This window comes from Dipodomys spectabilis, unplaced genomic scaffold (genome assembly GCF_019054845.1).
Source record: "Dipodomys spectabilis isolate Male_0828 unplaced genomic scaffold, ASM1905484v1 ptg000608l, whole genome shotgun sequence".
In the NCBI taxonomy this organism is placed as follows: Eukaryota; Metazoa; Chordata; class Mammalia; order Rodentia; family Heteromyidae; genus Dipodomys; species Dipodomys spectabilis.
Genome location: NW_024871285.1, coordinates 25,151 through 97,239, shown reverse-complemented (window position 1 = coordinate 97,239; position 72,089 = coordinate 25,151). Strand labels below are relative to the sequence as shown.

The window sequence follows — 72,089 nt, the reverse complement described above, 5'->3', positions numbered from 1 at the left end:
GATTATCTACATCTCACCCTCTGGAGAGCTGGGATTACAGTGAGAAGCCACTGGCACCTTCTTTCTTTTCTTCTTCATTTTTAATCTGGACAATCTGACTTCTTAGCAGGGTCATTGAAATGTTTTGAATTTATAAATTAACTACCCAATGTTCTTTAGAACTGCTTTACCTGAGAAGGATTTTCTCTCCTCATCTTCTCCTCTGGGTCACATGTTTGAAGCCAAAAGTGAGAAATGAGTGTCACAGGATTTGGGAGCAAATGTCCACAGGCCATGACAATTCTGTCACTTAGCATTGAGCTGCAGTGAATTTGCTGTCTCAAGATGATAAGACCAAAAGCCAGAGCGATCCTCATACTGTCTGCATTACTCCTTTTGTCTATAAAATGATCTAGTAATTATGAGTGTTATGTGTCTACAACCTTAAGTATCTAGAACCCACTAGAAGCATCTTCATATATCTCTTTTTCTCTAATGCCTCTCAAGATTTAGACTAAGGGTTTGTGTGGAGGGACTCCTTGGTGTATCCCTGAAGAAAGCCGCCTAAATCCTGTTTGGGAGACAGCCGTTCAAATTCAGCCTGAGCAAGAATTCTGTGAAACTCTTATCTCCAATAAACCACCAGAACACCACAAGTGGAACAGTGGTCCAGAGGGCAGAGTTCCAGCTTTGAGAGAGAAAGTCGAGAAGGAGACACAGGCCAGACCAGGCAGGAAAGCCTGGGAGGTGCTTATGTCGAATTAATGACCAGATGGCTGAAAGTGGAGCTGTGGCGGTGGTAAAGCCTCAGCTTTGGGAAAAACAGCTGAGGAATGCATTGGGCCCTGAGGTTAAGCACTGGGATGTTCACAAAAATATTTCAAAAAGAGAAGGCCAATTTTATGTATCAGTGCCCTACCTACTTATGTCTGTATATTACCTCCCTGAATGCAAATAGACCTTTGCAGTGCTTCTCCTTTTATTTACTGATTTATATTTCAGATATGCTCCTTTCATATACTGCATCATTATCTTCATTTCAGGCCCATGGCTTTTCTCTTCCAGGGTTCCAGGCCTGTGTCCTTATATGATACACTGACGCTCTCAGGAGCCTTTATTTACATTTTGTTATGAGGCCAATGCAGGAACCATAACAAACTAGGCAGGGGAAAAGAAGACCAGGTTTCATAGAAGTATCCAGTATTCAGAAACTTAAACTTGGGGAGGTAAAATGGCAACATACTTTCCTAAAAAAACTACCATTAAGGAAAAGATGAGGGAGCTGGGAATGTGGATTACTGAGAGAGTGTTTGTCTAGCATGCAAGAAGCTCTGGGTATGATTCCTCAGTAGCACATACACAGAATAAGCCACAATTAGGGCTGTGGCTCAAGTAGAGTGCTCAAGTAGAGTGTTATAGACAGTGCCCAGGCCTTGAGTTCAACCCAAGAACTGGCAAGAGATATCTAGGTAGAATGGTAGGTAGGTAGATAGATACATAGACAGACAGGATAGAAAGAAAGAAAGAAAGAAAGAAAGAAGGAAAGAAAGAAAGAAAGAAAGAAAGAAAGAAAGAAAGAAAGAAAGAAAGAAAGAAAGAAAGAAAGAAAGAAAGAAAGAAAGAAAGAAAGAAAGAAAGAAAGAAAGAAAGAAAGAAAGAAAGATAGATAGATAGATAGGAAGATGATAGATGAATCTGGTCTTGGATTTCAGGAGGAAAGAAGGGAACAATTTCCAGTCATTAGGCCTTCTGCAGTGTGCCAGGACACCAGCATTGCCTTCACACAACCAGAGAGCAAGAAGACTGTCACTTTCCCACTTCTCAGGCATCCAAGGGCACCAGAGCCAATTGGGCAGAGCCAGGTTCTAACTCAGATGCTTGGAGAAAGAAGAGAAACAACCCTGACTCTAGTTGGTCTGGGGATTTGAATTAATTATGTGGAGAATGAAGGAAGTAGAAAGGACTGGCAGAGGTAGAAGAAGGGCCTTCAAATCTGACAGATGGAAAATCAAAAACCCACTCCCTAAGACCAGAGAGCAGCGTTTTTCTACTCTGTTCCTCCCCTCTCCCCGACTAAACTGGCTCTATTGGTAACCTAAGATAGCCTGATTCTCCCTTCACTTGTGGGAAGAATGTTAATTAGTCATTGTTTGAAGAGGCTGAGAAAAGCCTGACCCTGGTGTAACTCTAACAAATGTTTTAGGTTTCCTCCCATTGCTTGCATTGCCTGGAATATATGAAGTGGTTTTGGTGCTCACTTATCTGTTGAATGTGTACATTCTGCCTCCGAATCCTGTAGGCCTGCTCTCTGCACCTAGCCTGGCATTTGAAAATGTTTTCTGTCCTTCAATTACAGTGTTACACTGGAGTTCTTTCTGCTAATGGGGCTAGGGTTTGGAGCCTGAGAACTTCATGTGAAACCAAGATGGGTCAATGTTTCTTTCCTGCTTCTATAGCTCAAGAATTCTAAGAACATTTAGAGTTCAAGTACTTCTCATCACCAAGGGAAACACAGGAAGCTCTTGAACATCTGACCTTTCAGAAGTGGAAGTCAGAGTCTCATAGACTTTCCTGCCCTGGCTGGCTTCACCTTGTGATCCTCAAACCTCAGTCTCCTGAGCTAGGGTGACAGGCCTGAACTACTTGTGCTCTGCTAGGCTCAGAGCTGTAATGACCCTGACAGTACAAGTCAACTGCTATCACAATGGGCTTGGGAAGCATACTAAGCCTTTCAACATTGGACCTTTCAGAACCCTGTAGGACACAAGATTACAATGCTAGAGTCTGAGAGACTGGGCATATGAATGTGTTACACTTGAACCTTAAGCTCTGACTCCAATTCTGGTATACATCAGTGTTCATTTTCCAAAGAATGATCTCATAGTTAGCAAATAGGAAAAGTACCTGGATTAACCCTCAGTTTTTTTTCACTTTTTTCCCAATAGTGTGTCTTGAACTCAAGCCTGGGCACTGTCCCTTAGCCCCTCAGGTCAAGACAAACACTCTACCACTTGAGTAACAGCACCACATGGGGTCTTTGGGTGGTTCACTGGAGATAAGAGTCTAACAGGCTTTCCTTGGCTAAGCTGTCTTTGAACTGTGGTCCTCAGCTCTCAGCCTCCTGAGAAGCTAGAGTTCCATATGTGAGACACTGCATCTGGTCTATTGTATTTGACAGTCCTGAGGCTTGATCTTAAGGCCTAGGTACTGTCTCTGAGCTCCTTTTTCTCAAGGCTATCCACTTGAGCCACTCCACAGTTTCTACCTTTTTCTGAGTAGGTGGCACTGAGGATTCAAACCCTGGCATTCATGCATGCTATGCGAGCTCTTTACCACTAACCACATTTCTAGCTCCATCTTTTCAATTTTATCCCTCACTTGCCTATCCTCAGGAAAAGGTTTCTGACTATAAATCATCCAATAGGAAGAGTCCAAAGATTGGACAAAGCTCATACTTGGAAGAGACTCTAAACATGTGAAGACTGTGACAAATGCATCCATTTACTTATGTGTTTCAACACTTAATAAAATATTAATGAAACATGAGTCAATGTCCTAAATTGTTGCATAGAATTTTATTATAGGTGTGCAAAATGTAATAAATATTATGTGTATAATATGCTAAATACAATAATCAATCAATTAAAAATAAAAATAAAGCAAAATAAAAATAAGAAAAATTAAAAAAGAAAATACAAAATCAATAATAAAATCATAATATGAAATTAACATACATAAGTGTATATCATATATTACACTTGTATAGAAATAATTTTTCAATTGCAGGGCCTTCATTCAGGCCCTGAATTTCTTTTCCTCAAAGACAGTGAGCTTCGCCTTCACCCATGGTGTAAGAGTTACCTGGATGGTGAGCTCAAATCCTAGCAATGGCAGAAATACTGGCCCCAGTTTCGACAGTAACTTACTTTTTTTAAATGGAAGCAATCATGTTTACTCAGTTCCATACTGAACATTAAAAAAAAGCAGTGTAGAATTTTGTACAGCTATTCAGACATACTTTCCTTACATCTAAAGTGCTTCTCTGAGAACTATATTGTTTCTCTTTTTTGTACTTTTTTATTGTAAAAATGTTTTACAGAGGGGTTACAGTTACAGGAGCAAGGTAATGAGTACGTTTCCAATTGAGCATTGTTGACTCCTCCTTTGTTTTCCTCTTACCATCCCTTGCCTCCCATCTCCACAACTACATCACCCTGCCGAGTTCAGTGACTTAGTTTTTCATTTTTGGTTGGCACTGGGTTTGAACTCAAGCTGTGGCAACTTTTCCCTCACATTGCTACAAGTTTACCAAGACCTTGAATTCAAATCCCAGGCTAGGACAGAAAACTGGCAGAAATTCCAAACCAGGGAGCTTTATTTTTTTTTAATTTACTTAAATAATGTTTTTTCTTTCTTCTTTTTTTTTTTTTTTTTTTACAGCCATGGGGCTTGAACTCAGTTCGTTTAAACTCTGCCTCAGCTCGGATCTCCCATAGCCAACCCTGAGGTCCTAGGCCCAGAGTTCTTGCAGGTAGAATAAAAAACCTGGAAAGCACAAAAAGTGGCAAGCTGTAGAGGGCTGGGGTTTTATGATTTTTTCTTTGGACGGTAACCATCCTGGGTCTGAATGACATGGCTGCAAGGTGGACCTTACCTGCACTTGCTGATGGCTGGTGGGCTATCAGTGAAGCCATAGGCCAACCTGTCACCATATCCCCTTGGTTCAAATCCCAGTCCTGATACCAATGGCAGGAGATCACAAGAGACTCATTCCTATGCATAAGAATACTGATTAAATGAGTAGTTCATGCATCGGTCTTGTCTAAAATTGGACGCAATAATCCTAGAATGCTGATTGGTCTTAATGTTATTAAGCATGAAAAGAATAATATTCCTTCAATGGTGGGATAATAAATACCTAAGAATTGGTAGCAACGTAGTAGTTGTCATTCAATCATAGATTGACGGCTCTGGCACTCTTTACCAACATATATTTATTTGTATACCACCGTCTGCCTATCCATGTATTGCTGTTTTGGCCAAACGTAGGGGTTGATTCTAGTGCTGGGCAAACACCTGACAGCTTCATTTTCTAGACGCTGCCATGCTGAAACTCACCCATTCATGAATTGGGCCTGCTAGACACCGAGTTCAAATCCTCACACTGCCAGACATGATGGAGAACACATCTAAAATCTAGATTCTATGTGATAGGATGTAAGCAATGTAATAAATAGTATAGGTGTCATCAGAGTCAATAAAATAAATGGTAAATAAATGAATAAAACAAGAAATAAAATGAATAACCACACCAAACACAATATGGACTGAACATCTGTATGGAAGTATAAATCCCATCGTTAAAATGTATATAATGAGTATGTTTTACAGGCATGAGGCTTGAATTCAGCCCCCCTATGAAGAGGGAATGGCGGGAGATCGTGACATACTCATTTCTGGACCTAGGAAGAGTCATGGAATGCGATCGATCTCATCCTTGAATGAGTACTTCGTGCATGATGCAAGTAGGAAATGATAGGCAAGACTCATGGGGTATAGATTATTTGTAAAGGAGAGTTGATGAAGCGTGACAATAATAATCACAGTCATGAAATGGAGGCATCAGGAAAGATCCAAGAATCAGTAGTCACACAGATTGGATTCCATCACAGGTCACCATCAATCCTACTCTATACAAATATATACTTATTTGCATACTACCTTCAGCTTATGAATGGGTCACTATTGTGCTTGCCACTCTACCCCCACGGGGGCTCAAACTCAGGTACTGGGAAGGCCTAGCTCCTTCGTTGCTAACAGGCTGGTGTGCTCATGTGGAACCATTCACCAATGGTGCCTGCTAGGCCTGAGTTCAGATCCCAGCCCTGCCAAAAGATTCATCTTGATGCCAGAACCCAATTGTTGTACCTGTTTCATTTTCTGTGCAAGTACTGGGTCCCAGCTAGGATGGCGAATGCATGGGGCACCTTGTGGTCATGGGAATAAGTTGTTATCCATGTCAGCCCAGTTATACCTGTCATCATATATTCAAGAAAATACACAATACATTCATGAATAGCATACAAAATAAAGACAATAAGTACACTCAATGCGTGATGCAGTCCACACACTGATGTGAATATACATCCCATGTTTCAATGATGCATTGAGGACTATTTTGGCCTCCCTAGGGCTCGATAGTAGTTCCTGGGAACAACCCAGCTTCTTACTGGCTCACAGTCTGTGTGATCACGTGGACCCACTATGCATTTGGGCCTCTTAAGCCCTGAGTTCGAGTCCCAGCACTGCCAAAAATTCACCCTGATGTGAGAAGACAGTTGTTGCACCTGTTTTCCTGTGCTGCCCAAATTCTGGGTTTCTGCTAGATGGAGAAGGTATAGGCAACTCTATACTCATGGGAATAGGTTGTCATCCAGTTCACCACAGTTATATCTGTCAATCTATACTTAAGAACATACACAATACATCAATTAATAAGACACAAAATGAAGAGAATGACTACACCAAAAGCAAGATGCTGCCCACCCATGTTTGGAAATATAGATCCTCTGTTTAATTATGAATTTATGACTATATTGGCCCTCACCAGGGATCAATCTCAGGTCCTGGGAATGGCCGAGCACCTTAGAGGCTCACAGGCTGTTGTGCTTACCATGACCCATTCACCAATTGGGCCTGCTAGGCGTTGAGTTCAAATTCCAGCACTGCCAAAAGATTCATTCTGATGAAGCCTAGGGTTGCACATGTTTTCATGTTCTGTGCATGTCCTGGGTGTCATTGATGATGGAGAATGCTGTATAGGCAACTCTATAACCATGGGAATAGGTTGTCATCCATGTCAGCACAGTTATATCTGTCACCATACTCAATAAAATGCACAATACATCAATGAATAAGACACAAAATAAAAAGAATAACTACACTGAATGCAAGATGCATACCACACCCGTAGGTAAAGAGAGATCCTATGTTTAAAAAAGGTGGGCTTGCTATTTTCTCCTGTGCTTGGCTTCAAATCAGGCCCTGGACCAGGTCTGACATTCTAGACTTCAAGGATGGAGAGCTTCCCCTTTCCCCACAGTGCAACAGAGCTACCCACACCTGAGTTCAAATCCTAGCACTGACGAAAGATCCATGCTGATGTCAGAAGCCAGTTGTTGCACACCTTTGCTTCTCCTGTGAAAGTCCTGAGTATCAACTAGGAAGGGGAATTCATAGACTATAACCATGGGAACCTTTTGTCATGCATGTCAGCACAGTTATACCTGTCACCATACTTAGTAAAATACAAAATACTTCCACGATGTAGATACAAAATAAGGAGAAGAAGTTCACTAAACACAATATGCTGTTGACACATGTACGTCAATATAGATTGTATGTTTAAATTATGAATTTATGACTATAGTGGACCACCTTGGGGATCAATGTCAGATCTTGGGACTGGCTTAGCTCCATAGTTGCTCACAAGTTGGTGTGTTAACCTTGACTTATTGGCCAATTGGTCCTACTAGGCCCTGAGTTCAGATCCCAGCACTACCAACAAGTGGATCGTGGAGTAAGAAGCCAAGTGTGAAACTTGTTTTCCTTTTCTCTGAATTTCCTGGGTGACCTGAGAATCCTGGCATGGTGGAGAACATTTCTACAAATCTAGATGCTCTGTGATACGATGTCATCAATGAAATAAACAGAATGGGTTTCATCATAGTACAATCAAAGGTAAATAAATGAATAAAACAAAAAATATAAGGAACAACCACACCAAACATGTATGGACTGAATATCTATAGGTAAGTATAAATCCTATCTTTACAATGTATATAATTAGAATGTTTGCCAGGGCTTGGGCTTGAATTCAGGACTAGTGAACAGGCCTGACTTTCTTACCTTCAAGTACGGTGATCTTCCCCTTCATTCACATTGCTGCAGATTTACCTACATCCTGAGTTCAAATCCAAAACCTAGAAGGGTACACGGCATGAATTGGAAGCCAGGGAGCATTTTTTTTAATTTTACTTTTCTCAATATGGGGCTTGAACTCAGGTTGTAGCAACTCTGCCTCAGCTTCGATCACCCTAGGCTGGGGTGCAGCCACTAGACCTGTAGCTGCTCCTGGGATCCTAGACCCCTAGACCTTGCAAGGAAAGCAATGCACAGAAAATATGTGGCCTTCTTATGTTTTCTTCCTTTGCACGGTGACCCTCATGGATCTGAATGACATTGTTGCAAAGGGTACTTCATCTTGCACTGCTGAAGGCTGCCAGACTATTGGGGAGGCCTTAGGCCCATGTGGCAACATTGTCCCTGATTTCGAGTCCCTGTCCTGACTCCAACCAACGGCAGGAGATACTAAGAAAATGGTCCCCCATCCACAGGAATAACAATGGAATGCTTTCAATGTCACGGTTGAATTAGTTGATCGTGAATGATGCTCCTATAAAATTAGACAGCATCATTTCAGGAGGCTGATAGACTTTATTTAATATTTATGAAGCATTAAAAGAATATTATTACTTACAGGAACACAATAATTTCAGGACACTGATTTCATTAAGGATGAAAACAATAATATTGATTACATGGATGCATAATTAAAACCCAGGAATTGGTAGGAATGCAATCTATATAACTGAATAATGTATAGATATCTCTTACACTCGATAAAAAATATATATTAATTTACTGCCATCTGCATATCAATGTTATTATTTTGTTAACTCCTGGGGCTTGATATCAGGTCCTGGGAACAGCCTGTCAGCTCAATTTGCCCCAGGATGGAGTGCTGACACTCACCCATTCATGAATTGGGCCTTGTAGGCTTGTAGGCCATGAGTTCAGATGCCAGCACTGCCAAAAACTGAATTGTGGAGTAAGAAGCTGATGGTGACATATGTTTTCCTTTTCTGTGAAAGTCCTGGGTGTCAGGTATGAAGTTGAATACATATGCAGTCATATATCCTATGTAATTAATGTAATAAATGCTTTTTTGGGGGGGGTGATCTGGTCGTGGGGCCTGAACTCTGGGCCTGGGCGCTGTCCCTCAGCTCTTCAGCTCAAGGCTAGCACTCTACCACTTGAGCTAGAGCGCCACTTCTGCCTTTTTTCATTTTGCTTATGAGGAATCAAACCCAGGGCCTCATGCATGCAAGGCAAGCATTCTACCACTAAGCTACCTTCCTAGGCCCATGTAATCAATGTTTTATGTGACATAATAGTCAATAAAATAAATGTACAATGCATGAATAAAACAAAAAATTAAATAAGTGCCCTGAACGAAATATAGTCAACATATGTGTATAAATATAAATCATATATGTAAATTGTACATGAATAGGATGTTTTCTAGTGGTGGGGATCGATCTATTTCAGGCCTAAGGAACAGACTTGAATTTCTTGACTTCAAGGAAACCAGCTTTCCCTTCCCACATAGTGCATCAGAGTTACCAAGACCATGAGTTCCAAAACCAGTCCTGACAGAAAAATGCCACCTTTATAGTATGTGAGACCCAATTCTTAGTTATTTCATTATGCCTCCATTTTATTAATGTGGTTGTTTAAATGCTCAATAAAATATTAACTAACATCGATCAGTGTCCTATAATATAATTGTGTATAATTTTATACTGGAATCATTCAAGAACTGCTCATTCAATCATGACACACATCACATTCCGTTGGTAATCATATGGATAGGAGTAAGTTTTTGGGATCTCCTGCCATTTGCTGGTGGCAGGACCAAGATTCGAACTTTGGGCTACAGCTCCCACCACTTAAACCCAAGGATAGGGAACTCACCTGTTTGTCCAAGAACATCAGCAAGAGCAATGATTAAGCAGGCACCAGTGACTATCAGCAGTCATCCTTGATACTTACAAGGCTGTGATTGGAGGATCATGGTTGAAGTCACCCTGGGAAGGAAAGTCCTTGAGACCCCTTTCCAACTTCAGTGTCAACAAAGCCAGAAGCGCTGTGGCTCCAGTTTGGAGGTCCAGCCTTGAGAAAAAGTAGCTCACAGACTGTGCCCAGATCCTGAGTTCAAGGTTCAAGAGTGGCAACGAAGAGACATACACAATAATCTGTGCAGCCATCCGGTTAAAGCTAGTCAACCCTCTTGTCTCCAACTGAATTGACATTCTTCCCTGGGAAAAGGGCTGGGGATATGCTAACTTCTTGACTCTGCCCATGCTGATTGCATCACAGGATTCCGGCCACACCCCCTTTCTTTCATGGTTCTTTCTGACCAATGGGATTCAAGATTGGTGGCCACGCCCACATTCCATGCTGCCTGGTAGCACCGGGATTCCCACTGTTAGTTTACACCACTACCAGCAGTTGAGGAAGGTGAGGTGTTTGAGTGGTGAGGAAGAGACTCAAGGCGACTTCGGAGTATAGTAGGAAATTGAGAAAGTGGCCCCAGCCACTTTTCCCCTTTCCCAAGTTTCGAGATTTCAAATATCAGGCAATGGCGCGCTGCCAGCCCGATTAAAGCCCCAACCTGATCCCTGGACCTGGTTCTCTACTTTGGGCCCATTTGTCCACAATACCATTGCCATCACTGCTCGCCGCACCTGGAGCAGCCTCCAGCAGCTTCTCCCAGAGCACAGGTGAGGGGCCGCCCCAAAACCACCCTTACCGAGGTCAGACACTCCCCTGGGGGCACCATGACCCCTGGTTGTTTCATCTCCCTGGCTCTGAGGAGCCAACTTTCTGTCTTGGGCATTTCTGAAACAGAGACTCAATATATGCTCTGGCTGGGCTGGATCGAGGTCCTCCTATCTGGGACACGTATGCTCCTCCGGTTTATTTCTTCTTTGCTCAGTTTGGGCAACTTGTATTTCTCTAAAAATGCATCCATTTCTGCCAGATTTTCTTCCTTTAGAGATTATAACTTTTGAAAGTAGTCCCTTAGGATTGTTTGGATATCTTGGTTACGGGTTGTGATTTTTCCCGTGGCATCCCTAATCCTGTTAAAATAGGTTTCCTCTCTTCTTTTTTTAATTAATCTTGCCAACGGTCCATCAATTTTGTTTATTTTTTCAAAGAACCAGCTTTTTGTTTGGTTAATTTTGGCTATAATTTTCTGATTTTGTAATTGGTTAAGCTCTGCTCTTAATTTGGTTATCTGTCTCCGTCTAGTAACTTTAGGTTCCATTTTTTTCTTGTTTTTCTAGCTGTTTTAATTCCAACATGAGATTATTTACTTGGCCTGTCTCCATTCTGTTGATGTGGGCACTGAGGGCAATAAATTTGCCCCTCAGGACTGCTTTTGCTGTGTCCCATAAGTTTCTTTGGGAAGTGTTTTCATTTTCATTGAGTTGTAGGAAATATATTATTTCTTCTCTGATCTCTTCTGTTACCCAGGCATTGCTAAGGAGTGTGCTGTTCAATTTCCATGTATTAGAGAAATTTCTGCGGTATGCTTTGTTATTGAGAACTACCTGGATTCCACTGTGGTCAGAGAGGATAAAGGGGATTATGTCGATCCCTTTGTATTTGCTTAAGTTCCTTGCATGAACTATGATATGGTCTATTTTGGAGAAAGTTCCATGAGCTGCTGAGAAGAATGTGTACTGTGTTGTTTTAGGGTGAAATACTCAGTAGATGTCAGTTAATTCCTCTTGAAGTATGGCCTCAATTAATTCGGTAGCTTCTTTGCCAATCCTCTGGTTGATAGACCTGTCCTTTGGTGAGACGGGTGTGTTAAAGTCTCCTAGTGTTATCGTATTGGGATCTATTTTATTCTGTAAGTTTGAGAGTATTTGTTTAACATATCTGGGTGCATCAATATTTCTTTCATTAATTTTGATTCTTCTTACAGCAGGCATTTAAAAAATTAGTGGAAAACTTAAGATTTTCTTGTGTTTCATGGATCCATTAGTACTCAGTAAGCTTAATAAAGAATGAGAATCCAATGTGAAGAAATTGTATCTCCAATCACCTATTCCCTTTCATTAATTACTGGAGCTAAAAGAACCGGCTCCCTAGAATCTGACCTTCCGAATTCAAGAATGAGGTGGGAATAAGACAAGGAAAGAGAGACATAGTAATTTGCAATGAAGTTGCTGTGTTGTCATAATGAACACCTCTTCTCAGGCAATCTTTTTGAATCCCACAGTTAGCTTTTTTGTGTTTTTCTATTAGTATGACAAAGATAACTGACTTTCCCAGATTTAGAGTTGTAAATGTGCGGGAAACACTCCTTTATGTATGGACTCTTCCTTATTATTGTGTATCATTCACTTTGGCTATCCGTGCCTTTTCCATCCTTGTTGCAAGTATGTATTTCTACAAATGGAGACGTTGGTTCATCATTTGTCTTTAAATGATTAAGTTATGTGAATTTGGAAGATTGTGTGATTTGCTGTAGAAGTAATGTATTATGGTTAGGACCCTTTGTTCCATGTTGGCATTTCTTTGTGGAATTTTTATTGGGGTCCTTACACATGGAAACATGTGTAAATAATTCTTCCAATATTACAGTATAATTCAGTAGAGTGGGGCAATTCATTAGAAATTTAAAACATGCCTAAAATTCTTTTAAAATAAAATTTTAAATATAATATCATAATTAAAAGCTTCGTTCTGTTTTTTTGTAATTTTAATATTATTGTCAAGGTGATGTACAGAGGGGTTACAGTTACATAAATAAGGCAGTATACCACATTTTTCGTCCTCTTTTCTTGGCTCTCTCAATCCCACTGCCCAAGGTGTACAAATCATTTCCAACATATTGTCACTTTTGATTTCCTTTAAGTAAATATTTGTGCTGTTTCCATCATGGAGCTCCACAATGTGAACACTGGAACACCACGGTTATACCCCTCTGCCTTGCATATATGCATATATATATATATATATATATATATATATGCTTATAATTTGGGTTCATATATTTGTTTGATTATTCATTTGTTTATTGCCAAAACTGGGGCCTGCACATTGTTCTTTGCTTTTTTCCCCTCAATGCTATCCATAGCTCCACTTCTGGAATTTTGGTGGTGGAAAGGATTTTCTCTGGGGGCTGGCTTTGAACCATGATCCTCAAATTTCACCCTGGTGAGTAGGTAGGAATAAGGTGTGAGCCTACTTTATACTTTGCTTTTCTTATCATTGTATCATGCATATATTTCCTACCCAATAACATCCTTAGAAATTTTATACTGTTCTAAGAACATCACTTATAATGATTACATGGAAGTCCAGTGCTTATAAATTCCATAATTAATTGAACTGTTTTTATCACTGAAAATATTTGCAGTCTCCAAAATATTAAATGTATCATCAAAGTTCTTTTGGATTTTCATTCTAGTATTCATTTTTTATGAAAAGAAAAGTGTCTGCTAGTTAGAAATAACCAAATACAAACTTTCTTCTTACATAATGATCCATCTTAACGTTGCTCATCTAAAACAGTAAGTTACTCCTCCCTGTGTATTTATTCTTTTTTCCAGCATGTAGTTCCAGTTTGGAAAATTTGACACACCTTACCCACTATAATGCCTTTGTCTGAAATCCCTCTTGCTATCGTCCAATTTTTGTACAGTTTTTGTAAAAACCTTCTCTATGGTATTTCATTAATAAGAAGGCATATTTAATTAATACCAATTTAATGTCATCATTTCCATGGGTATTTGCATTTTACCCTGGATCAGAACTTGATTCTAACAGGATTTTATTTTAATGAAGGAATCAGAGCATTTGTCAGAAGGCTGAGATTACCCTTATGAAAAAATTTTATCACATCTCCACCAAATCAGCCCTACAAAAGGTTCTTAAAGATGTCCTACACATAGAAAACCAACAAGACCACAATAAAGGCCAAGAAACAGCACCCAAACTGAGAATCCAAGAACCATAGGAAGAATCCAGTTTTCGCAACCCCCAAGAAGGTGGAAAACATGGCAGGAACTCCCAAATACCTCTCAGTCCTATCTCTTAACATTAACGGAGTTAACTCTCCAATTAAGCGACATAGACTGTCTAGTTGAATTAAAAAACAAAATCCTTCTATCTGCTGCCTTCAGGAGTCACATCTTGCCCGTAAAAACAAACACATTTTCAATGTGAAAGGCTAGAGCAAAATCTACCAAGCAAACGGCCCCCATAAACAAGCGGAAGTTGCAATCCTAATATCAGATAAAATAGACTTCAAATTAAAATTCGAGAGAAGAGATAAAGAAGGTCGCTACATACTAATTAAGGATCTCTCCTTCAGCAGGATATTGCATTTCTAAATATCTATTCGCCAAACAATGGAGCACCCAAATTTATCCAAGAAACACTACTTTAACTCAAATCCCATATAGATCCAAAGGCATTAATTGTTGGGGATTTTAACACACCACTCTCCCCACTAGATAGATCAACAGGGCAAAAACACAACAGAGAAACTGCAGATCTAAACAGCTGCATAGATCAACTAGATTTTACAGACATCTACCAAACATTTCACCAAGCAGCATCAGAATACACGTTTTCTCAGCAGCACATGGAACATTTTCTAAAATAGACCACATTTTATGCCACAAAACAAACTTGTCTAAATTCAGAAACATTGAAGTTATACCTTGCCTTCTCTCTGAACACAAGGGAATAAGATTAGAACTCAACACCAAAAGCCACCAAAGAAAGTCCGGTATCACATGGAGGCTAAAGAACACACTGCTGAATCACCAGTGGGTCATGGAAGAGATTAGAAAGGAAATTCAAATGTTCATGCTATTCAACAAAAATGAACACACAAATTACCATCTCCTCTGGGAAACAGCAAAGGCAGTACTCAGAGGAAAGTTTATGGCTCTGAGCTCCTACATCAACAAATTGGAGAGATCTGAAACCAACAATTTAATGACACAGCTAAACCTCTTTGAAAAAGAGCAGCAAGATAAACCCCAATCCAGTAGACGGAAAGAAATGATTAAAATTAAATCAGAATTAAATGAATTAGAATACAAAAAAACTATAGAAAGAATCAACAAACAAATAGTTGGTTCTTCGAAAAAATTAACAAAATTGACAGACCCTTAGCAAATCTTATCAGAAAAAGAAGAGAACACACGCAAATAAATAAATTCAGAGATGAGAATGGAAACATCAGCACAGAAACAACCAAGATTCAGGACATTATAAGGGAATACTTCTCAAAACTTTATGCTAATATGTTTGAGAACTTGACAGAAATGGACCTTTTCCTAGCAAATATTGACATACCAAAACTAAACCAAGATGAGTTAAACCACCTTAACAGGCCCATATCAAGCATTGAAATAGAAACAGCAATAAGAGACCTCACAGCTAAGAAAAGTCCAGGACCTGATGGTTTCACAGTGGAATTTTACAAGGCCTTCAAAGCAGAGCTCACACCAGTACTCTTCCAAATTTTAATGAAATTGAATGAGACAGTCCACTACCAAACACATTCTATGAAGCCAGCATAACCCTCATCCCAAAACCATGCAGGGACTCATCAAAGAAAGAGAACTACAGACCCATTTTTTTTGATGAACATTGATGCAGAACTTCTCAAAATAATTTTGGCCAATCATCTTCAACAATTCATCCAAAACTTCATACACCACTATCAAACAGGGTTCATTTCAGGGATGCAAAGCTGGTTCAATATATGCAAATCAATTAATATTATTCATCACATCAACAGGAGCAAGAATAAGAACCACAAGATTATCTCAATAGATGCAGAAAAAGCATTCGACAAGATCCAACACCCCTTTATGATGAAGGTTTTGGAAAAATTAGGAATCCATGGAATATTCCTCAATACAATAAAGGCTGTATATAACAAACCTACAGCCAGCATTATACTCTCCACTTCTCTTTAATCTAATATTAGAATGCTTAGCTACAGCAATAAGACAAGATGCAGACATAAAGGGGATCCAAGTAGGAAAAGAAGAAATAAAACTCTCCCTCTTTGCAGATGACATAATCTTATATTTAAAGAATCCCATAGACTCCAATCCCAAATTACTCAAGCTGATTCAAAACTTTGGCAAAGATGCAGGGTATAAAATTAACACCCCAAAATCAACATCTTTTCTGTATGCCAACAGTGAGAAAAGGGTGGCTGAAATTAGGAAAACAACTCCATTTGTAATAACCACAAAGAAAAGTATACCTAGGAATTAACTTAACCAAAGAAGTGAAGGACCTCTATGATGAAAACTTTAAAATCTTGAAAAAGGAAATCAAAACAGAACTTAGAAAATGGCAAAACCTCCCATGCTCGTGTATTGGAAAGATTAACATCGTGAAAATGACAATACTTCCCAAGGCTATCTACAAATTCAACGCGATATCGATCAAAATTCCAACCTCATTCTTCAAGGAAATAGAAGAGGCAATCCAAAAATTCATATGGAACAATAAAAGACCCCGAATAGCAAAAACGCTCCTCAACGGAAAGAACACTGGCTGGAGGAATATCAATACCAAATTTCAAACTGTACTATAAAGCCATAGTAATCAAAACAGCTTGGTACTGACACAAAAACAGACCACAGGACAAATGGAATAGAATTGAAAATCCAGAAATGAACCCACAGAACTATAGCCATCTAATCTTTGATAAGGGAGCTAAAACAATAGAAGAAAGAGAGGCTCTTTAGTAAATGCTGCTGGCAAAATTGGTTAACTACTTGTAGAAAACTAAAGCTAGATCCTTATCTATCTCCCTGCACCAGAATCAACTCCAAATGGATCAAAGACCTCGAAGTCAAAGCAAACACTCTGAAAAAATTACAGAATGGAATAGGAAAAACCCTAGATCTCCTTGGCTCCGGCCGAAATTTACTGTGGAGAGACCCGGAAACACAACAAATCAAAGAAAGGTTGGACAAATGGGATTGTATGCAGTTGCAGAGCTTCCGCATGGAAAGGACATAGATAGCAAGATCAATAGAAAGCCCATAGATTGGGAGAAGAGCTTCACTAGGCATACAACGGACAAGGGTCTCATATCTAAAATATACTTGGAACTCAAGAAATTAAGTCCCCCAACAACAAATCCTCAAAGAAACAACTGCCCAATAAATAAGTGGGCTAAAGACTTGAAGAGAAACTTTTCTGAAGAAGAAAGAAGGATGGCCAGTAGACCCATGAAGAAATGCTCAACCTCCCTAGCTATAAAAGAAATGCAAATCAAAACAACATTGAGATACCACCTCACCCCAGTTAGAATGGCTATAATCAAGAACTCTAACAACAACAGATGCTGGAGGGGATATGGACAGAAGGGAACCTTACTGCATTGTTGGTGGGAGTTTAAACTTGTTCATCCACTTTGGAAAGCAGTATGGATGTTCCTGAAAAGACTTCACATAGAGCTTCCCTATGACCTAGCAATCCCACTTTTGGGCATTTATGCAAATGTTCACAAACAAGACCACACTAAAGCTACCAGCACAACTATGTTTATTGCAGCATTATTTACCATAGCTAAGATATGGAACCAACCCACATGCCCCTCAGTAGATGAATGGATCAAGAAAATGTGGTATATATACACAATGGAATTCTATGCCTCCATCAGAAAGAATGGTACTGCCCCATTTGTTAGGAAATGGAAAATCTTGGAAAAAATTATATTAAGTGAAGTAAGCCAAGCCCAAAGACACATAGGTCTCATGGTTTTCCTTATTTGCAATATCTTGTATATGTATGAGTCAAGAGGAAAAGGTCAGATAATGTGATGTTAGGAAAATGAACCCTTAGATATGTATTTTAATGCTTTTTTATTTCATTCATTTGTTTCTAACGCATTTATAAGATTATCTCTTTGTTGCTTTGTATGTCGCTCCCCCACAGTTTAACCCCTGCTTTTACTATATTTGATGTCAGTATAACTTGTGGAGGAGATGGGGAAAAACCAGTTGTTTAAGGATACAGGTGGACCTGTTGCAACAATGAGAAGTACAAGTTCATGTCGAAAACGAGCTTTACAATGCTTTTGCGGGGGGGTGGAGGGGGGAGGATTGGGTGGTGGAGAGGTAGGGGGGAGGTAGGGAAGGGATGTGAAGGGTAAACAAAGGAGGAGGCTGCAATGCTTGATAAGAAATGTATGCATTATCCTGCCCATGTAATTGTAACCCCTCTGTACAGTATGTTCACACCAAAAAATTAAATTAAATTAGAAAAAAATTTTATCTTTCATTGCTTATTCTTGTTTTGGAATTTAAAGGCTAAAGATTACCAGCTCATATATCCTCAGTTGTCACTGTATTTGATTCCGGTTCCTTTCATCTTGTATATACAATTTTCTAATTTGGGGATGGGAAGGCTAACAAAATGTTGAAACAACTATACAGGTTGACCAATTGTAACAATGAGATGTACAATACACTATCTTGAAAATGAACTTCACAACTTCAAGGTATGTAGACAGAAGAGTTAGGGAAGTATGCAGGGAAGGAATTGTAGGAGGAAAACAAAGGATGTGTAACAATGCTCAACAGGAAATGTACTCATTACCTTACTCATGTAACTGTAACCGCTCTAAACAGTATTTTTACAATAAAAATATTTTAAAAGATTACAAGCGTATACTCCCACAGTTAACTTGCTATACACCTTAAATGCTTCATATGGCTTGAAATGGGAAAACAAAAAGAACACAACTTTCAATATAGATTGTCTATTGTTGTAACACCAAGATGACAAATGCAGTGCCAAGTGCAGTGTATAGTCATTAACCTCAAGAATTCTGAGTTGTTTTCTTTGGCCGAAAATCTCTTAATTGTATTATACATAATATGCAGAAATGCCCTGAAAATTATTCATGGAGAAAAACCTGGTCTACAAAATCAGGAAAATTTGACCAATTCAAAAAAGTAAAATAAGACAAGAAAAATTCTATTCCTGTTTATATAAAAGCTAGGATTAAATATGGTTCTACTAATAGTCTGAAGAAGAAAAACAATTATTTAAGTGAATTGTTATTACGATGATGCTAATATCCTTCTTTTGGATTGTTCCCTGTATTAATATGCAGTGTCCGTCCTTGTCTTTTTGAATTGATTTTAATGAAAGTTTACTTTCTCAGATATCAGGATTGCTACACCAGCTTTCTCACTGGGGACATTTGATTGGTAGATCCTTTTCCAACCCTTCACTCTGAGTTTGCTTGTATGTTCGGCTGAGTGGTGGGTCTCCTGAAGGCAACAGGATAGGTCATATTTTCTGATCCAATCTGCAGTTCCTTTTCTTTTGATTGGCTAATTAAGCCAGTTAATATTAAGTGATAGTACAGAGAGATGCATTGTGGTCCCTATCATTCCCTGTTTTCCTAACTTTTTCTTCTTTCCTTTCCTCCTGCACTTGCTCAGTTAGACTTCTATTACTGCCTGTCTGATGCGAGTCCCTGTTCCTGGTTGCTTTCTTCAGGTTGTGTTCCTTCTTTTAGTATTGTTTGTATGCTGGCTTAATGTTTATATATTCATTTAGTTTTTCTTTGCTATTAAAAATTTTCAGCTCTCTCCATCAAATGTAAATCCTAGCTTTGCTGGGTATATCAGTCTGGGTTGGCAGTTATTGGTTCTCAGGGCTCGTATGGTATTTTCCCAGGCCTTTCTTGCATTCAGTGTTTGTGTGGAGAGAGCTGCAGTGATTCTAAATTTTTTCCCATTGTTGTATAGCTCCTTCTTCATTTTTGCTGCATGCAAGATTGTTTCCTTATTATTCAGATCTATCGTTTTTACTATAATGTGTCTAGAAGTGTTTTTCCTGGGATCTTGCTTGTTGGGTGTTCTATATGCTTCTTTTATGTAGGTAAGATGTTCTTTTTGGCGGTGGGGAAAATTTTCACCGATTATCTTGTGGAATAGGTGTTGCATTCCCTTGCTCTGAAATTCCTCAACTATACGAAGGTTAAATTTCTTGGCATTATCTTCTTTCTCTTGAATTTCCCTTTGGCTTAATTTGAGTGATTTTTCCATATCTGTCACTTTTTGTTCCAGTTGGTGTATTCTGTCTTCTGTATCTGACACTCTACATTCCATTTCGTTCACTCTGTTCACCGTGACTTCTATTGTCGTTTGCCTGGAGGAAATGGATTCCTTTATGGATTCGATGTTGGTTCTCAAACTATTGATCTCACCTCTTAATGAGGTATGTACTACCTCTAATTTGGCATTTATCTCACTTCTTACTGAACTTTGTGCAGCCTCTATTTTTGAATGCATCTCCTGTTTGATATCTTGTATCTCTTTTGATAGTTCATCCTTGTACTCTTTTAATTTCTGATCTATTTCTCGCTTTATTTCTTGAGTCATTGCCTCAGCAACCCTTGGATGTAGTTTTTGTCTTCCATTCCTGTTTTGCTCCCACTGGGGCTCTCCCCTGCATGGCTCCTGGCTATTGAGGATAGCTTGCTATCCTGGGTAGTGATAAACCTTGTAATTTTTCTCTGTGATTTTCTCATGGGGGTTCAGGGATTATTGGAGACTAATTTGCAATTTTGGTTTGTTGTGTCTGTTTTTGCTTGGTTGCTGATTCTGTATTGGTACAGAGAGTCTGTGCCTGATCTGGTTTCTGTTGGGGGTATACTTCCAGCTGCTGGTCTGACCTACATAGGATTCTCGGCTCTCTGCTGTAGATCCCTGGCAATTCCCGCCTTTGGAAGGGTTGAGCACCCTAGACTGCTCATGTTTGCTCCTACGAGTGCTCTTGACAAGATCAGATGCTCTGGATGCACTCTTCCAGATGTTGGAGTTGGCTATGGGCTCCTGATGTTTTTGTTTGGTTGTTTTTTTGGGGGGCCGGTTGTGGGCTTGAACTCTAGGTTTGGGTGCTGTCCATCAGCTCTTCAGCTCAAGGCTGGCACCCTACCATTTGAGCCACAGCAACACTTCTGACCCTTTCTGCTCATGTGATGCTGAGGAATCAGATCCAGGGCCTCATGCACCCAAGACTATCACTCTACTGCTGAGCCACCTTACCAGCCTGAGCTCCTGCCTACTATCAGGTGCTGGTGGCCTGTGTTGCCCAATCCCAGCCTAGAGTATATGGGTTGGGTTTTGGTGGGGTTTGGGCTTCTCTTGTCCTGAGCCTCCAGGTCTTTTGTTGTCACAGATGTACTTCCCAAGGGATACAGTTCCCTGTTTTTCATCCCTCTGCTGAGGCGTATGCTCAGTTGGGAGGAATTGGCTCTGTTGTTCAGGCACTGGATCGCCAGGCCTGGTTCTGGCCCCCCGCCTGGGGCACACCAGTTAGGCCTGTGCTGCTGTGTATACCACCTAGGTTATGCAGCCTGGGGTACACAGTTTAAATTTCTGCTACTGTTGGTTGTCTTGACCCAGGGGCACTGTTCCTGGCTTGGCTGTCTAAGCTCTCTTCCAGGGGTGTTCTTGCTCTAGCCTGGCCAGCAGAGTGTGTTCCCAGGGCCGGTGGAGCTCTCGAAGAGTTCCCAGTTTTAGTGGGTCCTGTGGTCCGGGTGTTGGGGTAGGGAGTCTGGGTCAGGGTCTGGGGATTCCCTCCAGATCTGCTCTCCTTTGAGGGATACACTGTCCCCTGTGGGGTATTCACCCTGGAGCTAGTTGTTTCTGTGTGGTGTAGGTTGTCAGTTGCTGTTGCAATCCGAGTTCAGTTGGGGTGGTTGCAGGGCTGGGCTAAGGGTGGTGTCTCTGTGTTTCTCTTCTGTCTCTGCCTCTGTCGAAGCTGTCAGGTCCACAGTGTCCACACTCAGGTGGCTTCTGCATCTGCATGTAGCTCCCTGTGTCTCTGGGACCCTGGCAGCCCCCATCGGGTTGTCCCAATCGATGGGTCTGACACCTGTACCTCAGGCAGATTCTGCATGAGTGATCTGCAGGCAGCCCCCTGTGTCTCTGGGACTCTGGGAGCTCCCGCCATGCTGGCTGGCCATGGCTTGGCATGCTGCCATGTGGCCAGTGAATGTTAGGGGAGGGGTCTTCTGCTCTTCTCTGTTCTGAAATTCTTCTTTTCCTCTCTTTCTTTTTTGTTATTTTCCACCTCCTGTTTGTCTCTGAGTGTTCGTCTTTTTGTTGTTGTCGGTCTCTTGGGGAGATTAAGCATTGGAACTCGAACTCTCTTTTTGTTTGGGGAGAGCTTCAGTGTTTCCCTACTGCTTTGTCGCCATCTTTGTCCTTCTCTTATACAATAAAAAGGAAAACACAAGTTAACTTGATCTTTGTCAATCCTCTTTGTTCCATTCCCCTCCTAGGATCAGTTTCCACATCCAGGAACAGTTACTTCCAGGAACAATCGATGGTGCTGCTTGTGGTATAATGAATGTTTTCTGGCTTCACCGAAATAACACAAGGACACCTTTGGACCTGATGTAACACGTGTTTCAGAGACAACTTAGTAAAGAGAAAATACCAATTATATTGCTTATAAATACATTATCCATGAGTATATTGAGTTCAAACTTTGTAAGTGCTCTGTAAATTAAGGCGAATTTTAAATGGGAAGAAGGTTCTCAGATCATTTTTTATGAGTATATATGCTGCACATTATTTCCCAAGTGTACATGAGTTAACAGTTAGGGAAACAATAGCAATAATAGGAGAAAGAGAAGTTCTGTGTTTAAGTATAAGGGTTCATTACACTATAGAAGACTCTATAAATAAGACAACATTGAAGCAATAAAGCCAAGTCCAGTATGTAGATTTATGAGAGTGATATAGGGAAAGCATTACTCCTACGAGGAATACGAAGTATGAGCCCACTCTCTTTATAAATCACGCTTGTTAATCACGCAAATTTGTAGACAGTAGAATGGAAGAATAATTCTGTTTATAATGCAAGTCAGATATAAGATCATGGACTTAACTGGAAAAAAAAAAAGTCCATCTTGAGAGAGCAGGGATTATACTAGCCATGAACTGGTGGATAAGATCACATTTTTCTCTTTCCTTTACTTATATATTTTTGTTGGTGGTGGTCTTGGCACTTGAACTCTGGTCCTGGGCGCTGTCCCTCTGCTATTCAGCTCAGGTTAGGATCCAGCGTGGGGAGAACAGTCTTTGAGACACTATTTATAATTAACCAGCCAAAAGCTGTATTAGAAGAATGGCTCAAGTGATGGAATACCAGTCATGAGCAAGATGGCTGAATAAGAGCTTGAGGCTTTTGCATACATACATACAAACATACACATAAACACAGAGGCACTTATATGTACACACACGAATACACAAATGAAGCAATTCTCAGAATATGTAGAAAAGGAAAAGTTAGGAAACAATAGATAATATGTCCTCAGTAAGATGAGAATCAAGTCATAATTTTTAATGTTAGAAACTCCTCAAGTGAAGTTTCTTCAAAAAAGTTTAAGAATATTACATAGATAGGGACCAGAGATAGTAAGAGAGTCAAGTAATCATTATGAAAGGATCAGATCCATGAAGGAATGAATCAGAGACCACAAATGTGTATCTGAAAATGATCATATCCTCTGTGAAATGTTAGAACATCTTTTAAAATAGTACATGAACAGTCGGAGCAGTCTAGTGGATGATATCATTGGAGAAGTTCAGAATTGCTAGTCTGTATCTAGATTAAATAAAGCAAGAAACTATGGCGGGTCAATGTGATACAAGCCTAGGATTCTAGCACTCAGACTGACAGGAGTTTAGAAACTGGAATTACATAGTGACACCCTTCCTGCACCAGGTAGTATAATTTTGTCTTAATAAAAGAAACCAAACAAGAAAGGAATACGCAGTTGGAAGGTTGGGCTAATTTTGTCATAATGTTTTGAGAAGTCGTTTCCTATTGAAATGCAACTCATATATAATCCTCAGTTCTGCTTTTAAATGGTCTCTTCATTACAGAACATTCCTAGATGCAAAATGGCTCATGATTCCCATCCAGAACTTGAAAAAGTAAGTAATCATCATTCTGTTAGATTCCAAGAAAAGGATGAAGGATTACAAAAGATTAAGCCTGAAGATATAGCAGAGTTCGTCTAATGTAAGAATTTATAGATCTTGCTTAATTAGATTATAGATTTAAAATATATATTTTGGTTTTGTTTGTAATTTCATATTCTATAGGATACTACAAAATTCTTTTTAAGTAGAAGGTTTAATTGAAAAATTTACAAATGTTTCTTACATTCTATTTGCCTGGAATATACTTTCAAGAGAGTTATAATTAGAACTCTGTTAATAGAGATTTCAAACAGTTCATGTATAAAACGATAATGTGAATAATGTAGACAGAGTTGCCAACAATAGATGATATTAATTTATAACTTTAGAAAAAGGCAATTTTTTGAGGCTTTGGTATAACATTGTATGAAGAGAATAATTGTGTGACTTCTTCTTTCTTCTACCTGTATGTAACACAGGAAGCAATTTCCTTAATTATGTGTCTCTGTATACAATGAGAAAAATGCTAGGTTTGGGGGTTGTTTTTATTTTTGTTTTATTGTTTTGTGCTAGGGGTTGAACTCTGGGGATGGACACTGTCTCTGAGGCTGTTTATGCTCAAGGCTTGTGCCCTACCACTTCAACCTCAGTACCACTTGTGTCTGGTTTTTGCTGAGAAGTTTATTGGAGATAAGAATCTAGGGAACCTTCCTGCCTGGGTGGGTTTTGAAATGTAATCTTCTGTTTATCTATGATAGCTAAAAAAGTATAAATATAAATAATATTTGCAAGAATACCAGTGGAGGAAAAATGATGCAACCCAGTTTATTGTGGTGCTTTTTCCAGAACACGGAGGGTATCACATTAGCAGAGGTGTAGTATTTTTTCAAAATGGAGATAAGCTATTCGTGATGTGAATTAAGGGAATTTTGAGGTGCACCCTACAAGTTGGAAATTGTTGGTCTCAGATTACTTTATTGCATAAACCTTGGGATTGATGGTCATAGAAATAATAGCTTAATCTGATAAATAATTGCTTACTCTTGAAGAATTAATTATAACTGATGTTTCATAGTTTTATACTATTTCAGAATGTGGCTATTTTTCTGTTCACTTCTCTATCTGTAACACCCCATTGGAAAATGCATATATGGAATGTTCATTATTTCAAAATGAGTAGTTATTAGTCATAAGAATTTTGAAGAACACATATATTCTGTCCTCTTAGCAACTTATTTACTTTTAAAAGTTCTGGCTTTCCGTAGAATTAAAGTGTTTTCTGTTTTAGCATGAGAAAGTACTACATTTATTCTTTTTTCAAAATATTGGCAAGTATATTGTGAAAATATTGTCTAGTTGGACAACATTCAAGTTGATGGCCCTTTGATTAAAATTCAAATTAGATGCCAAATAGTACTGATTTTTAAAAGTTACTACATAAAGAATAATATTTACTATACCAATACAGTGAAATATTATTTCATGCAGCTTATTTTTAAAATTTAATTTTAATGTCAAAAATGATGTGCTGTGGGGTTACAGCAATTGTAAGCTAGTGAAAACACAATTTTTCAAACTTGTTACCCCCTCTCTCATTTTTCTCACAGTTTTACTTCACCCCAATATGCCTCACAAGTTGTAATGTACATTTCCAACTTATTGTCTTGTGAGTATTGCTATTGCATTGGTTTGCCCTTTGTCCTCTGTCTCGCCATTTTGTTGTTCCTGTTCCCTTCCCTAATTAAGGTAAATGCATGCTCAATGCACAGGGTACCAAAATCAAATACAGCAGGGAATAAACCATAGAGGAAAATCCCAAAGAAAATAGAAATCACATTGTACATTACAAACAACAACTGCAAATAAATATCTCTGTTTCCATAGCTTGGAGCTCATTTTGCTCAGCATCCGCTCATATGATCATATACATGCATAACAAAGCCACTGGAAAATAATAGTTTCATGGACAGTATATCAGGAAAAAATATATTAACTGTTTTTATGGTAAAGGTGGAATTAGGATTGGTGAATTCGTGATTCTGATAAAGGAATTTCAAAAAACTTTAAAGTTTATGACAGGTAAATTTTAATTGTTCAACCTTTTTCACAACTTAACCTATTAAGAAAATTTGAAATTACCTGGGAAAATAGGCTTTCATGTAAAGAAATCCATAGAGACTTAGCTGAGATGGAGCAATGTGGGTAAGATGGCTCATTTTCACACTAAATAAACAAACCTCACAAACCTTGCTGTAAATCATGTAGATTCCCTTGAGAATTGTCCTTAACCAGGAAAAATACTCTTACTGTGTGAAAACAAGGTTGTAGTGGAATTTAAACACAAATTTTGTAAAAAAAATAAGAAATTAAAATTTGTGAATTGACTTTAATTACCAAACAGTAATTTTCTGAATAAGATAATTTGGTTCAAATTATTTAGGGAGAGAGTGTCCTCCACAATGAAAGAGGGTATTGGGTTTACACTTTTCTGTTTGTAATACTTTCCACAATTTCTTTCCTCGTGAAGCAGTGAAACACAGAAAAAAATCTGATTGGTTACATCAAACCAATTATTTCACATTTCTAAGTAGCTCAAAAATATAATATCCTTATTAACATGAGATAATGAAGACTTCTTTTATTACATAAGCCAAAAACTTTTGGGATCAGAAAAGAATTGAGAATATTGAAAAGGTAAGAAAACACGTTCTTGGAAGCCTTAGCTAAGTGTATTGGTTTCAGCAGTGGAGGGAGGCCAGAACTTTTTGATGTAGATTGTCTTAATGTTTTTGCTACCTAAAGTGATTTTACAGAGTCTATTTGGCTCAGTGTATTGCAGAACACATTGAAGACATGAAAATAAATTCCACATCCAAATAAAAGAGTTTTGAAAGAGAAACCATGAAGATATAGCAGTGCGGGAGGTCTTATAGTAATTCAGCTTTACTAGACCTGAAGCTAAGAAGCTGTGATTAATTGGAAATCAGTCAAGAGCAAAGAGGAGAACAGAGAAGTAAGACATAGAAGTATTGCCTTTGTAACAGACACTGTAATCCAAGGAATGGGTGATTTAACTCTATTCTTCTCCATACATTTTGTTGAGCAAATGCAAGACCATGAGAAAAATAATCTATTGAAATAATTCTGCAAAGAATAACTTCACTGTTCTTGATATGGTATCTAAGGAGAGTCTTAAGAGTGAAGATAAAAGTGGAGTATTCTTTGGTTTCTTCTAAGCATCTTGTTAGCAAAATATATCTTTGAGGTTAGAAGTGATTGAAGCAAAAAGTGGTGGAGTATTTATTTATTTTTGTTTTTTTAATATTTAATGCCCTAAATTTATTCTAATCTACTGCCGTTCAAGAACTGGGTTACATTATCAAGTAAAGCTAAACAAACAAATGAAGAGTTCGCTGATGTTCCTCAAACCCAAATGATTCACTTTTGAAACTGGAGGTTTCCTTTCTAAGGTCTGTTCCCTGTCTAGATACCCAGGGGTGGGTGCCAATGCTCTCAAGGTAGAGTATTTATTTTTGAGGGCACTTTAGACACGAGAAGATTTTCAAGGTAAAAGAAAAAAGAAAAAATTATAGCTAAATATTTGTGATTACAGGTTCTTGAACTGGTTTTTTGGAGACAAAGTTTTGCATTACAGTTTATCCTCATTAACATAGATGTTGAGTTTTCGTGGCAACCAAATGCAAAGGGGAAGTTTAATGGACTCACTTGGACAAGTAAACAGTATGATAGAAAATAATGGGAAATAAAATTTAGTGAAATATTTTGAACAATTACTTTGCCAGAACAAAGAAGGAAAGATATAATTCAAAATCACTTGATTTTATTAAAGGTATGAAAAAAGAGTAGTGAAGACAGATGAGAGGAAACACAGAGAAATGTTTTCTCTCCAGTAGAATAATGCGTTTTTGATCTTGTTTCTTCCATTCTATCTTCACAAGCTATCAAGTGTGCCTCATGACTGGAGTGTCCAGTTCAGACAAAGAGCACTCGCAGATGAAAAGATTCGCAGTAGATGTAGGTGCTTTATAACCTTTGACAATGTACTTAATCTGTTCTAAATTCTCCCCTACCCCAAACTGCCCTCTTTGAACAGCTTTGTTTGCTTTTCCCAAGACTGCCCTTCATTAACTGCTTAAAATTTTGATAGGTCATATTCGTACTCTCTTGAGATTGTTGTTTGGTTGCGATTTTTGTGTTTTTTTGTTTGTTGTTGTGTTTTTAACTGAATTTCAAAAGGTTGTGCAAGTATATTACAATTGAATATGTCCATCTAATTGTCAAATGCTCCAGGATCAGAGTCACTCCTTCTATCATTCTCTACCAACCCCCTTCTCCAAGATTTATTTCAGATTTAGCACTTCATTTATTACATGTGTATATTGAGTGTTCTAGATATACTTGCCCTTGTTCCATTTTTCATTCATTCTATGTCTTTACTATTATTCCTCTCAGGTTTCAATTTCCTGATAGTCATTCTGTTAAACTGTCTGTTAATATTTTGAAAGGTTTATATACATCTCCTGCAGTTTCAATCCCGCATATACATGAAGTGATGTCAGCTTATATTTCCATAATTCATTTGCAAGACTGGAGATGTGAAGCACCTAGACATGATTTTATTCTAATCCATTTGGAACATTAATCTTTAGTCAACAAAAAAGTTTAAAAATGGCTTAGAATTTATTGTACTAGTTTTTATAAATGGCCTTGTAAAATGGTGTGATTATTTTATTTATTTGGAAAAAGAAGAAAACTAAGATTTACTACTATAGAGGTATATGATAGAAATAGAAGACAGATTTTATGTTTGTCACATCTCTGATGAGTACCCATATTCAAGACTTGAAGTCACATTTCTAACTATGTTAAACAGGGAACACATAAAACAACGCATGATAAGGCAACTATTAGTGACTTTTTAAAATGTACCTTCTTATGTGATGAAATTTACTTTATTAGCTAATATTTGGGTTTGAAATATAGGATGCTGATCTGTTTAACACATTTCGGCAAGGCATCTACTCGAACAATGCCAATGGTGTGGGGGGTAATATTTCTACAATTTAATGAATGGTTGAACTTGTTTGGGATTAGTGCTGGGTAAATAAATCAATTCTATTGTAACTTGCCCCTACATTGAAAAACTTGTAATGTCACTATCATCTACTTGCCAAGTGTTATTCTGGCGAATGTGATTTTAAAAAGTTTATTTGAAAAGGAATATACTTTCAGAAGATTAAATGTAGGTTATCATTGGTTTGAGAATGACAACATTTTTATACTACAGAACCAAGTTTTACTGAAGTAACAGTTTTTTGAAGCTCTAAGAATCTTCTCAATTAAAGTTTTTCTAAATTATATTTGACTTCTAAGTCAAGATTTCCTAGCCTTGGTAGACCATGTATGGATCTACCGTTCCAGGAAGTATTTTTGGCCTACTTATGCTGGGCTGAAATCTTTCATTAATCATTAGGAGAAGGTATTAAAAATATTCTTGTGACATTTGTGATTTTGTTCACTCAAATGGGCTTGTCATCTGTAAATTGAAAGTTTGAATTACAGTACTTTCTCTCATATTTTATGATCTCATCTTTCATTTTAAGTTGACTTGCATTTCACAATAGCTTACATCTAAATCCTGCAAGGAATTAAGGACCTGAAATATTATAGGAAATGAGAAATTGAGACATGTCTTCAATTACTTACTGTTGGCATGTTGCATGGGCCTAGGTGAAAAGTCTTGCTTTTGTTATCTGATGATGCAGATAACTGGGAACTGGTATCCTAGGACCCGTGGGTCCTGCAGAAGAATAATAGCTTTTAGACATCATATCAGCAAAATTTTGGTAAAATCAGTAAGAATGCTTCAGAAATATGGAGAAAAACAGTTTGGGACCAGCGACTTAAAACAATAAACAGAGCAGCAGAGTAAAATACATTATAGATTAGAGGAAAACAATACTGTTTTTTTACCATGTAAATTCAGAAGATCAAGAACACTTAGAAGGTATCACAAATTTATACCGAAGACATTGCATTGATACTTTTTATATTCTAAAAATAATTATTTATATTCCAATCTATTTATGGGAATAAATATCAATTTAGTTGTCAAATTATCATCTAATTCTAGTAAGTTTCACTGTGTGAAATTTAAGATCAGCACATATAAATAAAAATATATAAGTATATATAATATAAGAAATTATTTTCCATTGTTTTGTTGTGGTTAGGGTATCAAAGGCAACTCCGTTTTAAAGTATTGTTCCATTATCTCTACCTCAGTTTTTGGTAGAGTTAGATCTAAAGCTTTACCATTTCGAGATTTACAGCCTAGAGGCAAGAGGAAACACTGTGATTAAAACATTACCAATTTAAGGCCTAATATCGAGGACTTGTCCAGGAGCTATGAAAATATTTGTTGATAGAAAGTCAGTAGTGTAAGTTCCTGCCTGGTTGGATTGTAGACAGGCTAGGACATTAGGTAATCATGCATATGAACAATATTTTCACCTTCTTGGCTTTAGCTACTTTTGAAATGTTTGGTATAATAAACAAAGGTATTTTAATAAAATACTTTGAATATCTGCCTTTAGCTACCAACTCATGGACAAGGTCTAAGTGTCCACTGTAGGCTTCCCCAGGAAGAGGGGTATACTCATCCTCATGCCTATTTTTAGAAAATACCTTCTATTCTGAATAATTCATTCTCAACTATTCATCTCTCTATGATCCCTTGTAACTAAGATTAGTTTTGTTCCAGTAAGACAATCTATGCTGTCACGGTAAGATATTCTGGTTGGTCTCTTCCTACATGGAAGAAGGGTAAAGGGTCAGGAAGACATTAGTGCCATTGAGACCTCATTTTGGAAATTTTAAGCTGCAGAAGTTTCGAAGTAGCTTTTAAGAAGGCCTACTTTGAATCCATTAGCTCCACAAAGCTAACTCAGTTGATAAGTAAGTACTTGAAAAGCCATCACCTTTGGACTTAGCTATAAAGGCTTCAAAATATGATCAAATTTAAAATGAAAAAGACAAAATAGTCATTGACAGAAAAATTGCAAATTTGAGCAATCCACCATACAATATAAGTTTTTTTTCCACTATAAACAGAAATTTAGAGAAATAAGATCAATACCATTTTTAGGAACAATAAGGGTTCATTGTTACAAATAGGCAACCAAGGATATATGCCTGTATAAAGATTGCATCATTAACTACTTAAATTTAGAGGATACTACAGGCTTCGGCAGCAGTTCTACGCAAATGACAACAATACCAAGATTAGCATGGCACTTGCACAAGGATGATATAAAAATTGGTGAAGTATTCTATATTTTTCATTTTTCAGATGCAAGAAATGAAAAACAGTTATTAAAAGGTTGATTACAAAAATACAAGTGTAACAGCATATATAATTCATAGAATTAAAGGTTAGGTTGACATCAGTGTTTAAATCTTCACCTTAGAAAGGCCTTTACATAGCATAACCTTTAAACAACTTGAAATTAGATAATATTGTCATCTTATCCCAAAGAAATAAAATACTATAAGGACCTAGGGAAAAAAAGGAATCTTAAACTTTTTCTATAAGGAATGCAATTTGAATGGACACATTTATTAATTAACCTATATATTATAAAACAATGTAGAATTCAAAATATATCTAGGAGAGAAGGAAATGGATTATGGACATTATACAAATATAGATATACTTTTTTCAGATAAGCACCAGGAATAACTTAAGTTTCTATACTATTTATTTCCACAGATAATTTAAAATTATTTCTGATTTTAAAAAATCACAAACTCTGCAAAAAACATTATAGATGTATACAAACAACTCTTGAATACATTTTGACATCAATGTCAGGCAATTCACTTGGAAGAATAACATGGAATCCATGATTTTTTAAAGTAAGATATTGCTGTTGCTTTGCATTGTGAAAATATTTTGTAAGGACATGAATGATGAAAGTTTTGAAATTTAAGAAACTTAACCAAACCATTACGACTTTTGGAGGGACACAAAGGATGAACTGGCATTTTTGAAATTTAAAGAACTTAACCAAACCATTACGATTTAGGAGAACAATTTGTAAAGCCTTTCACAACTTCAAAGAGGTAGTGATACATACTTATCCTTTTGGCAATATCAAATGCAGTTTCTTCAAAGTTGTTCTTCAGACCTGGTTTGATATAATGGTTCAACAGAAGTAGATACAGCATATATTTGCTATTTCTATTCCCAGCAGCAAGATGCAAGGTGGTCAAGAGGACTTTAGTTTGGGCATTTGTAGCTGCATCATGATGAAGTAAGAAAGAAACCACTCTGGTATTATTCCACATATAAGCACTGTGCAGGGGTGTCCAGCTATTCACAGTTATTACATGAATATCTGCCTTGAGCTACCAACTCATGGACAATATCTAAGTGTCCACTGTAGGCTTCTCGATGAAGAGGGGTATACTCATCCTCATCCCTAGTATTTATATGAGTGGCCTTTTTGGAATGTAGTCTCCGCACTGTAGTAAGCCGATTAATTTCGGCATCCCAAAGAAGAAATTTACTTGGATCCTTCTCCATTTTTTTCTCGTAATTGATACCATTTCTCATTTTTCATATTGTTCCTTGTCTTCATCAGAATTGCCTAACCAGAGACTTTGAGTACCAGTGGGAATGAGGTGTCAATGAATTTCCCGTATAGTTCACGTTGGTTGAACTTGTTGGAAAAATCCGGTGAATTTTCGGTATGTTTTTTCACCGTGATTTATTTTCTCTTTTTCCATTTTTACTATTCTAAATTATTCTACCAGGAGAGTAGGGATTGATAGAGAGCAGAGAAAGATTTTCCTCCGTATTCAAAGGTACAGACTGAAAATGAGGACCAGTGGTATCTTCATGAGCAGCTTATTCTAGGAATGAGAAAATAGGAAACAATACCTTCTATGTAAATGATTTGGGAAATACCATGATATAGTGTAAGAGTACTCACTATTCAACATAAGACCTTTCTAATAGATTCATAATTTATTGGTACTCAAATTAGAAAAAAAATGTATAATGCAGTAGTAAAATAGAAGTCCTTTGCATAACTACTTAAATTCCTTGTTTTTTTTTTTAAAGACACTTGTTTTCATCTAAAAAAGTAGGCCTGTTTATTGTCTTTAGGTGATTTTGATGATTGAAGATGCTTAATGAGAAGTCAAAATGTATTAGTAATCCTTTGCTATCAATTTAATTTCACTTTTCTTCTTGGAGAATATAATGATCAAAGCAATAGTTCAGAATCAGCAAGCAATAGTTCAGAATCATGCTTCCAGCACAAGTGGATCACCAGTAAGTAATACTCGATACCATTTTCCAAAAAGGTTTATCACAGATGCAATCAGCCTGCCTCTCTAGTTGCTTTCCTAGCCTGGACTTATTCCTTCATTGTACAGGAAAAGTGTGATTCCACTGATTTCAGTCAGATCTGTTACCAGAATTTTAAAGGATTTAGATGTTTTTTTAAATTAGTTGTGGGGCCTGAACTCTGGGCCAGGGCACTGTCCTTGAGCTCTTCAAATCAAGGCAAGTGCTCTACCACTTGAGCCACAGCACCACTTCCAGATTTTTCTGTTTATGTGGTGCTGATTTGGGAAATGGCAGGGCAGAAAGTGAAATGATACAACCGAAAATATAAAAGCAAAACAAAGTAGGATAATTATGGAGCAATTATATTATCTATGAGAAACATGAAAGAGAGAGAGGAAGAAAGAAACAAATGTGCAATGACCTATCTAGCCACAAAATCCATGCTTCTGATCAATTTACAGAACAATTTTTTTAAACAGATGGAAATAGAATTCATTTATTTACATTAAATTAGTAAATACATTTTTAGTAGCCTACGTAAAGAGACATACCTTTGACCAAATTACAGACAAGAATTTTAATCCTTTGGCTGGGAAGGTGGCTCATGGTATAGTGCTTGCCTTGCAGCTTACTAAAGTGCAGAGACTACTTTCCAAAAATGCCATTCATATGAATACTAGGGATGAGGATGAGTATATCCCTCTTCATAGGGAAACCTAGAGTGGACATTTAGACGTTGTCCATGAGTTGGTAGTCAAGGTAGATATTCATGCAATAACTGTGAATGGCTGGACACCCTGCACAGTGCTTCTATGTGGAACATATTGCAACAGTGCGCGTGCACACACACACACACACATACACACATATACACACACATCATCAGATTTCTTCTTAAGTATTTTTTGTGCATGTCCTTAAGAAGAAATTTACATTACTAACTTGAATTTCTGACAGGACAATATCATCACTGTACATCTTGCTTCTATGCTCTCAGTTTTAAATTACTATCTAAGTATGTGCATTAGATTAGTATAGGAAATAGTAGGATCCACACTGGTGGCTCATTTCTTTAATCTTAGCTAATCAGAAAGATGAAATCTGATGATTGTGGTTTGAAATCAGACCAAGAAAAAAAGTCTATTAGATTTTGATTTGAAAGTAACCTGCAAAAGCTAGAAATGGATCTGTGGTACAAGCAGTAAAATGCTAGCCTTGAGAAAACTAAAACAAAAAAAAAATAACAATTCTGGGACAGAGACAGGTCCTGAGTTCAAGCTCTAGTATTAGCAACAAACTAATGAATGAATGAATTTATTAATTAACTAAAAATAAATTAAGTGGTCACATGTGGAGTGGAAGGTAAAATGTAACAACCATGGTGACTGGCTTATGTATTATTTTGTAATAAGGCAAATTATCATTTGTCCTAAACACTAACATTTTATTTGAACTTTTTTGTACAATAAACCCTGAATTTGGCATGCATGTATATTTGTGTGTGCATGTGCACACCTGTGTGTATGTGTATATGTGTGCTTTGTGCTGTTGCAATGTTGCTTGCCAATATGGACAGGGTGAGGCTTAAAAGAGCTGTTGTTACGTTTTTATTTATCAGTGTTCCATTCTGTCATTTCAGTGGAACCACCCTTCCGTACATTTTATTTTTCAAATGATAAAAATATCATTATCAAAGCATTTACACCATTAAGTTAGATAAAAGAGATCACTTTCAGCTCTTAGTATTTGTTAGGTAAGAAGATACACATATAATTAGGTAGTAAGTTATTGCTGTAAGATGACTGTCAGTACAAAATATGTATTTGACCTCTTAAATTGGTTATACTTTTAAGATATACTCATGGAGTGATTTTGAGTGACTTGACCAAACAGGTATTACTTTCTTGTTATTCCTGTGAAACACAAAGTGGATAAACTCTTTACGCATGTCTGTTGAAAATAACGTTTTTGGTAAGATCGTATCTATTCACACTAATATAATAAACCCCGTATTTTTTAGATTTGAATATCCCATCATACTGACTGAAAATCAATATTGTGGATATGCTTGTTAGATTTACATTTCAAAAATAAAGAAACAAAAAGAATGTGTCAAGTGGCGCTGTAGCTCAAGTGGTAGGGCACTTGCCTTGAGCTGAAGAGCCCAGGGACAGTGCCCACGCCTACAGTTCAAGCCCCACGACCGACAAAAAAAAAAGCATGTGTCATCTCCAGACTGTGGATGCATTTGAAGTTGTTTTGTACATACAAAGATTTCTTCATTAATAGTTCTTTTGTTGGAGTAATTATCACAAATTTAACAAATAAGGCTTTTTGAATATCTTTTCGAATATAAATAACATCTCAGAGCGAGTCTTACAATTTCTGAAAACCCTTTGAATATTTTAATATTATTTCAGTTCATTGACTATAGAGCTAAAGACATTTCTGCAATAAACATTGTTAAAATCTGAAAAAGTAAGTGGGTATATAGGCTTTTTATGCATCATTTTATGGAAAGCCAGTTTTTATGAAACTAAAAGAAATAGAATAAAAGAATGTAAGTGAATTGGGGAAGCTAATTATTAGTATAACTTTGTTTTCTATTAGCATAGTCCTTTGAATGTAGCTGATGCAGTTAAATTATGTCCTTTGTGTCACTGTGCTTCAGTTATTTTTAAAATCTTTGTAGATATAATAGTGAATTTGTAGTATAAATAAAGGTCTTTGAAAATGATTTGGATTAATCTTGTGTTTTGTGTCCTACTCCCAAGAAAATGAGTTATTTTCAAGTATTAATAGTTTATGACTGAATCTTCTGTATCATAAGAAATTTTGAAAAAATGTAGTAGTATTGATGTCTTTTTTTTTTGGGGGGGGGGGTGGGTCCGGTAGTGGGGCCTGAACTCTGGGCCTGGGCGCTTTCCCTCAGCTCTTCAGCTCAAGGGAAAAGCTCTACAACTTAAGCCACAGCACCATTTGCAGCTTTTTTCTTTTTGCTTATGTAGTGCTGAGGAATTGAACCTCATGCATGCAAGGCAAGCGCTCTGTCACTGAGCCCCTTCCCAGCCCTTTATGTCTTTTTAAACCAATTGTATTCACAAGTTGGAGAATCTTTAATTCATGCTTAGGTCTTGGAATCTATGATTTTTAACCTCTTGTTCCTAACATTAATGATAGGTCAGACGGCATTTTTGGGTATATGAAAGGTAAAATATTTTTCTGAGGTCAAAATTGATTTTTATCAGTCTGGCTTTAATGGCATTTTAAAGTAGTACCTTTCGCTCAAAATATTGGGTATAAAAAGCAATCAAAACACTTCTAATGGTAAACAACTTAGGTGAGCTACAATGTGGAAATGATTGGTCCATAAGACCTGCAGTCTGTTTCCATCAGGAATTGGGGAGGTCATTCTTTCAGTAAGACTTTGTTAAACAGTGATAGGGTCCCCAGGCAGTGCAGTGTTGAGTGAAGGGATACAATATGATTTCTACTATTTTGAGCTAGAAATCAAGAATGTTATACTTTATCAGTTCCTTTCACCAGGGAGATATGCATTGATTATGAATTTTGAGTTTTCATATTACCATTACCTATTTTCTTTTTTGGGGGGGGGGGGTCCGGTCATGGGGCATGAACTCTGGGCCTGGGTGCTGTCCCTCAGCTCTTCAGCTCAAGGCTAGCGCTCTACCACTTGAGCCACAGCGCCACTTCCGGCTTTTTTCTTTTTGCTTATGTGGTGCTGGGGAATCGAACCCAGGGCCTCAGGCATGCAAGGCAAGCGCTCTACCACTGATCCACCTTCCCAGCCCGCGTTACCTATTTTCTAACAAATATAAAGTGAAATATTATGAGTGTACACAATAATTCTGAGAATTTCTCCTAGAAATTGTAGACTAAGTGCTGGTATTTTAGTCATAAAATAGAATGAGGTTAATTGATACAGTGGGAGATGTATCTCAGGATAACACTTACCATGTGTGCAATGTTGTACTAGTAATTCCAACTCTGAAGACTTCAGTATCATCATCTGAGAATTAATAATGTAAATAGTTCCACTTTATGGAATTATTGTGAGGATTAAATTAGATACCATGGTTAAAGAACGTGGAAAAACAATCAATTAGCATTTGGCACATTCTACCTGTTATTTTATCATTTGATGAATTCTAACATTTTTGCCGTGATTCTATATACTGTCTCTTAATGATGTGCAATGTAATGTATTGATATTCATTGCATTGATCACTTTTCTGTCACTATTAGGAAAATACTTGCAAAGAAAATTTCTTTTTTTTCTTTTTGGTCGTGGGCCTGAACTCTGGGCCTGGATGCTGTCTCTCAGCTCTTCAGCTCAAGGCTAGCGCTCTACCACTTGAGCCACAGCAGGACTTCTGGCTTTTTTTTCTGCTTATGTGGGGCTGAGGAATCTAACCCAGGGCCTCATACATGAAAGGCAAGCACTCTAACACTGAGATACCTTCCCAGCCCTGCAAAGAAAATTTCTCAGGAGGAAACTATTATATTGACTCATGGTTTAAGAGAACGCAGTTTAAGATGTCTCCATTGTTTTTAAGTATATTTTTATTATCTTAACTAGTTGTACAAGGAATTTCCATCCAATAAATCATTTTTTAAGTATAATGGATCTTTATATAACTTTTCCCTACCCTTCCAAACCTCACCCCACCTTCATTTTTACTAATTTCATACTATCTGCATTGAATATACTGTCTTCACTCTCTTCCTGCATAACTCTCTTTATTCCTTCCCTTTGATTTCCCCTCATATCTTCCAAGTGATAATTTCCTGGTATTCATTTTGTTGGATTAAAAGTTCAATTTTATAAAAAAACTACACCTTTTAAATACTCCTCTGCAAATAGCATGCTTTGGTTAATATTGTTTTGTAAACTTGTATAAAGTTCTAGCTTCCAAATATGAGACAGAACATGGGTCCTTTGTGTATCTGGTTCTGACTTAGTTTACTTTACATATTTTTAGATCTATCTATTTCTTTGCAAATAATGTAACAATCTTCATAATTGATAGGTGCAATCCAATTGTGTATATATGACACACTTTCTCCAACCATCCCTCTGCCAAAGGGGATCTGGGCTGTTCCCATAACTTGGCTATGGTGAATAGTGCAGTAGTGAATATGGTTGTGGAAGTGTTTTTACTGTAACCTTTTGGAGGAATTCATCACTATCTTTCTGGGAGCAATCCTCTAACCTGTTTTCCAGAATAAGCACATCCTTCCCTTCATCTCCAACAAAAAGTATTGCAAATCCTCAAAAACACACTACCCCATACAGGTCTCAATAAGCTAAAACCACACTGTGCCCATATTCTTTCAATACATTTTCCATAATTGTACATATAATTTAGTGAGAACCTTCTATGTACTTTCCTAATGTGGGAATGAGGGACATCACAACAGAGTAAAAGATATATACAATTAAAATAGTTATTATCATATTTAAAATCTTGTTAAGCTCTAACTCATAGCCTCACTTACTATTATTTTAATCTTTATTTGACTATCTCCTAAATTATGACAGGTGAGTTAAATACAAAGGCAAAAAGTGTGGTTTGATTTTGACACTCATGTGTGGGGATGCACAATATAGGCAAATAGATGGATTGGAATTAATAGCAATTATCCATTCTGGTAAAGTAGAGATAATTTTCCCAAACTGATTCTCACAATTCATATTCCATTCAACAAAAAGAAACCTGTAACAATTCCTTTTGTATTGCACTTTATTAACTTTTGTATCCATTATATTTTATAATGAAGGATGATTTCATAAATCTATTGTAGATACAAAAATATGTTAAAATATTTCTCTCTGAATCCATTGATACATACATACACATATATATTACACAGGTTACAAAGCTAATTTATATGCTTCACATATGCTAGACCAATGTTTGACCACTGAGCTGTACTGTCTAGTTATAATCCAAATAATGTTTTAAATCATGACTTTTAAACTTTCATTCCTAGTATGCTTTTTCAAAATTATATGTGATAAAATGGGATCCATAGTCTATCCACCCTAGCAAATTTATTGTTATTTTGAATATTTCCACTGCCTTTCCACTTTCAAAGTCTTGTGTTTGTTATTGATAAAGATTTTACTTTGCTTCTTTTCTCTCTTCATTCTTTTGCCCTTTAGAGATTACCTGTTCTTTCTTTTATGTCTTTGGAAATTATCATATTCCTATTACAATTTCTTTACATTGTAACAGGTATATACAATGCTTTATTTTCTATTTTATTTTTTCCCATTTTGGCTGACTTTTAGTCCAAACTATTAGATAGGCTAAAAAGAAACTTGACTCAGGACACTTTATTTTTCTCCTTCTCTTCTCTGAAGCCTTTCTGTTTTTTGAAACACAGGAGCAATGACATATAGCTCCTATGTGGTCCATCATTCTTTCCACTCTCATTCTCCTCTGTTGTACAGCTCAAGTTGTTATCATTCAACTTTATTATGCTACAGCGTTATCTAAATCTTAACTCATTCCTAAAATAATTTTAGTTGTTTCAAGTATTCTCTAAAGACATATCTATATATACTCTATATATAATATCTGAGGTCTTGTGTTTTCACAAGGTACAAAATATGAGTGACTATCAAATATCTAGATATCTCTGCAGAATATTGGTTCATCTGCTCAATAAAATCGTATGTAAATTCAAGGAATACAAGTCAGTCAGAACAACCTTGTAAAATGGTGTAGCTTAAGCCTTCATACTAGCTTTGAATCTTATTTCCATGTTTAGTAGTGAAGGAAACATAATTCTACAATAAGAGCAGACACATAGAAGAATGTAACAGATTTGTCAAAAATAAATTCTTACTTTTATGGTGAATAGATTTTGAAAAGTATCCCATGTCTTTATGAAATAAAAATAGAATCTTAAATGGGTGTATTGGCACTATTTTCTCTGGAGATTTAAAGAATGATCGTAGACTACTACTTCAATCATTTTTTTGTTTTGTTTTCTTTTTTGTTACTCATGGGGCTTATTTCTGGGCTTAGGCATTGTCCGTGTGCTCTTCATCTCAACTCCAGAGCCCTACCGCTTGAGCCACCGTACCACTACTGTTTTTCTAGTGGTTTACTGGAGATAAGAGTCTCATGGACTTTCCTGCCCCGGCTGGCTTTAAACCACAATACTCAGATCTCCGACTTCTGACTAGCTAGGATTACAGGTGTAAGCCACAGGCACCCGGCCTACCTCAATCCTTATATAAAAAAATTAAAATAAAAAATGATTATCAAACTAAATGAGAGATGTAAAAACCTAAAAAAACATAAATGTAAAAATTCATGACATTGGACAGTAAAGGTTTCTAAAACTTTGACGTGGAAAGCATTAGTGGCTAAAGAAAAGCAAGAATAAACTGGATTATATCAAGTGATAACTTTTCATAATACAAAGGACACTATAACCGAAGTGAAAACATCCAACAGATGGAGGGAACATATTTGTTAATGCTATAATGTTAATGCTACAATGATTCTGAAACTTAAGCATTTTTATATCTTCTAATTCTATATAAAGTTTTGTCTAAATAGGATATTTCTTTAAAGAACATATGTAAATTAATACTCAAGATGAGGAGCATATGAAATAAGCTCCTCTTTAGTATCTAAGAAAAAAGAGAAAGAATACTGACTAGTATGACCCTAATATAAAAAGATGACACAAAATATAGTAATGCATTTGTGGAGAAATTGATATACTCCTCATATTGATTTTATTTGTATAATACTGCAATCATTTTAGCAAGCAAGTTTTCAAGTCTTTAAAAGGTCAAAGAGAATTGTAGAGGATCCATTCATTACACTTCTATGAATGTATTTTTTTTAAATTTATTTATTTATTTATTTGTTCATTTATTTTTTTGCAAAGTATGTACAGAGGGGTTACAATTACATGTGCAAGATAATGAGTATATTTTTTATAAAGTATTGTAACGTCTGCTTTGTTTCCCATTCCCATCTTTTCCCATCCTCCTCCTGCCCTCCCCCACAGTCCTCCCCTCTCCCATACCCCCCACCACTCACAAACCAAAGTTGTAAAGTTCGTTTTGGACATAATGACTTGTACATCGCATTTTGGCTATGGGTCCACCTCTATCCCTATTTAAACGAATTGTTTTTCCCCTTCCCATCCACAAATTATACCGACATGAAATACAGTGAAAGCAGTTGTTATACAATGGGGGAGGGACTTACAAATTAAAAAAGAAATGATCTTATGAATGTGTCATAAACAATCGCTTGAAAGCAAATAAAAAACTTTCGAATACATATCTTAGGGTTCATTTCATTAACATCACCTTATCTGACTTTCTCTGCTTTACTCAAACTTTCGTTTGCATGCTGAACTCGCTAACATTGGTCAGCTCTCCCAGAATTGGAAGACAAAATTGGACTGGTTCCTGTGGATGGACAGTATAAGTGGCTTTCATCCAAGCTAGCATGCAGACCGGAGAAACCCGGGTTAGAAAGATGTGGTCTACTTGTATTTAGAGGCTGATCTCTCCTTTGGGGAAGATGTAGATCATTGAGAATTTGAGCCCTGAAAAACAATTTTGTTTTAAGGCGTCGAATTTCTTTTTTTTTTTTTAATGAAAATATTTTTTATTATACTCAGTGACTCCTTACAAAGAATAGAATATAAAATATGTTCTTTGTATATACTGCGAAAATTTCATTCATTCCCTAGGGCTTTCCCATTCAGAGATTCATAGGACAGATGATTTTGCCAGAAAATAACTTGAGTAAAAAGGCTGTGCCTCTAGCTGAGCTTCATGCCTATAATTGGTTGTAGGTCTTCATATTCAATTCACAATTAGGTTTTTACTAACTCTATACATGCAGCTTCAAGTTAATTATCAGAAGTAAATTCAAGTCGATATACTTTGCAGTATTAGAGACTGCATTTCCAGTAATCATTCTTTTTTTGTTTTGTTTTTTTGTTTTTTTTTTTAAATTTAATTTAATTTTATTTGTGAACATACTGTACAGAGGAGTTACAGTTACATGGGCAGGATAATGCGTACATTTCTTACCAAGCATTGCAGCCTCCTCCTTTGTTTACCCTTCACATCCCTTCCCAGCCTCCCCCCTCCCCCCCTAATCCCAATCCTTCTCCTTCCCTCCCCCCCCCCCCCCCGCACCAACGTTGTAAAGCTCGTTTTGGACATGACAACTTGTACTTCTCATTGTTGCAACAGGTCCACCTGTATCCTTAAACAACTGGTTTTTCCCCATCTACGAATGTATTAAAGAGAAGTAATAAACTTGTTTGGACAGAGAATTGTAGTTCATTGACAGTACACTTGAATAGTATTTGTGTTACCCTGGAAATAATCCCCAAAAACAAACTTTGAAAAGACACACTATAGAGGATGCATGCTGGACAAATTCCTGTTACAGAATTTTATATCTATTTTAATGTCTGTTCTAATATTTATAGCATTTCTATTTGAAGAAATGCAAGTTTGTGAAAATTAGGCTTTGAAAACCTATGAAGGTACAATTCACTTCCAAAGTACTAAAATGTATACAATAAAAGGAGATAATATATTGTAAGTTAATTACATGTCAGCAAAAAACTATTGTTAAAAATTCTTCACACAAAATGCAGAATACTTATAAAGATATTTTTGGTGTTGGCTAAAAACTTTGTAAACTAATGCGTTTTAAACAAAATGTGATTTCTGTTTATTTTGAGGGGTTTTTTTTGTCTGTTATTTTGAGTTTATACAGAGATAACTCAATCAAAAAGTCTATGTGATAACTGGAATACCTAGGAATTATGCATCACTTATAAGTAATTGATAACCTTTTCTGGAAGAAAATTTTAGCAAATAACAGAAGACACAAATCTATGCATCTGTATTTTATGAAAGCCATACATTACTTGCTTAGTCCAATTGCTTTTCTCTACTTTGATAAGAAACCAAATTATTCTCAAGACAAGAGCCAAAAGCATTGAAAAGAAACAAAATACACAATCATCTAGATTTATTTGTGAAAATAACAAATGAAATAAAACAATTACTCTTAAGGGGCTCCAATATTAGTATCAATGAAGTGGTTCCTGAATGCCAACATCTATTGAATTTTTAGAATTTCTGCGAACATATAAAAACTAGAACAAGAAAACAAATATAGTCTTAGAGTGAGCCAGCCTTGAAATCATTTTCTTCATTGTTTTGAAATTACAAAACATTGATATTCCTTTGCATTGGAAATCATTTAAAAACATTTATCACTTATTATAATTCAAGTAACAAGCAAGAGTAATTTTATATAATCATTAAAATATCATTTTATTACTATTGTAAAATAGAATTAAAGACCAGTCCCAATATTTTACCTACCCATCATTATTCTTAATTCCTAATCATTACCTAAATATCTTAATCTAAATAGTCATGTCTTTAACATAGACATAAATATTGCATACATTTTAACTTAACATTTTCCAAGGGCATGTATTCATGTTTCTAAGAAATGTTCACAGCAGTTAAAAGATGCTTTTGTAAAATTAATGTGATACATTTTCTTGTTGTGGTTATTGTTTGCAAGGCGTGGGCATTGTCCCTAAGCCTTTTTATGCTCAAGAAAAGCATTCTACAACTTGAGGCACAGAGCTAATTTCTGTTTTTAGTGGTTAATTGGAAATAAGAATCTAAAAATTAATTTTCTGTCTGGACTAATTTCGAATATAATTCTAAGATCTCAGCACAAGAATAGCTTGAATTAGGGGCTGGGAAGGTGGCTCAGTGGTAGAGCGCTTGCCTTGCATTCCTGAGGCCCTGGGTTCGATTCCTCAGCACCACATAAGCAATAAGAAAAAAGCCGGAAGTGGTGCTGTGGCTCAAGTGGTAGAGTGCTGGCCTTGAGCTGAAGAGATGAGGGACAGCGCCCAGGCCCAGAGTTCAGGCCCCACGACCAGACCAAAAAAAAAAAGAATAGCTTGAATTATAAGCGTGAGTTACCGGCACTTGGTTTGATGAATTAAAAAATTTGATTATGTTTAATATTTTTTTCACTTAATGTATATCATTCTACACATAAATTTAGATATATGTATATATTTCTGACAAATAATCTCTAAAAATGTATCTTTCTACACATAACATATATATATATATATATATATATATATATATACAGAGAGAGAGACAAAGAGAGAGACAGAGAGAGACAGAGAGAGAGAGAGAGAGGACAGACTCCCTCTAAAACTTTTATGCTACTATTTTGACCTTTTTCATTTCAAAGATATATAGTCTATTTTTCTAAAAGTTTCTTAGAATAAAATAACTAATATTTCAATAGAAAGTAGAGTTTATTACTTTCAAGGAAATTTTAGATATGCATTTGATATAGTAGTAACATTTACAGTATATCACTTGAAAAATTTATGTTGAAACTCTTAAATATTTGTGTGTAGTGATGGGGAGAGAGGAAGTTAATTAATATTGTTTAGGAATTTGCAATGCTTCGAAAATCTATTCCATAATTTGTTATAAGTACATAGTCAAGCTATCTGATGTGGTTTAGTTTTTTGTTTCTTTATTTGTTCAAAATTTTAATATGGATGCATTCACTGTGGTGATATTAAACTTATTAATGAAAAGACAAATAATAACAAAATCATAGACACAAAACAGACTTTCAATAATTAGCACTTCTGATGCTAATAATAATTTTGATGAAGATGATGATGATGACCACAGTGTATCATGATAACGACAATGTTTTGATTGAAAAGGAAGAAACTTTAGACATCTTTAAAGCTAGATTCCCACATTGAATTCATAGTAATAAATGACGTTGGATTACATACAATAAGAATAACAAGAGGAGAGATTCAATATCAGGAAATACAGTCACATAAACAGGTAGAGACAGTAAAATTCCTAATGTTATTCCTGCATACTCCTGTATACTCACTTTTCTTGGTAGTATTTTTTTTTTTTTCTGGGTTTTTTTGGTCGGTTGTGGTGCTTGAACTCTAGGCCTAGGCGCTGTCCCTCAGCTTTTCAGCTTAAGGTGAGCGCTCTGCCAGTTGAACTACAGCACCACTTCCGGTTTTCTGGTAGTTTATTGGAGATAGGAGTGTCACGGTCTTTCCTGCCCAGCTTGGCTTTGAATAGTGATCCTCAGATCTCAAGCTCCTGAGTAGCTAGGATTAAACGTGTGTGAAGAGCTAAAGTAACTCCATTTTAATATGAAGCCCCTTCAGCTCTCTTGCCCTCAGAGTAACCCCCAAAGAGAGCTGTGCTGCCAAAGAGAAAAATAGTTCTCAGAAAAACCCCAGGTTGCCGCCAACCCTGCCCACCCTTAAGGAACAGAACAGTTGCCCAGGTGTTCCAGCAGAAAAAGGGAAGTGTGATCAGGGAGGACTTAAACCCCCTAACTTGTGAACTTTCTTGTGTGGAAACCCCCTGAACTTGTGAACTTGGTTGTGTGGAAACCCCCTACACTTGTTTGTTTGATACTATAAAAGCTGCGCTAATTTTGAATTTTGAGCTTGGGGCCTCTTAGCATCACTGGTTACCAAGTGCGCAGAAGACCAAGCTCGAGCTTGCAATAAACGACTCGTTGATGTTTGCATTGATCATAGTCTCTAGTGGGGCATGCGAAATCTGGGCACTTCACTGTGAGCCAGCAGTGCCTGGCTTGTTGGTATTGTTTTTTAATAAATCAAATAATTTATTTCCACATTTTGATGGACTAAGATATAGTTTTCAACTTATGGTGATTAGTTCAAATAACATTCTCATATAGATACTATTCAAAAACCAATGATATGTTAAGACTATGATCTTCAATACTGCTGTGAACACATGACACAATTTACATAATAGCACTTACATGTTGTCTTAAAAGGACACAGGCCGTAGAGCCAGGAGGTAAAATTTATTTTTATTTCTGCATGAAACAATTTGTAACTTTATACCAACAAACTGAATTTGACTCTTTCCTTATTTGTAAGCTAAGGTGGAAAATGTAAGGACTCTTCACTTTTCCTTTTTCCTGGTCTACAAGTCAACAGTATTTCTGGTAAATTACATTCATTTACAGATGAGAAATGTAAGGCCAACAGTCAATGTAGTGAGTAAATAATGATACTAGAATTTGTGTCTGAGCTCTTCACTCTGTGTGTTTACAAGGAGAGTAATTTAGTGATGGAGAGGACCAATATGAAAAGACTATGGGGAAAAAGCATACTTTCGAAATGGTTGTTTTAGGACTAGGTGACCAGTGATGAGTATTTGAAATAGGCTAGTGTTAGGGGCATAAAAAGGAGTACATAGAAATCATATTAGTGACAGAAACTGAGAACATCTTGATCATTCATCTTATCTAGTGGGCGAGAGTAGAAGGATAAGAAGAAATCTGAAGTGCTTCCACTTCTCTGGCTGGCAACTGTGTTAGTGATATTCTTGTGATAATGACTACAGGTGAAAAAGATGGATTTAGAGGTAAAAATTCTCTGATAGTTCTAAAATTTATGTTAAAAAGATGCAAAGATATGTCTGTTTAGATATCATCAATATATCCACGACCATTAATGTGAAAAAGAATAATAAAATTGGGATAATTATTGGAGGGAAGAGGAAAAGGAAAGTTCTGACACAAACGTGGGCAATGTGCGCACCAGTGTGGACAAGATTGGAAGAAAGGGATAAATAAGGGGAAAAAAAGTAATAAACACAGATTTACAGAAGTAAAGGCAGGAAAGAATTTTCAGGAAGATATTGTAGGAAATATATTATCTGGATTTGAAAACTAAAGGGACATAGACAAGCAAGTTCAATAAGAACAGTGTTTTGGTGAAAGTCATATTAGTAAAACGTTGAGATATGAATGTGAAGCCATAAAATTGTGGATTCATGAATTCAACAGATCCTGTTGATTTTAAATGTTGGGACAAAATGCTTTTATCCTAACCTTAGAAGAATTATACAGATATAACTGTCATGAACTTTACTTAGAGGTATTCTGTGAATATTTTTGAAGATTTGTTTAGCCAAGAGACTATAGATTGAATTACAGCACAAACAAGCCTAATGTATCCTACAGTTCCGATGAGTGACCAATGAATCTATATCAGGTTGGGATTTTATTGAAATATCTTTAGATATGTTTGTATATTTTATCACCTACTCATTATAAATGTAGGATAAGTAACACTAGGTATTAGGTATTAGAGCTTTTTGGATGTAACTGAAGACTCCTCAATTGATTCTTCTTTAGAATAGAAAATGCTTCAATAGGCATTGACACATCATAACTGCCACATATTCTTTTTAAGTGTAGTTCTTTTTAGGGATATCTCCATGCTGAAATAGCTCTATCAATCAACCTGCCACAAATTCTTATATGTAGGAAGTGCTCTAATAAACTTCAAGCTTTTATTGAATGGAAGAGTTCAGACATTACCCTCACTACCTGGATTAAATGCTTAAAAAGACAATATATTGTGTTTAATGCCTTCCTTCCATTTTCTCATACATATTGTGAAGTAGTGAAGCACTCTGATGTAACAATAATACAGTGGTGACTTGTATTAACACAACATCTAGTTTTCATTCAGATACTTAACTAATTAGCTCCAAATTTTGTGGATATTTATATTTCTCCTGGGAAAACTAATGAGCTCCAAGGAAATGTCCCTAAGGACATTCTTTCAATTCTAATATCACTGTTTGTCTCAAAATGCTTTAAATTCTACACACTCTAATGTGGGCATAGGGTTAAATTGTGGAACTTTTCTCCTCAGAGAGTGAGTACTACCCTATTGCTTAACATGGACAATGTACCTTCATACATAGACTGGGCGTGTGCAAAGAAGAAGTGGAAGTTGAACAATTTTCTTAGCAGTATTTACAGATAAAATGGAAATAGAGCAACTATGAACTCAAAAGGAATGTGCAAAGAAGACAAAGGCCCAAAGTAGAATGTGCCAAGAATTGCTGAAGTATAATTTATTAATGATGACTTGAGTTTCTTACTATCTCTTTTCCCACCTATGTAATATTCTCAAGCTTTTGGGGGGAAATTTCACTTGATGACTTTCAAATATTAAAAATTATCACTTGATTCTATTCTTACTCAGGACCTATTTTCTATTATTTTCTAACTTTTCTACACAATCTGAGAATTGTTTCCTATGTGTGTTTGAACATATAAGTGCCTATGTGTGTATGTGCATGTTTGTATGTATATATGTGTGCAAAAACCTCAAACTCTTATTCAGCAATCTTGCTCATAACTAGTATTCCATCACTTGAGTCATTTTTCCAATGCATTTTTTGGCTGGTTAATTATACATAGTGTCTCAAAGACTGTTCTGCCCAAGCTGGATGCAAACTGAACTTCCCAGACTCCTTTATATTCTTAGGTTATATTTCTCCAAGAGTATCAACTTTTGAACTACAAACATTTTTGTGAGTGTAAAATCTAGCTGTAGCCCAGATTTTTAAATCGAGTTCATATAAAGATAGATGAACATACACATTATATATGCTGAGTGTACACTGTTAGAAATGTAATCCTAAGCAGGGTGCCAGTGGGTCATGCCTATTATCCTAGCTAATCAGGAGGCTGAGATCTGAAGATTGCAGTTCAAATCCAGCATGAGTAGGCAAGTTTCTGAGGCACTTATCTGTAATTCACCAGGAAAGTGGAAGTGGTACTGTGGCTCAAGAGGTAGACACAAGCTTTGAGCTGAAGAGTAGAGGGATAGTGCCCAGGCCGAGAGTTCAGGCCCCACTACCAACAAAAAGAAAAAGAAAAAAAGAAAAAGAAATGTGATCTTAGCCACCAGTTCATTGCTATTATAATTCCTGCTCTCTCAACATGGCCTTTTTTCCAGTTAAATCCATGCTCTTATATCTGACTTGCTTGGAACCGGAATTATTCTTCCATTCTCCTTTTTACAAATTTGAATGATTAGCTACCATGATTTAGAGCTAGTAGAAGAAAGACAGTGGCCTCATCCTTCATGTTCCACTTAGGAGTAATGCTTTCTCTATATCACTCCCATAAGTCTACATACTGGCCTTCGCTTTATTGTTTCCAAGTTGTCTTATTTGCAGAGTCTTCTATAATGTATTGAACCATTATACTTAAACACAAAACTTCTATTTCTCTTATTCCTATTATTTCACCTTCTTTTAACTTATGTACACTTGGGTAATAATGTACAACACAAACACTGACAAAAAATGTTTCTGAAAACCTTTTGCCCAGAGCACTTAGGAAATTTGAACTTAATATACTCCAGGATAATGTTTTTTATCATGTTTTTTATTGTGAAAATGGTGGACAAAGGGGTTAGAGTTACAGAAGTAAGTTAATGAGTACATTATCTAACGAGCATTGTTACTTCCTCTTTTGTTTTTCCCCTGTCATCCCTTTTCTCCCCACCACCCCAATTCTCTCCTCCCATCCCCAAGATGTAAAGTTCGTTTTCAACATAGTGTCTTGTTCTTCTCATTTTAACAACGGGTCATACTGTATACTTCTTTCAGCATTTTATTTCCCTTCCTCTCCCCACATTAGAAAAATGTGTATGCAAGATGCAGGTCACTGACATCAAATACAGTGGAAAAAGGTTATAGCATTGAGGAAGAAAATAGAAGAGAAACAAAAAAACACATAGTACATGTTAGATACATTAAAAACTATAGTAAGAAATTAAAAAACAAGATGTTTCCCTATTTGGCGGTTCATTTCACTTAACATTGTCTTATATGGCCATATGTACATGGATAATGTTTTATAAGCCATGTAAATTCCATATTTTCTCGTTACGAAGTTGTCTCTGAAACAAGTGCTACCTCATGTCCAAAGATGTCTTTGGGCTATTTCAATGAAGCCAGAAAACACTCATTTTAAGGAACTTTTACTGGAAGTAGAAACTGAATCCAGGAAAGAAATTGACCACAAAGAAATGACAAAGTTCAAGTTAATTTGTGCTCTCGTTTTTACTGTACAAGAAAATAATCCAAGGCTTGAAGGAAACTCTGTCCCTGACTTTTTTTTAGTGTGCTCTTTACTCATAAAACTTTTCTGTAAACTTCTACTTGAGAATATTACAAAAGGAAAAAAATATGCCATTTGAAGGCCAGCATAGAAAGAAAGAAATAACATTGTTTTACAGTGTTCTACTTCAAAGACACAAAGACATGGAGTTTTAAAATGTCTTATGCATGGATATTTAACTCCTGAGATGATTCTCTAGTTGCAAAAGTCTGCTGTCCATTCCTTTATTCTGGTCCTGAGTTCGACATAGCAATAAGGATTACAAAAAGCAGGATCCAGTAAGTATGATCAGCAAAAGGAGCCTCTTTTCAAACCAGTGTTTTAAAGATGGTCCGAAAGAAATATATGAGATTTTTTGTTTGCTTGTTTGTTTATTTAGTTTGTGCCACTTCTGGGGCTTGAACTCAAAGTCTGGAACCTGTCCCTGAACAGGTGTCTTTCCTGCCCACATGCCCCCAAAGCTAGTACACTACTGCTTGAGCCAAAACTCCACTTCTGGATTTTTGGTGTTTAATTAGAGATAAGAATTTGACAGATGCTCCTGCCTGGGTTGGCTTTGAACTGAGATAGTAAGAAAGCTAAGTGACATCAACTGTATGGACTTCTCTTTTGAACCAAGACATATTAGGTGAAGTTTATTATAAAGGTAATATTTCAAAATTTTTAAAAGAAGAGAATATGTCCAGCAAAGAAGCCATAACATAAATAACTCAGCAAAAGTAGGTACACTGAATCATGTTGGAAATTTTTTTTCTGCTTGTGAAGATTACTATTGACTTCGTCATTCCTTTTGGGGAAAATTAAAGTCATATTTGTCCTTTTTCTGTTGGTATTGGGGCTTGAACTCTGATCTTGGGCAATGTCCCTCACCTCTTCAGATCAAGTTGAGTGCTCTCCCAGTTTAGTTACAGCATCACTTCCGGGTTTCAGGTGTCTAATTGAAGATAAATGTCTCATGGACTTTCCTGACCAGGCTAGGTTCAAAATACAATCGTCTGGTCTCAACCTCCTGAGTAGCTAAGATTACAGGTGGGAACCACCAGCATCTGGCTCATATTTGCATTTATGTGCACTTAATGACACTGTACACAAATAATGGAAATTTGAATCAAATGATGACATTGCAGCTTTTCAGAAAATTTGAGGTAGCAATAAATATGTCATCCTTTTCCATGTTGTTACATTAATGACTCATGTGCTATTGGACTTTTACTTTAGCATCCTCTGATGTCTACGTAGGTGGATTTAGTATAAATAATTGTTAACAGAGAAATAGAGAAAAACTGAGATTTTTAGAAAACAAAGGAGATCAGATATGAAAGAACAACATAGAATGAGATACAACTTATCACACAGAGATTAAGATCTAACCTAAGTGACTTAGAATGCTAAAGGCAATGAGGAATAAGCCTAGTTGATAAATAGTTCTTCAATAATCAAATATGGTTACCTAGAAGAGTTTCTGGTATAATTTAGTAATTATTATTATTTATTTCTTCCTTCTGGATTTATTCCTTCACTTCTATCACAACTATTAATTAGCTGGTGCCTTTTTGGTGCCACAAGTGACCAAAAAGATTTCCAAATCTCACTTAGACTACTCTTCTCATTGTGATTGGCAGTGACCACTCAAAAGCCTGACATTTCTGAATTTCCAGGATTAATTTTCACCTGATATCTAAGCACATTCCTGACTTTAATTGTCATGACTTACTAACAAAATGTTTTATTTTTCCTCAAAACAATCTTCTAATATCGGTAAAGTACATGAATTAAGAACTATTGTTAGGTCATAGTTGGAAGGAACAATTGTATATTCCAAGTGTAGGTTCTCTATTTCACATTTACTAGCTAAATGAATTTTTTGCCAGTCCTGGGGCTTGAACTCAGGGCCAGGAAATTCTTCCTGAGATTTTTTTTTTGCTTAAGGCTAGCACTCTACCACTTGAGGCACAGCACAAATTCCTTTCCTGTTTATGTGGTACTGAGTAATTGAACCCAGGGTTTTATGCATGCTAAGCAATCACTGTACCATGAAGCCACATTCCCAGAATCCTAAATGACTTTCTTAAGATGGCATTAATTTTTCATTCCATTACTAGGTATTATAATTTAGGCTAGGTGGTAGAAATGGAAATGGAAAACAATACTAAGTCCTGTAAGGCTGACATTCCTATCACATCACTAAGGAAGTACAATGCTAAGTTCTGCAGGACTCATAGGGCTGTTGCATGTGACATTATTATGTAAAAAACCATGAAAAGTCATCTCTGATATCCATAACATTCTGCTTCCACTTTCAAGTGCAAGAGCCAAAAATCTAAGCCTTTTTATTGGTTGGGTTGTTTCCTAGGAAGGAAGAAAGAGGGTGTGGAAGGTGATGTTGGAAAAATATTCATATTGGCTCCCAGTGCACATTTTTTGCATTTTTAAAAAGTGCTACTGATGAACTCCCACATCTGCTTGACTATGCTGCCTGTACAAGATGCGGATAAATGAAGACATTTATTCTGGTTGATAGTCACATATATTAGCAAAATCCAGTTCTGGAAAATTTACTAGTATAAAGTATTGTATATAAAATCATTTCATGTCCTAGTAAAACAAGATGTAATATTGAAATTATTTCTCTAGATTTCTTTGAGATTTTATGCTGTCTCAGTATTAAAATGTTCTCTAATTCCAGTAATATACAAGCATTAAAGACATGATTTGAAGATCTAAGTAGTTTTAGAAACAAAAGTACATGCAGAGACATGTGATGGCAAGTATGACTGATTGTATTAGAGTTGTCTTCTTTTTCCTCTTCATCTCAAGTGTTGCATATATTGACATATTAGTCTGTCCTGCATCAGTTTCCTGTAGGTGAGATTTACCTCTACTCTGCAATGTCAAGATGGGTCATGTGACCTACTTCAGCTTACAAAAGTGAACCAGAAGTGGTCAAAGGCTATTTCTAGGGGAAGATGCTTATCCCATTGTCTGTGCAGTTCAAAGGGACATGATTAAGTAAGAACCATCAGAAAGATGTAAAGATGCTACATTAGAAGATAAAGGAAAAGACAACAATCTAGATTCTGAAGTTTCTGGAAAGCGGAACAGGAAGTAAATGCCTTTTCCACTAGAATCATCTGAAAAATATTTTAGCTCTGTAGGTGGCTCAATTTTAATCTAGTGAGACTTCTTTTAAATTTCTGTCTTTTAGAACTGTAAAATGATAAATACAGATTATTCAAGCCAATTAACTTGTAGAAATATTTTACATCAGATTTGGTTAATAAACTAACTCAGCTACAGCCATTTCCTGATGCAGCTACAAAAATACCACATGTCCTAGTTTCTGAGAATAAGAAAAATTTGCCACCAGCTTTGTACACATGGATGATGTGCATACTACTAAGGACCTTGCATTAATGAAGTCTTGAAATTCTGAATAATATTTAAATAAGAAGCTCCCTATCTCCATTTTCACATTTGGGGATCACTAAGTACCAAAGTTATGTAGAAGGTTAGGGTAAGAATGGAGAAATGAAATCTGTCTCCTAATATTATAAACATAGTTTATGTTATTTTGATTTACAGTTTCTAAGGTAATAAAAAAAAAGGTAAAACGGAAACAGTCACCCAATTTTCTATTGTTCCTAACTTTCCAACAGAAATTAGAGAATCCAGTAAAGATACAGCAATCCCAGGACAGTATAGGATGTTATAGGATCACTAGATGGTGAAAAAGAAGTTAACAAAAATGTGTCCCATGGAACAGTGGGAAACAAAATCTACATCTAAAGATTGTGATATTGCTAGAAAATAGTTTCTACTATGCTAATTCTTTGATAATTGAACATAGAGAAATGACAAAGTTCAAGTTAATTTTTGCTCTCGTTTTTACTGTACATGAAAAGAATCTAAGGCTTGAAGGAAACTCTGTTCCTGAATTTTTCAAGTGTGTTCTTCAATTATATAAAACTTGTCTGTAAACTTCTAGTTGAGAGCATTACAAAAGGAAACAATATGCCATTTGAAGGCCAGCATAGATGAAAAGGAAATAACGTTGTTTTCTTTTTTTCTTTTCTTTTTTATTTTTATTGTGAGAATACCGTATAGAGGATTTACAATTACATGAGCAAGATAGTGAGTATATTTCTTATCAAGCATTGTTGCCTCCTCTTTGTTTCCCCTTCCCATCCCTTCCTATACTCCCTTCCCTCACCCCCACACCAAAGTTGTAAAGTTCGTTTTTCCACATAACGCCTTGTACATCTCATTGTTGCAATGGGTCCACCTGTATCCCTAGTTAAACGATTTATTTCTGCCCTTCCCCTCCACAAATTATACCAATATCAAATACAGTGAAAGAAGTGGTTATACTGTGGGGGAGGAACATACAAAGAAATCATCTTAGAAATATGTTAGAAACAATTGCATGAAAGGAAAAAAAAACATTTGAATACTTATCTTGGGGTTCATTCCCCTCACATCAAGAAAATGTGGTATATATACACAATGGAAGTCTATGCCTCCATCAGAAAGAATGGCATTTGTTAGGAAATGGAAAGTATTGGAAGAAATTATGTTAAGTGAAGTAAGCCAGGCCCAAAGAAACATAGGTCCCATGGTTTCCCATATTTGCAACAACTAGTATATGTCTGAGTCAAGCAGAAAAGGTCAGATAAGGTGATGTTAGGGGAATAACATTGTTTTAAAAGTGTTTTTCAGCAAAGAAACAAAGACATGGTGCTTTAAAAGTGCCTTATTCATAGATATTTCACTCTTGACATGATTCTTTTGTTGCAGGAGTCAGTTATCTATTCCTTTAATCTGCTCCTGAGTTCTCCATAGCTACAAGGATTGCAAAAAGCAAGATACAGTGAGTATGATCAGCAAAAGGAGCCTCTTTTAAAACCAGTGCTTTCAGGATGGTCCCAAAGAAATATATGTGGGTTTTTTATTGTTTGCTTTTTTGTTTGTTTAGTTTGTGCTGGTTCTGGGGCTTGATTTCAGAGGCTGGACCCTGTCCCTGAACAGTCTTTCCTACCCACCTGCCCTCAAAGCTAGTACTCTACTGCTTTAGCCAAAACTCCACTTCTGTCTTTTTTGGTGTTTAATTACAGATAAGAGTTTGACAGACTCTCCTGTCTCTGTTGGCTTTGTGATATTTTTAAATCCAAGTTACATAAACTGTGTGGACTTCTCTTTTGAACCAAGAAATTTTTGGTGAAGTTTATTATAAAGCTAATATTAGACAATTTTTAAAAGAAAAGAATATGTCCAGCAAAGAAGCCATAACTTAACTCAGCAAAAGGTGGACTGAACTATTTAGGAATTATTTTCTCCGCTTGTGAAGATTTCTATTGACTTTGTCATTCTTCTTAGGGAAAATTAAAGTCATATTTGTCCTTTTTCTGTTGGTATTGGGGCTTGAACTCTGATCCTGAGCACTGTCCCTCAGCTCTTCAGCTCATGTTGAGTGCTCTCCCAATTTAGTTACAGCACCACTTTCTGGGTGGTCTCATGGACTTTCCTGACCAGGCTAGGTTCGAAATACAATCGTCTTGTCTCAACCTCCTGAGTAGCTAATATTACATGGGTGAACCACCAACACCCGACTCATATTTGCATTTATGTGCACTTAATGACACTGTACACAAATAATGGAAATTTGAATCAAATGACATTGTAGCTTTTCAGAAAATTTGAGGTAGCACTATATATGTCCTCTTTTTCTATGTTGTTACATTATGACTCATGAGCTATGGGACTCTTACATTAGCATCCTCTGCTGTCTCCGTATGTGGACTTAGTATCAGAAATTGTTCATTGAGAAATAGAGAAAGTCTGAGATTTTTAGAAAAGGAGATTAGGTATGAAAGAGCAGCATAGAAGGATAAACAACTTACCACACAGAGATTAAGAACTGGCATAAGTGATTAGATTGCAATGGCAATGAGAAATAATCCTAGTTAATAACTAGTTGTTCAATAACCAAAAATGGTTCTCTAGAACAGTTTGTGGTATAAGTTAATTATTATTATCATTTATTCCTTCCATCTAGAGTTATTCCTTCTCTTCTGTCAAAACGATTAATGAACCTCTGCCTTTTTGGTACCATTACTTACCAAAAAGATTTCCAAATCTCACTTATACTACCCTTCTCATTGTGATTAGCAGTGACCACTCAAAAGACTGGCATCTTTGAATTTCCTGGATTAATCTTCACTTGATATCTAAGCTCATTCCTGGTATTAATTGCAATGACCTATTAAAAAAACATGTTTCTTTTTTGTTGTTGTTGTTGTTCAACACAGTATTTTAATATAGGTAAAGTCCATGCATGATTTAAGGACTATTTTTAGGTATCAGTTGGAAGAAGCAATTATATGTTCCAATTATGGTTTTTTTTATTTTGCATTTACTAGCTAAATGACTGTTTTGCCAGACCTGGGGCTTGAACTCAGGGCTAGGGAACTGTTCCTGAGCTCTTTTTATAATTTGATCAAAGCTAGCACATTATCACTTGAGACAAAGCACCCCTTCCAGTGTTCCTTTTTCTGGTTATGTGGTACTGAGGAATTGAACCCAGGTTCATGCATGTTAGGCAATAGCTGTTCCATGAAGCCATATTCCCAGAGTCCTAAATGACATTCTTTTTTAATATTAACAAGTTTTTTTGTGAAAATACATTACAGAGAGGTTACAATTACATGAGCAAGGTAGTGAATACATTTCCTATCAAGCATTGTTGCCTCCCCCTTTGTTTCTCCTTATCATCCCTGCCCAACAATCGCTCCCCAGCCCCCCACCCCCGCCAAAGTTGTAAAGTTCGTTTTTTGACATAACATCTTGTTGCAATGGGACTTTCTTAAGATGGCATTACTTTTTCATTCCATTAATATGTATTATAATTTAGGACAAGTGGTATAAAAAGAACTGGAAAAGAATACTAAGTCCAGTAAGGCTGACATACCTACAGATTGTGAAATAGCTAGAAAATAGTATCCACTATGCTGTCTTCAATATTTTAGGTTTGATTACACAAAAACTTTCTTCTCTTAGGAAATGATCCTTTATTAATACTCAAGATTTGTAGCTTACAACCCAGAAACAAACAATGATTCTAAATGTAAACAAGCATGATACAATTTGCAACCAAGCCTACTTCCATCACTATAGCATATAAATAAGAATGACCTTGGAGAATAGTTAAACAGTCTTGAACTTTTTCATACCTTTCCTCTTCTCCAAAACGAGAAGCCCTAGTCAAGATATGATGAACATTAATAAAGTATTTTTATATTTTTTCTTGTTCACACCAAAGCAAATATAATTTCCTCTTTGCAAGCCTGACTTTGAAAGAATCAGACCCTCAAAATTATTTTATAGATAAAACTTACTGCTTTGGCTTAGATGTTTTCCTGCCTTTTGTGGTTGCTTTCAATTATTTTGGCAAATACATAGAAAAACAAGTTAAATCCATTATGCTTATGTTGGATTGTTCAAAGTCAAGCTGTCTTCAAAGAAAGTTTTCTGTTTCCTTTTTCATGGATAATAAAAGTTTAATTATTACTCTTTAAATGCAACAAAAACGTGATACTTAAATGTATATTCTCATTGAAATCGGTGAAAACAGGAGTGTTTGTGATTGCTTTTTTAATTGTTTTCAAGTATTTTCTTTGGCTATATTCATTATTACCTTTGTTCCTGTCTTCTAATCAAGAACACAGGATTACCCAAAAATTTCCTAAGATATAACCTGTTTGACAGAGAAAAAAATCGATGTATAATTATAGATTTTCATCTCTTAAGAGACTGAAAAGCTCAGAAGACATTTTGCTGTTACTGACATGGTTAAGATGAATTGAATATTTTGGTTCTTAAACTAAGTGAAATACATGTAAAATGTTACAGTTGTTCCAAACAATGGTTTTGGCTTACACGTTTCTGCTCCAATGAGATGAAACCTCTGACAATGTTGGAGGGCATATCGATGTTAGGGTAGAAGGGTTAATGTTAGAAAGCCAAGGTAGATTCCTAAAACAGAATTGCCAATCACGTATCAGTTAATTATAGTTAAGGTATATAAGTATATAAACATACAAATATGAATTGAGTGAGAAATGTGTGAGTTACAAAATTGATTCAATGACAACTAAATCCAGAACACACTTCTCTATATTTATATAAACTAGTATATCTATTGAGGATTTTAAAAAATTTAGAATATATATTTTAACATTTATGGCAAAATATGTGTTTATTTGTAACTGTTTATTTTTAATTTTTGTCAGTCATGGGGCTTGAAATCTGGGCCTGGACACTGTCCCTCAGCTCTTCATCTCAAGACTAGTGCTTTACCACTTGAGCCACTGCCAGTTTTCTTGTGGCTCATTGTAGATAAGAGTCTCACGGACTCTCCTGCCTAGGCTAGCTTTGAACCATGATTCTCAGCTCTCAGCTTCCTTAGTAGCTAAGGTTACAAGCATGAGCCACTGGCATTTAGCTACATAATTATTTTTACATATTTATGAAATATTGAGTGCTAATCTCATTCATTTATATGTTGTATAATGATCAAGCTACATCATATCCATTAATTTCTGCATGTAACATTTCTTTTTCGTGAGAATGCTCAAAAACTTATCTTCTGGCTGTGAGAAAATATCTATCCTTAATGTAATCACTTTGCTTATTGTGGTATACAATTAATATATTTACTTTAGTCATGTAAGTATGCTAATTAAAGTTATATAAAACATGAATTGTAAAGAGAAAGAAATTCATGTTTCCATTCCTTGTTTTAAGAAAATAGTTATGCCTTTTGTTTTCAATTGTATTTCTGTGGGAATGTGTAAAAGTCATTGACTTAACTGTTAAAATTGATAACAGTTACATTATATCAAGTTGATACAAACTTGTATTTGAAAATTGCACACTTAACACAAATATACTTCCACTTTCCTCTACCACATAATTAAAATAACAGTAAAGCAAAGATTGGTGTTAGCCAGTCACGTGTACAATCTTAGAACTCAGGAGGCTGAGACCTGAATATTTTAGTTCAACGTCAGTCCAAACAGACAAAAATGTGAAAACTTATCTCCAATTATCCAGCAAGAAGCAACAGGTGAGGATGTGGCTCAAGGATAGAGTGTCATCAGGCATGAGCAAAAAATACAATGGAGACCATTAAACACAGAGTTCAAGCCTTAAAAATGAGATATACACACAAGACAACAGCAAAAATGTACTGTGAACATCAGTAATGAAGACAAAATATTAGAAAAGATCATGAGAAATGTGTAAATATCTGGAAGACAGAAATCATTTGACAGAATTCTGATTCATGAGAGGGAAAAGTCTCAATCTCTTTTGCACAATCACATTGTAGTCATTTGTGTTGAAACATGACTCTTGGGTAACATGTGAAAGAGTAGTCACAGTGCCTGTGACTATGCACTGCCCCACTCAGCATCCAGTTTCTCTGTTTCTTGATAGCATTTAGTATGGTCATTATTGTATTACATGAAGTAATTCTCATACATGTTTTACGATGTCATTTTAGTTTTAATGTACATTTATTTGATGACTGATGATGCTTTTCTTGTGCTGATTTTTCACAACATGTATTTTGCTAGTTTCTAATTGATGTTCTTTTAAACATTAGGTTTTGAAAGTTCTATGTAGAATCTATATTTAAAGCATTCTTCAGGTATAGGATTTGCAAATATTTTATCCTGGACTATGGGTACCCTTCATCATCATTATCATCATCAACAGCAGCATCGTCATCATATTAGTATTACTATTATAACTTCTGTACATGTACGTATGTTTCTGGGGCTTGAACTTAGTGTCCCTGGGATTTGTTGCAATTTGTTAACAATTTACCATTTGAGTCGTGCCTCACTTCTGGCTTTTTGCAGATTACAAAAATAAGATTCCCAGGGCTTTTATTTTGTGGGTTGCCTTCAAACAGCAATACTAAAATCACACATCCTCCCAAGTAGCTAGGATGAGATAAATGAGCCATCTGCTAACAACATCTATTCACTACTTGTATTTGAGCTTTCACAGACTAAATTGTTCTATACTTTTATTGAGTTCAACTATATCGTTTTCCTTTTGTATAATATTTTTTCATTTTATTTTATTTCATTTTTTTGTGAACACACTGTACAGAGGGCTTACCATTACAAGGGCAGAATAATGCGCATATTTCTTATCAAGCATTGAAGCCTCCTCCTTTGTTTACCTTTCACATCACTCCCAGCCTCCCACACCACCCCTCATCTAATCCTCTAATCCTCCGCCTTCCCTCCCCCCCCCCCGCCCCGCACCAACGTTGTAAACCTCGTTTTCGACATGACAACTTGTATTCTCATTGATGCAACAGGTCCACCTGTACCCTTCAATGACTTATTTTTCCCCATCTCCTCCACAAGTTATACTGACATCAAATATAGTGAAAGCAGGGGTTATACTGTGGGGGAGGGACATACAAAGCAACATAAAAATAACCTTATAAATGTGTTAGAAACAAATGCATGAAAGAAAAAACATTAAAATACATACCTAAGGGTTCATTTTTCTAACATCACATTATCTGACCTTTTCTGCTTGACTCATACATATACTAGATAATGCAAAGAAGGGAAACCAGGAGATCTATGTTTCTTTGGGCCTGGCTTACTTCACTTAATATTATTTTTTCCAAGTTTTTCCATTTCCTAACAAATGGGGCAACGTCATTCTTTCTGATGGAGGCATAGAATTCCATTGTGTATATATACCACATTTTTTTGATCCATTCATATACTGAGGGGCATCTGGGTTTGTTCCAGATCTTAGCTATGGTAAATAATGCTGCAATAAACATAGTTGTGCTGGTAGCTTTAGTGTGGTCTTGTTTGTGAACATTTGCGTAAATGCCCAAAAGTGGGATTGCTGGGTCAGAGGGGAGCTCTATGTGAAGTCTTTTCAGGAACCTCCATACTGCTTTCCAATGTAAAGTTGAACAACTTTACATTCCCACCAACAATGAAGTAAGGTTCCCTTCTGTCCACATCCCCTCCAGCATCTGTTGTTGTTAGAGTTCTTGATTTTTGCCATTTTGACTGGAGTTAGGAGGTATCTCAATGTTTTTTTGATTTGCATTTCTTTTATGGCTAGGGATGTTGAGCATTTCTTCATGTGTCTATTGGCCATGCTTCTTTCTTCTTCAGAGAATTTTCTCTTAAAGTCTTTAGCCCAGTTATTTATTGGGCAGTTGTTTCTTTGAGGATTTGTTGTTGGGGGATTTAATTTTTAGAGTTCCACGTATATCTTAGATATGAGACCCTTGTCTGTTGTATGGCTAGTGAAGATCTTCTACAAATCCGTGGGCTTTCCATTGATCTTGCTAGGTATGTCCTTTGCCATGCAGAAGCTCTGCAACTTCATGCAATTCCATTTGTCCAAACATTGTTTGATTTGTTGTGTTTCCCCGGTCCCTATTCAGAAAATTTCTGCTGGAGCCAAAGAGACCTAGGGTGTCTCCTATTCCATGCTGTAATGTATTCAGAGTGTCTGCTTTGACTCCGAGGTCTTTGATCCATTTGCAGTTGATTCTGGTGCAGGATGATATATAAGGATCTCGCTTTAGTTTTCTATAAGTAGTTAACCAATTTTGCCAGCACCATTTACTGAAGAGGCTCTCTTTCTTCCATTCTATTGTTTTAGCTCCCTTATCAAAGATTAGATGGCTATAGGTCTGTAGGTTCATTTCTGGGTTTTCAATTCTATTCCATTGGTCCTGAGGTCTGTTCTTATGCCAATACCAAGCTGTTTTGATTACTATGGCTTTATAGTAGAGTTTGAAATTTGGTATTGATATTCCTCCAGCAGTGTTCTTTCCGTTGAGGAGTGTTTTGCTAATCGGGGTCTTTTATTGTTCCATATGAATTTTTGGATTCCCTCTTCTATTTCCTTCAATAATGAGGTTAGAATTTTGATAGGTATCGCGTTGAATTTGTAGATAGCATTGGGAAATATTGTCATTTTCACTATGTTAATCTTTCCAATCCAGGAGCATGGGAGGTTTTGCTAGTTTCTAAATTCTCTTTTGATTTCCTTTTTCAAGTTTTTAAAGTTTTCATCATAGTGTTCCATCACTTCTTTGGTTAATTCCTAGGTATTTTATTTTTTGTGGGGCTATTACAAATGGAGTTGCTTTCCTAATTTCATCCACACTTTTCTCATTGTTGGCATACAGAAAAGCCATTGATTTTGGGGTGTTAATTTTATACCCTGCTACTTTGCCAAAGTTTTGAATCAGCTTGAGTAATTTGGGAGTGGAGTCTATGGGATTCTTTAAATACAAGATCATGTCATCTGCAAAGAGGGAGCGTTTTATTCCTTCTTTCCCTATTTGGATCCCCTTTATGTATGCATCTTGTCTTATTGCTGTAGATAGGCATTCTAATACTAGAATGAAGAGAAGTGGAGAGAGTACACATCCTTGTCTTGTTCGTGAGTTAAGAGGAAATGGCTTTAGTTTTTCACCATTAAGTATAATGCTGGCTGTAGGTTTGTCATATACAGCCTTTATTGTATTGAGGAATGTTCTATGGTTTCCTAATTTTTCCAAAACCTTCATCATAAAGGGCTGTTGGATCTTATCAAATACTTTTTCTGCATCTATTGAGATAACCATGTGGTTCTTATTCTTGCTCCTATTGATGTGATGAATAATATTAATTGATTTGCGTATATTGAACCAGCTTTGCATCCCTGAAATGAATCCTGTTTGATCGTGGTATATGATTTTTTGGATGAATTGTTGAAGTAGATTGGCCAAAATTTGTTGAGAAGTTTTGCATCAATGTTCATCAAAGAAATGGGTCTATAGATCTCTTTTTGATGATTCCCTGCCTGGTTTTTAGCTGAGGGTTATGATGGCTTTATAGAATGTGTTCCAGCCCGGCGTTGGTGGCTCATGCCTGTAATCCTAGCTATTCAGGAGGCTGAGATCTGAGGATCGCGGTTCAAAGCCAGCCTGGGCAGGAGAGACCATGAGACTCCTGTCTCCAATAAACCACCAGAAAACCGGAAGTGGCGCTGTAGCTCAAGTGGTAGAGCACTCGCCTTGAGCTAAAGAGCTGAGGGACAGCACCCAGGCTCAGATTTCAAGCCCCACGACCGACAAAAAAAAAAAAAGAATGTGTTCGGTAGTGAACTTTCTCTTTCAATTTCATTGAAGATTTGGAGGAGTATTGGTGTGAGCTCTGCTCTAAAGGACTTGTATAATTCCACTGTAAAACCATCTTGTCCTGGACTTTTCTTAGCTGAGAGGTCTCTTATTGCTGTTTCTATTTCAGTGCTTGATATGGCCTGTTCAGATGGTTTAACTCATCTTTGTTCAGTTTTGGCATGTCAATATTTACTAGGAAAAGATCCGTTTCTGTCAAGTTCTCAAACTGATTAGCATAAAGTTTTGATCAGTATTCCCTTATAATGTTCTGAATCTTGGTCGTTTCCGTGGTGATGTTTCCATTCTCATCTCTGAGTTTATTTATTTCGGTGAATTCTCTTACTTTTCTGTTAAGATTTGGTAAGGGTCTGTCAATTTTGTTAATTTGTTCGAAGAACCAACTCTTTGTTTTATTGATTCTTTCTATTTTTTTATTCTAATTCATTTAATTTTGATTTGATTTTAATTATTTCTTTCCGTCAACTGGATTGGGGTTTAGTTTGCTATTTTTCAAGGAGGCTCAGGTGTCTCATTAAATTTTTAGTTTCAGTTCTATCGAATTTGTTGATGTAAGAACTCAGAGCTATAAACTTGCCACTGAGTATTGTCTTTGCTGTGTTCCTTTCTTTTTCTGATAAGATTTGCTGGGGGGTCTGTCTATTTTCTTAATTTTTTCAAAGAACCAACTCTGTTTTGTTGATTCTTTCTATTTTTTTATTCTAATTCATTTATTCTGATTTAATTTTAATTATTTTCTTCCATCTATTGGATTGGGGTTTATTTTGTTATGGACGTGAGAGGGATTTGGGGGTTACTGCCATGTTATCCACCTTCTTGGGGCCTGCGAAAACTGGGTTCTTCCTATGGTTCTTGGATTCTCAGTTTGGGTGCAGTTTCTTGGCCTTTATTGTGGTCTTCTTGGTTTTCTATGTATAGGACATCTTTAAGAATGTTTTGTAGGGCTGGTTTGGTGGAGATGTATTGTTTCAATTTTTTTTTTTTATTTTGGAAGGTTTTTATTTGGCCTTCAGGTATGAAGGAGACTTTAGCTGGGTACAGTATTTTTGGTTGATAGTTGTTTGTTTTTAGGGCATGGCTTTCATCATTCCAGGCTCTTCTTGCTTTGATTGTCTCTGCTGAGAATTCTGAGGTGATTCTAATTGGTTTCCCTTTATAGCTGATTAATATCTTCTCCTTGACAGTTATAAGGATCTTTTGCTTGGTCTGAGTTTATCCTGTGCGGATTATAATGTGACCTTGGGATGTCCTATTCTGGTCTGGTCTATTTGGGGTTCTAAAAGCTTCTTGTATCTGAATAGACCTATCTTTTTGCATGTTTGGGAAGTTCTCTGCTAGGATCGTGTTAAACAATCCTAGGCCATTAACTTCTGTTTCTAGGTGCTCGTCTACACCCATTATCCTTAGATTAGGCCTCCTGATGGTGTCTTCCAAGTGTTGGATAGATCTAACATATTTCTTGGACTTGTCTTGGATGGTTGTATGTTCTTTCTCTATAATATCTAGGCTGTCTTCAATCCCTGAGATTCGATCTTCTGCATGGTCTAACCTGCGGTCAAGACTTTCTACTTTGTTTTTTATTTTTTTCCTTCTCATTGGTCAGCTTTGATTGCTTCAAATTCTTTTTTGAAGTTTTGTTTTAGATCTTGTATGAACTTCTTTACTTCCTTAATTTGGTTTTCAGTGTCTATTCTCAAATCACTTATTTGATTGCTTATGGTTTCTTTGGACTCCCATTCCTTCTGTTGGGTTCCTTTCAGCATTCCCTTTGTGGTCTCCCTGACTTCCTTCAGCTCTTTGTTAATGGATTCCATGAATGCCTTTAGTGATCGTTGTGTATTCTCTTCCTGCTCTCTCAATTCCTGTGTTACTCTTTGATTAGCTTCCTCCCATTTGTGGGATTCCTGTAGTTCTCTTTGAGTGTTCTCAGCCTGATCACACCATTCCTGCCTTTCTCTTTGAGTATTCTCAAGCTACTCCCACAAATCCTGCATCAGTTTTTGAGTAGCTTCCTCATGCTTATGATATTCCTGTAAAAACTTTTGGATTGCTTCCTCTCTCTCCCTATCACGCTCATACAGAGTCCTTTGTATGTTTTAAATCTTTTCATTTATCATGTTTGCCAGCAGTGTTTGTAGAGCTATTTGGGAACTCTCCTCTGGATTATTCATTATCTGTTCTGTCCAATGATTATCAAGATTGGGAATTGAGATACCCGGGTTTGCCATTTTTCTTGTGTTTTTCCGGCTTACTCTGCCCATTTGAGATGAAAATAGAACCAGTTTTGTGCTAGAACACTATATTAAGGCAAGCATCATCCAAAGTCTGAATTTGCACAGTCAATAGTCTACAGATACAATCTAGTTCAACAGATACATCTATTCAACATCAAACAACTATATGTTAATGGATACGAACCGCAAAGAAGAATTTGGAAAACCAGAAATTATTAGGGTTAGAGAGAGATGTGGGTAAAAAATAGGAATAGATTGATGTGGGAAAGCACAGGGAGAGTTAACTTAGTCCTATTCTCAAAGCAGGAGATAGGTTGGGTAGGATGAAAGTAGAGAGAGAAAAAAAGAAGGGGAAAGGGAAAAGAAAAGAGACCAGAAAAAATAGAAAAGTAAAAATTAATAATATTATGCAGAAACGAAAACAATCTATCTAGAGGAGAACATGAATATGATGAGAGAAGGGGAGGACTATAAAGGAGATGTTAAGAATTTCAAAATAAAAATGCTTAAAATATTATATAGGTATAAAGAGGTAGTACTGCTATTAAGGAATTTAAGTCTCAGGGGTTTTGAATTGAGTAATAATTTTGTGGAATAAGTGTGTATACAATGTGGGATAGGGTCTAATATTCAACTACGGGTTTATCTGAGGTTGTGCAGGACAAGAATTAAGTCACATAAAGAAGAACGAAAGAGAGGAAAAGGTGAAAAGGATAAGGAAGGAAGAAAAAAAGATCAGAAGTTCAGTAGAGCTAATCAAAGAACAAAAAGATAATTAAAAAAAAGAGAACGAAAACAAAAAAAGAAAGAAAAACCGCATACTCACGTATCTCTAAAATAAAAATTATAAGAGGAAAAAAAAGTTACTGGAAAAAAATTTTTTTCAAAACAGGCAAAAATTAAAGATTAAAAAAAGTTTTAGCAAAGAAAAAAAAAATTTTTTTGTATAAGGTTCCAAAAAAAAAAAGAAGAAGAAGAAGAAAAAAGAAGTTCTTTGATTATTTTGGGAGGGGTTTGAAAAATCCTGTATCTCCCTTGTGTCTGTAACCAGTCTCTTGTTGGAGTCTCTGGTCTGCTTGTGGTCCTGTGGCTTGGTTGGTTTCTTAAGTCAGTTTGTTCGAACAGGCAGAAAATACTCTGCTTTACCCAGGATTTTGCGATCCTCCTCTCAGGCTAGTTCAATGGGAGGCAGATCTGCTTTGAGTATCACCAAAGAGGGGGATGCAGTGATGAGGCTAGGTTCTGGGTAGAGTTGAGGCCTTTCAACAAACAGTAGCTTTTCCCGGAGGCTAGTTTGTGAAAAACTCACAGAGCCCAGCCTGGAGCCATTCTCAGGATTTCTGTTTACTGAATTTCAATTGATTGTCCAGGCTGCTAGAGGGAGGGGCAGCCTCTGGCTCTGATTACCCAGTGAAGAAAGCCACTCCTAGGGCTGGCGCCCAAGCTGGTTGACTTTTTCCTGGGTAGAGCTGAGTCTGGCAGGTCATGCCATCGTTAAGTTCTTGTGACCTGCTGAATGACCCCTTTTATTCCGAGGCTTGAGTTGGAACTAGCAACTCCACCGAGCTTTGTCGGTATCCAAATAGGAGATCTCCAGTACTGGTGGGAGGGAGGGTTTTCCTTCCTTCCTCTGCTCCCTGAGAAGGAGTGAGGACGTCAGGCTTCTACTCACGCCGAGTCTTGGTTCCTGGGTCGTCTCTGGTCTGCGAACTGCAGGATGAAGATGTCAGCTCCTTGTCGGTTCTTGCTGGTGTTTAGTAGAATCTGCTCACCTGCTGTGTCTGGCTCCTTCGTCCTGGACTCTCTGTGGGTCAGGTATGGTGTCTGCGGTCGCTGCCACCACTGCTGCCACTGCCTCTGTGGCTTCTGGCAAGAGCTCAGATCTATCTCCTTGTGTGGATTGTCCTTCTCTGGCTTGACTCTCTGTCCGGTGATGGCATACTTGGTGTGATTCTCTGGCTTAGGACTGTTCACTGGAACTCTAAAACTACTTTCTACGCGAGAGCTTGTTTAGACTCTAGCTTCTCCTCCGCCATCTTCCCAGAATCTCCTTCCCTTTTGTATAATTTTAATGCTAAATTTAAGAATGCTTCATCTCCAAAATTATCAAGACATCTTCCTTTGCTTTTCATTTTCATAACTCTTTTTGTTTTATATACGTTTTAATCCTGCTAGAAGTTCATATTTGAATAAATTTTTATGTGTAAGTAAATGTTCACTTTTTAATTTGCCCAAATTCTGTCTAACCTATCACCACTTATTAAAGAGAATGTCATTCCACAAATATTTGGTTTAACCCTTATTAAATATTCCTTGATAATATTTATGTGGATCTAATCTGGTGCCCTACAGACACTTTGAGCTGTATAATCTTTCCTCTACAAATATAACAATTTTAAACTTACACCTTTACAATTTGACAGAGAAATATATTACAGATTATCTTTCTTTGTCAGTGAGTCAAAGATTGCTAGTCAGGTGTTTTTAGAAATTGTCATAAACATAAATAAAACTGTGAAGCTGGCCACTCTTGGCTCCTGCTTTTAATTCTAGCTGCATAGGAGGCTGAGATCTGAGCATTGCCATTCAAAGCCAGCTGGAACATGATTGTCTTTAAGACTCTTATGTCCAATTAACCACCAGAAAACTAGAAGTGGCACAATTGCTCAATGACTAGAGCATTCACTTTGAAATGATTAGCAGAGGGACAGCGCCCAGGACCAGATTTCAAGCCCCATGAATGATGATAAAAAAGGCAGGAGACAATTTATATGTTTGCTCAAATGTATCCTCCATCCCACAAAAAAATGTATGTCTCCATTTATTTAGATTTTTGCTTTTATATTCATTATATTATAATTTTCAATGACAGTGGGTGAACACACTTTAACACAGTTTGACGATGTGTGAAGATAGCACAAAGAAATTCACAGAAAACAGTTGAAACATAAAAGGCAATGGGAATGGAGAAAGAGAAACGGGTTAATCAGGCCCTTCATCAATATGTGCGAGTGGAAAATATTTCAATAAGATTTCTTCATACAATTAATATACACCAATTCATAAATATCTTCCAAAGGCTTTGGTATTCAAGCATGATATAAAGGATAAATACACATTCTGTGGTGAAATGAAAGAAAGATAGATGAGAAAATACATACTTATAGTGATTGTGTAAATAAACTACAAAATTTGGTCAACATTCTGAGGGCTCATGGCTCATTGGACTAGAAGGTTGCTGGTTTCTAAGATAATACTAAAATGTTAGACTTGACTCTATCTTTTTTTTTTTTTTTTTTTTTTAAATTTTATTTTATTTTATTTTATTTGAAAACATACTGTACAGAGGGGTTACAATTACATGGGCAGGAAAATGCATACATTTCTTACCAAGCATTGCAGCCTCCTCCTTTGTTTACCCTTCACCTCCCTTCCCACCCTCCCCCCTCCCCCCCCAACCAATCATACCCCCCCTCCCTCCCCCCCACCGACATTGTAAAGCTGGTTTTGACATGACATTTTGTACTTCTCATTGTTGCAACAGGTCCATCTGAATCCTTAAACGACTTGTTTGTCCCCGTCTCCTCCACATGTTATACTGACATCAAATATAGTGAAAGCGGGGGTTACACTGTGGGGGAGGGACATACAAAGCAGCAAAGAAATAATATTATAAATGCGTTAGAAACACATGCATGAATGAAACAAAAACATTAAAATACATATTTGAGGGTTCGTTTTCCTAACATCACATTCTCTGACTTTTTCCGCTTGACTCATACCTATACTAGATATTGCAAATAAGGGAAACCATGGGACCTACGTTTCTTTGGGCCTGGCTTACTTCACTTAATATAATTTTTTCCAAGCCTTTCCATTTCCTAACAAATGGGGCAATGTCATTCTTTCTGATGGAGGCATAGAATTCCATTGTGTATATATACCACATCTTCTTGATCCATTCATCTACTGAGGGGCATCTGGGTTGGTCCCATATCTTAGCTATGGTAAATAATGCTGCAATAAACATAGTTGTGCTGGTAGCTTTAGTGTGGCCTTGTTTGTGGTCATTTGGGTAAATGCCCAAAAGTGGGATTGCTGGGTCATTGGGGAGCTCTATATGGAGTCTTTTGAGGAACCTCCATACTGCTTTCCAAAGTGGTTGAACAAGTTTACATTCCCACCAACAATGAAGTAAGGTTCCCTTCTGTCCACATCCCCTCCAGCATCTGTTGTTGTTAGAGTTCTTGATTTTTGCTGTTCTAACTGGAGTGAGGTGATATCTCAATGTTGTTTTGATTTGCATTTCTTTTATGGCTAGGGATGCTGAACATTTCTTCATGTGTCTGTTGGCCATCCTTCTTTCTTCTTCAGAGAAGCTTCTCTTTAGGTCTTTCGCCCACTTACTTATTGGGCAGTTGTTTCTTTGAGGATTTGTTGTTGGGTGGTTTAATTTTTTGAGTTCCAAGTATATTTTAGATATGAGACCCTTGTCCGTTGTATGGCTAGTAAAGATCTTCTCCCAATCCGTGGGCTTTCTATTGATCTTGCTAGCTATGTCATTTGCCCTGCAGAAGCTCTGCAACCTTATACAATCCCATTTGTCCAACCTTTCTTTGATTTGTTGTGTTTCCGGGTCTCTATTCAGAAAATTTCGGCCTGAGCCGAGGAGACCCAGGGTTTCTCCTATTCCATCCTGTAATGTTTTCAGAGTGTCTGCTTTGAGTTCAAGGTCTTTGATCCATTTGGAGTTGATTCTGGTGCAGGGTGATATAGAAGGATCTAGCTTTAGTTTTCTACATGTAGTTAACCAGTTTTGCCAGCAACATTTACTGAAGAGGCTGTCTGTCTTCCATTCTATTGTTTTAGCTCCCTTATCGAAGATTAGATGGCTATAGGTCTGTAGGTTCATTTCTGGGTTTTCAATTCTATTCCATTGGTCCTGAGGTCTGTTCTTATGCCAATACCAAGCTGTTTTGATTACTATGGCTTTATAGTAGAGTTTGAAATTTGGTACTGATATTCCTCCAGCAGTGTTCTTTCCGTTGAGGAGCGTTTTTGCTATTCGGGGTCTTTTATTGTTCCATATGAATTTTTGGATTGCCTCTTCTATTTCCTTGAAGAATGAGGGTGGAATTTTGATAGGTATTGCGTTGAATTTGTAGATAGCCTTGGGAAGTATTGCCATTTTCACGATGTTAATCTTTCCAATCCAGGAGCATGGGAGGTTTTGCCATTTTTTAAGTTCTGTGTTGATTTCCTTTTTCAAGATTTTAAAGTTTTCATCATAGAGGTCCTTCACTTCTTTAGTTAAGTTAATTCCTAGGTATTTTATTTTTTGTGGGGCTATTACAAATGGAGTTGCTTTCCTAATTTCAGCCACACTTTTCTCATTGTTGGCATACAGAAAAGCCATGGATTTTTGGGGGTTAATTTTATAACCTGCTACTTTGCCAAAGTTTTGAATCAGCTTAAGTAATTTGGGAGTGGAGTCTATGGGATTCTTTAAATACAAGATCATGTCATCTGCAAAGAGGGAGAGTTTTATTTCTTCTTTCCCTATTTGGATCCCCTTTATGTCTGCATCTTGTCTTATTGCTGTAGCTAGGCATTCTAACACTAGATTGAAGAGAAGTGGAGAGAGTGGGCATCCTTGTCTTGTTCCTGAGTTAAGAGGAAATGGCTTTAGTTTTTCACCATTGAGTATAATGCTGGCTGTAGGTTTGTCATATACAGCCTTTATTGTACTGAGGAATGTTCCATGGATTCCTAATTTTTCCAAAACCTTCATCATAAAGGGGTGTTGGATCTTGTCGAATGCTTTTTCTGCGTCTATTGAGATAACCATGTGGTTCTTATTCTTGCTCCTGTTGATGTGATGAATAATATTAATTGATTTGCGTATATTGAACCAGCTTTGCATCCCTGAAATGAATCCTGTTTGATCGTGGTGTATGATTTTTTGGATGAATTGTTGAAGTCGGTTGGCCAAAATTTTGTTGAGAAGTTTTGCATCAATGTTCATCAAAGAAATGGGTCTATAGTTCTCTTTCTTTGATGAGTCCCTGCCTGGTTTTGGGATGAGGGTTATGATGGCTTCATAGAATGTGTTCGGTAGTGAGCTTTCTCTTTCAATTTCATTGAAGAGTTGGAGGAGAATTGGTGTGAGCTCTGCTTTGAAGGCCTTGTAAAATTCCGCTGTAAAACCATCTGGTCCTGGACTTTTCTTAGCTGGGAGGTCTCTTATTGCTGTTTCTATTTCAATGCTTGATATGGGCCTGTTAAGAT

The 72,089-nt window shown here is 36.6% G+C and overlaps 1 non-coding gene across 1 annotated transcript; it reads left to right on the top strand.

The window, feature by feature from the left end:
• Positions 1 to 31,104: 31,104 nt before the first annotated feature.
• LOC122100809 lies at positions 31,105 to 31,208 on the top strand. Its single transcript, XR_006146262.1, has one exon. It is a non-coding gene; the product is annotated as a U6 spliceosomal RNA (small nuclear RNA).
• The last annotated feature ends 40,881 nt before the right edge of the window (positions 31,209 to 72,089 follow it).